Source organism: Entelurus aequoreus, linkage group LG06 (assembly GCF_033978785.1).
Source record: "Entelurus aequoreus isolate RoL-2023_Sb linkage group LG06, RoL_Eaeq_v1.1, whole genome shotgun sequence".
NCBI lineage: Eukaryota > Metazoa > Chordata > Actinopteri > Syngnathiformes > Syngnathidae > Entelurus > Entelurus aequoreus.
This window is the reverse complement of record NC_084736.1, coordinates 35,918,385-35,977,165: the sequence shown is the minus strand read 5'-3', so window position 1 is coordinate 35,977,165 and position 58,781 is coordinate 35,918,385. Positions and strand designations below refer to the sequence as shown.

The following is a 58,781-nucleotide window of genomic DNA, read 5'->3' as shown; positions in this document are numbered from 1 at the left end:
ATTTGGCCCACACAAATTTATGACGTCTATGAAGGTCCTACGTATCTGTCTATGTGGAAACTGCAGCCGGGTAAAAAGCCTGATATAAGGTGATCGTTCAGTGACTCCAGTAAAGGAGATCAACTGAGCCAAGTTGTCACGAATTTGGAAATTTGCTGCAGTATAGATGGATAGAGTTAAGGGCTCCGTATGGTAGAGCCTTGGTGAAACTATATGGACTGACCAGACACGATGTACTGTAGGATTGGTGGGTGATTCCTGGTAATTATACAGCGCCTTAGGCCGATTATCCGTGTTGGTCAGGAAGGATAACGCAGGTGCTGCTCCAATAAAACGGGTTAATCGCCGTTTTATGAGCAATGATGGAACCTGGTTTTTGTGATATGAGACGGCCGATTCCACAAAAGCACGCGTGCATTAGTTGTTTATATTTGTCCGGACAATGGGGTGGTATTGTAATTTAACAATGTGTGTGTATAATGATGAATGCTGAAATGTGTGTGTATTGAGTGAGTCAGTTTATGTTGGTACATTTAGATATATGCGTAATTTAATTACTTTTGTGTAGCACCTGGTTTCTTATCTGGTTTAATTCCCCCCTTCCTTTTCTTCCACCCCTCTCGCAACCTCCCTTCACGCTTTTTCTCACTGTAAAAGTTGGGAAATTGTCTAAAATGTGTGTGCGTGTGAGAAAATAGACAAAGTTATGTACAGAAAACACATGAGTGAATGATCCATCCATATAATTATTTTCTTCCGCTTATCAAGAGGTTGGATCGCGGAGGCAGCAGCCTAAGCAGGGAAGCTCCCCCTCTTTGGCGCTGCGAGCGAATTCCAGTCATTTGAATTTGTTTTTAACTATACTGGTGATTGTGACTGTGCGATATTACAGTTGTTTTACACACTGAGATTTTGAGTACGGGAAAAAAGGCTCTTGCTCGCTGGTAAATTCTCTGTGTGCGAGTGACTGTGTGACGCATATAAAAAAATAAATTAAAAAAAGGAGTCTCAGCTGGGAGACATTTTGAGATAAGAGTGTGTCAGAAGTGGCGAGGCTGTGAGTGACAGCTGCGTGAGGCGTGGGCCGAAGAGGTGTGACACTGTTAGCATAGCATTGAGCTAGGTTAGCATTGAGCTAGGATAGCATTGAGCTAGGTTAGCATTGAGCTAGGTTAGCATTGAGCTAGGATAGCATTGAGCTAGGTTAGCATTGAGCTAGGTTAGCATTGAGTTAGCATAGCATTGGATTAGTTTAGCATTGAGCTAGGTTTAAAGAATAAATAAATAAAAAACTATATATATATATATATATATATATATATATATAAGTTCACGAGCCCAGATGGATCTCTATTGCAATATCCAAAGAAGGTTGATGATTGATTATATGTATAGAAATCTTTATTATAATTTAATCACTTGTTTAATTTTTAAAACGTTTTAGTTATTCTTATATTTTTTTGTCCAAATAAGTCAAGTAAGACCACAACAAATGAGCAATATGGTGCACTGTTATACAATTTAATAAATCAGAAAATGATGACATTATGCTGTATTTAATTTTTTTATTTTACTGGGAAAAAAAGGTTGAAAACCACTGCCCTAAATCATATTTAAAGCTAAAATTATTTTATAAGACTGATTATTTTGGATTATTGTGTTTGTATTGTGAGAGAAGGAGAGAAAGTGAGAGAGAGAGGAAGAGAGAGCAGGTGAAAAAACAAAAGGAGGGTGAAGAGGATGGTTTGAGAAAATATGGGAAAAGGATGTTTATAACCTTACATTATGTGAATGGTTTCTAGGAGAACAGAAAATAGAAACATTGTGTGAAGTGTAAGGAAGAGATGGATACAGGATGTTGTTTGTAAAGGAAAACGAAAGTGAAGAAAAGATGAGAAAGTGACAAATGAAGGTATTCGTAAATGGTATGCTGTTGATTGTGGTTAGCTGCAAGTTTGTTTATTTGTTTGTTTGTTTAGTTGTTTGAGTGAAATGGGAAGAAATCAATAGGAATAATTACATGCAAAATGGAATAAAACTATGAGTGCGATAGATAATGAATGAATAAATGAAATAAGTTTATTTTGGTCATATAATCAACCATCAACCAATTTGTGTGAGCAGTTTAACAGTAAATTAGACATATTAACAATCATACACATTTACACACAGAACAGAAAAGAAAAAGAATGACCGAAAAAAGAATAGGCGGAAGCCAAAGCTTATATTGGCCTATGATATACATTTACTGAACATTAAATTACCTGGAACATCAACGTTAAAAGATGAAAGTAATTGTTACTATATTTTATAATGTTCAAAAAACTTTACTTTTCAAGGGTCTCCAAAACCATAACAAAAAACTACATGTGTTCAGCTCATCACTGAGGATGGTACATCTTTTAACTCCTAAAACTGAAATACATTTGTGTTTTTATTTTATTTTACTTGACCTATTTCAAAAATCAATATCCCCCGTAAATGATAGTTTTCTCTTCATAATGTAAATAAGCTAAGAATACAAACTGGAAGGCTGTTGTTCTTTACTCGGAAACATAATTGCCATTGTTTTAAAATTAAATTATCTGAACATTTTAAGGCTGCAACTAACGATTATTTTTCTATCGATTAATCTATAGATTATTTTTTCGATTGATCGGTTAATCTATAGATTTTTTTTTCGATTAATCTATAGATTATTTTTCCTTTTACCGATTATTTTTTTATTCAAAATGAAGATGAAAAAATAAATGTAGGCCCGTTTTTTCAAAAGGCATGGCTTTTATTTACAAAAAAAAAGAAGTATGGCCACTCAGTCAACATTGACAACAACATGACTAAATATTCTTTAACAATGTAAACATTTAAAACTTTTAACATTTAACAAAATTAAAAGTAGCTTATTTGCTTTTTAATGTGCAAATATAAAAGTCAACATCCAGTGCAAATCTTAATATTCTGCAATAGTATAAGCATTTCAAAAGTAAAAGTATTGCTTATTTTGCTTTAAAATGTGCAAAAATAAAGATAAACATCCAATACAAAAAAGTGCAAAACGAAATATTCTGTAACAACAGTGTAAACATTTCAACAAAAGTGAAAGTATTGCTTGTTTGCTAAAATGTGCAAAAATAAAGATAAACATCCAATACAAAAAAGTGCCAATCTAAATATTCTGGAGCACTGTAAACATTAAGTATTGCTTTTAAAATGTGCAAAATAAACATCCAGTCCAACACAGTACACAATAACCAATTCTACTCATTCCAGTGAGTGACTAACAGTTGTAATGAAGAAAGGTTAGCATGTGTACATGTTTGGTTCTTTTCTTGTTTACAATATTCCCAGCAGCTGAAAATAGGCGCTCAGAAGGGGTCGATGTGGCTGGAACTGAGAGGTAATTAGCCTTCACCTCAAGCCAGGACTGCGAGTGAGCTGAGCTGCAGTTTATATTTCTAGAAGGTCAACGGGCTCATAGTGATGTTACTAGTAGTTGACTGGGAGGTGTTTATTATCATTTGGGGAGAGTCCGCTGCCTGATGCTCACCTGCTAAACACCTATCTGCTCCACGCTGAAGCGCTGACTACATGCGCTCTGAATGCGCACTGCTGATTGGCTGACAATGCTTTGTGTGTAACCAATCAGATGGTTGTGTGGGTGGGACAATGCTGCGTGCTGAGACAGAGGCAGTAGGAGCAAAGCAGCTTGTTAAGACTTTAGCAGCTAAAGTTAGCTTTAGCTTAGAAACTCGTTCGGTACACCCCCGTGCCGAACCGAAAGCCCCGTACCGAAACGGTTCAATACAAAACACGTACCGTTACACCCCTAGCAGATACAAATGACACATTCATGTTTTTGTGTAATGATGACAACGTATGCTCACGCGGACGATTGACTAGTTGATGGTTTTCTTTTCAAATGTTCGTTCATAGCCGTTGTGCTGCTATGATAGGCCATTTCTGCTACAACAACATTATTAGGCCGTTTATTGAAATACTCCCACACTTTTGACCACTTTTGGCATGCTTTTCCCCCCTCGCTCGCACCGCTCGCATCGTCTGCTTTGATCGTCTGCTTTGCGGTCCGCCATGACGGTAGTGTGACGTAAATATGCGACGCGTCGACGCACAAAAACGGCGTCGACGTATTTACGTAACCGATGACGTCGACTACGTCGACGCGTCGTTTCAGCCTTGGAACATTTAACACATTATGACTTATAAAAATGGATTGGTATGATCATAATAATAATGCTTTGTGTATTATTGAAATGAGCCTTTTAAGTTTAAGTATTGGGTCTATATTTCTTCTATAAACATTTCCCCAAACTTCAAAACAATATTACATATGGAAAAATAAATGAATAATATAACATGTGCAGACATTTCTTATTCAGCATGTGTTTAACTTTATACCGAATAGCAATGGATTTAGATATTTTTCTTTAATATGTTCAATATGCGGCTTCCAACATATTAATGATCAATTACTATTCTCAAGAATGTAGTTCATATACTCTGTCAATTTCCACTTGATTCAACTTTAATTTTTATTTCACAATTTGACTTTGCACCCTGGACAGGTCACCACCTCATCACAGGGCCAACACAGATAGATAGACAGACAACATTCACACACTAGGGCAAATGTAGTCTTATTAATTTCTACATATTGAGATCTATTACTTAAAATAACTACTTAACCACTGTTGTGAAACACCTTTCTAATTTATGGGAGTATTGGGATAGGATTGAGGAAGATGTCTGCTGTGGTGGTGGTTAGTTTGGAAATTAATTTAATAAAAGTAACTTTAAAGTGCAGTCTGACATATTAGTTTGGAGTAATTTATAGTTTTATTTAGACATTGCAGTACACCATACCATACGCCCGGGAATCGTTTTTGGTGATTTGGCTCCCAAATTTTTTTATAGTCTTTGGTATGACTCGGCCGGGGTTTTGAACTTGCGACCTGCCGATCTCAGGGCGGACACTCTAACCACTAGGCCACTGAGATGAAGGAGGCAAACCAAATCTCAACAGCTTTCAGTTAGCTACAGATTTTGAGAGTATAATGCGAATAACTATTACTTTACAACTGTTTGGTGTGAATAGTGTTGAATAATAATTACAAATAACAGCCTACATTAATAATTAGAATAAGAGCCGATATGTAAAGTGTTAAAAAGAGGAGAAGTGTGATTAGGCCTGGCGCTTAGAGCATGGCCTTGTGTGTTTGTTGTGACTAGGTTGGATAACCAGTCGGAGACAGGCAAGGCAAGGCGGGGCAGCTTTGTTTGTGTGGCGTTTTTCATGCAACAAAGTGAAATGAAAGAAAATAAAAGCAAAATTAAAATGCAGACAATAAAAATAAACACAGTGCGGACGTTAAAAGATTTAGCTAAAAGATAAGGAGAAACGTGAATAAAAACATTCTTTTGTTTTGGAGAATATCACGCACAGCGGGAGGTCAGAGTGCAAGCATGACAGCTTGCTCGCGGCTACTGATAGACAAATGATAGTTTAAATTAATTTATAGATAATCTTTAAGTGAATTAAAAGGGTACTTAAATAAACATGAAGTAGTACGTATAATCTTTGAATTAAGGTTATTGATTAGCAATTAATGGGATAGTTAAGACTGTAATTTTAATCAATCAATCAATGTTTATTTATATAGCCCTAAATCACAAGTGTCTCAAAGGGCTGTACAAGCCACAACGACATCCTCGGTACAGAGCCCACATACGGGCAAGGAAAAACTCACCCCAGTGGGACGTCGGTGAATGACTATGAGAAACCTTGGAGAGGACCGCATATGTGGGTAACCCCCCCCCCCTCTAGGGGAGACCGAAAGCAATGGATGTCGAGTGGGTCTGACATAACATTGTGAAAGTCCAGTACACAGTGGATCCAACACATCAGCGAGAGTCCAGTCCACAGCGGGGCCAGCAGGAAACCATCCCGAGCGGAGACGGGTCAGCAGCGCAGAGATGTCCCCAACCGATGCACAGGCTAGTGGTCCACCCGGGGTCCCGACTCTGGACAGCCAGCACTTCATCCATGGCCACCGGACCTATGCAACTCCCCCTCGCAAGGGACAGGGGAGAAGAGGAGAGAAGAAAAGAAACGGCAGATCAACTGGTCTAAAAAAGGGGGGTCTATTTAAAGGCTAGATTATACAAATGAGTTTTAAGATGGGACTTAAATGCTTCTACTGAGGTAGCATCTCTAACTGTTACCGGGAGGGCATTCCAGAGTACTGGAGCCCGAATAGAAAACGCTCTATAGCCCGCAGACTTTTTTTTGGCTCTGGGAATCACTAATAAGCCGGAGTTCTTTGAACGCAGATTTCTTGTCAGGACATATGGTACAATACAATCGGCGAGATAGGCTGGAGCTAAACCGTGTAGTATTTTATACGTAAGTAGTAAAACCTTAAAGTCGCATCTTAAAGGCCTACTGAAACCTACTACTACCGACCACGCAGTCTGATAGTTTATATATCAATGATGAAATCTTAACATTGCAACACATGCCAATACGGCCGGGTTAACTTATAAAGTGACTTTTAAAACTTCCCGGGAAATATCCGGCTGAAACGTCGCGGTATGATGACGTATGCGCGTGACGAAGTCAGAGTAACGGAAGTTATGGTACCCGTAGAATCCTATACAAAAAGCTCTGTTTTCATTTCATAATTCCACAGTATTTTGGACATCTTTTGCAATTTGTTTAATGAACAATGAAGGCTGCAAAGAAGACAGTTGTAGGTGGGATCGGTGTATTAGCAGCGGACTACAGCAACACAACCAGGAGGACTTTGTTGGAGCGCTAGCCGCGCTAGCCGCCGACCTCACCTTGACTTCCTACGTCTCCAGGCCGCCAAACGCATCGGGTGAAGTCCTTCGTCCTTCTGCCGATCGCTGGAACGCAGGTGAGCACGGGTGTTGATGAGTAGATGAGGGCTGGCTGGCGTAGGTGGAGAGCTAATGTTTTTAGCATAGCTCTGTGAGGTCCCGTTGCTAAGTTAGCTTCAATGGCGTCGTTAGCACAGCATTGTTAACCTTCGCCAGCCTGGAAAGCATTAACCGTGTATTTACATGTCCACGGTTTAATAGTATTGTTGATTTTCTATCTATCCTTCCAGTCAGAGGTTTATTTTTTTGTTTCTATATGCAGTTAAAGCACAATGCTATCACGTTAGCTCGTAGCTAAAGCATTTCGCCGATGTATTGTCGTGGAGATAAAAGGCACTGAATGTCCATTTCGCGTTCTCGACTCTCATTTTCAAGAGGATATAGTATCCGAGGTGGTTTAAAATACAAATCCGTGATCCACAATAAAAAAAGGAGAGTGTGGAATCCAATGAGCCAGCTTGTACCTAAGTTACGGTCAGAGCGAAAAAAGATACGTCCATCACTGTCTCTCAAGTCCTTCACTGTAACGTTCCTCATCTACGAATCTTTCATCCTCGCTCAAATTAATGGGGTAATCATCAATTTCTCGGTCCGAATCTCTCTCGCTCCATTGTAAACAATGGGGAATTGTGAGGAATACTAGCTCCTGTGACGTCACGCTACTTCCGGTACAGGCAAGGCTTTTTTTTTATCAGCGAGCAAAAGTTGCGAACTTTATCGTCGATTTTCTCTATTAAATCCTTTCAGCAAAAATATGGCAATATCGCAAAATGATCAAGTATGACACATAGAATGGATCTGCTATTCCCGTTTAAATTTAAAAAAATCATTTCAGTAGGCCTTTAAGTGCACAGGAAGCCAGTGCAGGTGAGCCAGTATAGGCGTAATATGATCAAACTTTCTTGTTTTTGTCAAAAGCCTTGCAGCCGCATTTTAAAACGTGATATGCAAAATTGAACTGACCGAGAGGATATGAAAACGATGGGTGTACATGTTTTGAGTTCCAAATTCTGGAGGAAAAAACCTCAACAAAACGTAAAACCATACAGACGGACTTGGGTGGTAGCCACGGTTGTGCTAGGTCAAGCGAGGGTGGAAAGGATGTGCAGCCGGGGGACTGCCAGCTTCTCTGAACAAGACAAGCTCCAAAGTTGTAGCCAGAACATGCTCACAAAAAATACAGGTGTGACAGCAGGACGAACAGCAGGATACAAACAGACCCCTGCTGGACATAAGTGTCAACGGACAATGTTCAACACAATCTTTGAAGCATTCCTTTGTAGTCAACCTGCACACACCTTGTAATGACCTGCTTACGAACTGTGCCCTGACAATTCAATACCGCACAGAAGGAACTTCCTAATGTTGCCTGACAGCACGACATCAGCTGACAACTACTGGGGACGCCTCCCAGGAACGAGTGGAGGACGGGGACTGCTCCAACTGTCCTAGCACTGGCTGACGGAGGTGCGTCCGTGTGTCCTGCCACCCAAACCGCCAAAGTGTATGATCACCAATTAGACGACTCATAATAGGAGCCTTTTGACTCTTATATATGGTGGGACTCAAGGTATGGCCGCTCATGTGAACTATCCTTACAACAATTAGAATGGTGTAAGATGGACAACTAATGACCCACATTGTTCCCTCTGTCCTGCCTACGAAACCAAAAATGTAGGTCAAATGATAAAACAGGGCGTAGCTGCCGCTGATTGAACCGATACGCAAATACCACATTTTCAATTATTTCGGTTGTCTGTTAAAAACAAAGCTATTGGTTGCAATTTGGACACTCCTGCTGTAGGCTACAAGGAGCTAGCAGCTACACAACAGCTGAGCTAAAATAAAATTTAAGCATTAAAAAAAAAAAAAATTGTAGTTGCTTATTACATACACAAAGTCGCTTAGAGACAGAAGTCTGTAGAAAGTATTCAGTAACAAACGTGTCCGCATTATTAAACTTTCTACCACAGGAAACATACTGAACAAATACAGCAGTTACTGTCAGACTCTAATCTGGGATACCTTGTCTATCAGAGACATGGTTAAAACCCACAACACCTTATGTTCTAATTAATGTCCCGGGGGACAAGATTACAGAAAAGACAGATCGAGTGACAAAAGGGGGAGGAATTATGATTTATGAAAGGGAAAACATTAAAAAAAGATCAATTTGAGTATGTTGAAATTAAAATCACATTTTCCTCAGAAATGTATTTCAAGGTAATTGTAGTATACCGACCGACCACAGCTAAAGACATTTTTCTTGATTCATTTTCAGACATCCTCAAACAGCATAGTATGAAAGAAGTAACGTCATGGGGGACGTTAATCTGTACTGGTTAAATAAAACACGTAGAAAGAAACTTAAGGATATTATAAACGGCTTCTATATGATACAAATGATAAGCAGCCCTACTAGAATTACAATTGGATGTCAAAAATCAAAGAGAACATCTGTAAATACGCGAATACAAAACCAGAAAGAAGAGTGCTAAAATAAAAATACCATTGGATTCTAATAAAGACATGAGGACTCAGCTCTCATAAGAGCAATTATAACAGGTCTAATACAGATCGTATGATTTAAAAGTTTGGAGGAACAAAGTTACAATGTTTATGCGGAAGTCTAAGGCTGACTTTCACTTAGAATTAATCAAAGCTGCAAAAGGGAACAATAGAGAGTTATGGAAAACCAGATACAAACTTACGGAAAGAGAGCAAACAAGAAACAACACTATAACATTAAATATCAATGGCGCTACTATCGCAGACAGTCTGGACATAAGTAATAATTTTAATGAACATTTCATCCAGTCTGTACAAACCCTGAATAAAAAGTCCCTCAAAATCAGTGCAAATAATTGTCATTTATTCAGAATGGACTAATTTTAGAATTAACAAATGAAACAAAGTTAAACAAAATCTTCACTGCATTATCAGACTCACGATCTAGAGATATATATATATGGGTTGGACACTATCTTCCTAAAAACATATAAGGATTGTATTATTGCTCGTATAACAACAATTGATAAATAAATCAATAACGGAAAACACTTTCCCTACCACGTCGAGAAACTGCTACTATGATTAAATCCATAAAGCAGGAAATAAAGAAGACCAGAACATGTACAGACCAATTAGCCTTCTCCACGTTATAACAAAAGGAATAGAAAATTTGAAATTAAAAAGTGGCTTTGGAGCAATCAAGGCTGCTCAGACGGTCACTAAGATGGGCATTATGTTGACACATCAATTTAATGAGTATTATATTTATCTATGAGAGCATTTTTGTTGTAAATTGTGAGGAATGGCTGTTAAAAGCTTGGTTGTTGTTATGAATGATGACAGATGTGAACAAGAGCATGTATTGTCTTTGTGTGATGATGTAAATAAGGTGTGGTTGTATTGTATGTTAAGTATGTGTCCATGAAGGGGCATTTGGTGACTTTTCTTAAAATTGATTACATGCTACAGTATGATTATTTTTTGATTAATTATTGATTATTATGAATGTATATATTTATTATGATTTATTATGATTAATTAGTGTCATAATTGATTTTTGGATCTCTTTAATTTAGGTAGCCAGGGACTGCAGATGGAAAGTAGCTATTTAGATATAATCTGGTACAGAACATATCTGTTTCTGAACTTAATGTTTCTGTGCATTGTCCCATCATAGATAGACTAAATTAAATACAACTATTTAGTGAATTATTGAGGCCACAATAATTCACTAGGTGTTGTAAAATATCAAAGTACTATTGCAAAAGCGAACAGTGACCTCAAACATGACCTGTCCCCCGCCTCTGTTCTTGCTGCACTTGACTATCAGCTGCCTTTTCTTTTTCTTGGATGTTTCTGAAACTACTACTACTACTATTACTATTACTATTACTACGACTAACACTGTCCCTGTGAGAGGGACAGAGGGGGGAGGTGAGTTTGGATTGGGTCAAGTTTGAGCGTGTTGAGGTTTTATTTAATCAATATGATCAATCCGGTACAAGGATAATGGAACGTAATGATTTAGATTGACAATTGCAGTGGTTGGCGAAAGCAACCCCAACCTCAAAAGAGGGTGCCAATTCAGTAATTAAATGTTTTGTGAATGATCTAATATCCCGACATGGTTTCCCCAAAAAGATTAGGTCAAACAACGGCACCTATTTTAAGAAAACAGGTTAATCTTCTTCAGTCACAAGATCAGCACTTCTCAGGACCAGCAGCTTCCTAGGAAGGTGGAAAGACCATGAGACCAAAATGTTAAGTTTGCAAAATGTAGAATTTGTGTGCCAGTTCCTCTGTGCAGATTTGAGGATGAAAGAAGCCACCCCAGATTCCTTTGCACTCGCTAAGAGGGGCACGGTCAAAGCCGATCCAGGACCAACACCCGATACCTGACTGGAAGGAACCGAGAGGAGAGACAACACCTTGCCAGCGATGACGAGAACGACTAAGGTTGCCAGCCAATATGTGTCCGTCGGGACTCCAGCAGCTGTGGAAGGAGGTCCTGTAGCAAGCCGAGGGCCTGGACCAAAGCCCCACGCCCCATACTCTGCCCCCGCCTTCCCCAAAGCCCCCACAGCTCCAACTTTTTCTCAGCTTTTCCCCAATTTCGGCCAGCACGGACATGCCATTGCACAGTCTTCCCAATGGACTGAACCACACCCCAAGAAGAGACAGACTGTTTGAGTGGATCTCTTTCTTCACCAAGGCAGCCAAAAGCCCAACGAGGTGTCGGCAGGCCACCAGCCTGAGGCACCACCGAGCCATCTATACGAGCACTAATCGGACATGGACTCATACGAAATTCAGTTGTGTATTCAAAATCAATTGATAATTAACAATATTGGTAACTACATTCATTGCAAATGCCGGGAAAAATATTTTTGCAAATGTCTTACAGTCATAAGTCTATATACATTCATCTATTTATGTTCAATGATGTTCATTATCAAAGTATTTGTTATTCCTTTACTAAATCAAAGGGTAGGCCACTAATTGTGTTCTGTGAGATGGTTTTACTGCAGGCTGGTAACAGCGATCGCTCTGAAGGAGGGTCATAGACGGAATTTTTGCCTCGTATAAAAACATTGAGGTTTTTGCCTCTATCTGTGGTAGAGATTTAACTTCGTGGTCTACATCAGAAATTGTTTTGGTCCAGGGTCTTAAGACCCTGGAAGGCGGGTATGTAGTAGAATTTCTGACCTTTGACCTATATTGCATGTCTAATAAGAATGTCCGCTCATTTTCAATTCTCTTCCATTTTGTGCCATTGAATGGACCAGTGGGACAAAGGTGAATATGGAGTTGTGCCAACCTGGCTACAGAATGTTTAGAATTTCCAAATATGACTAAGAGATACAAGGTTGTTTTGGAACAGACAAAACCAAAACATAATAATTATGACGCACTAGATAAAAAACAATGACGCACAAGAGACATATAAAAAATGGCAGAAGACCGGAACTCGACAGTGATTTTGGCTTGTGTGTGTCTTGTTTGCTCCGGAGTAACATGTGGTCTGTCTGCACGGCCAACTTAATTCAACCTGCACTTCTGATAATGGGTAAATACATTTGTTGTACTAAACTACTTTTGTTGCCTGTTTAAGCTTCGGACAATCCACTACAGTATATTTGAACTACTAATACTTATGAATATATCTTTATTTACACCCTTGTGCTCATCTTTCCCTGTGTTCTTATGTTGCAGGCAGGATAAATTAAAGAGAAGGCTGACTGGACTTTCCCCAACTGGTGTTTCAAGCGCAACATCTGCAAACTGGTTTTTGTTGAGACATTGTCTGCAGATAAGCTGATAGACAGGCTACCTCATCCATCAGGTACAGACACAACTGAGTCAACTGCAGTAAACCAAGGTGAAAGTGACACTGAACACATGGCAAGAACAACAGCTGGTCCGCAAACTACTGAAAACACAAGAACACTTAATAGTGCAGCGCTGATATTGAAGCAGCTACTATGTGACTCTCCCGGTATGACGTGCCCCTGGCCACCCACATCAGATAATTTAAATGTGTTCGATGCAAAATTTGTTGTGCCACTTGAACTGTACAATGTTATTGCTTGGATTGTAGGTGCAACAGATGTGAACCTAAAAGTCATATCTGTTTGTCAAGACATTATGTATCTTGCATCTAAAGGTCAGAGGCAGACACCCAAATCATTATGTCTTGGTCTAAGTCAGTGGTTGTTAACCTTGTTGGAGGTACCGAACCCCACCAGTTTCATATGCGCATTCACCGAACCCTTCTTTAGTCAAAAAAAAAAAAAAAAAAAATCAAGACAATGTTATGTTTTTGGTAACACTTTAGTATGGGGAACCTATTCTAAGTAACAAGACTTAATTTAGAGTTTTTTGGACACTAAGGGAACATATTCTAAGTAACAAAGACTTAATTTAGAATTATTTGGTTAGGGTTAGGGTTAGGGCCAGGGTTAGAGGGTTAGGCTTATAATAAGGCCATGCCGAATAAGGCATTAATAAGTACTTAATAATGACTAGTTAAGAGACAATATGTTACTAATTTGCATGTTAATAAGCTACTAATTAATGGTGAATATGTTCCCCATACTAAAGTGTTACCATGTTTTTTTACTGGTGCACAAAATGAACCGTGCATGAACATCACCTTGTTCAAACAACAAAACCAACACAGTGCATAAACTCACAACAAATTACACACCTGCAAATCAGTCAGCTGTTGCCGTATACGTAATACGCCGATAGGGAGAAGTTTTTATTTACACAATGAGTCGGGTGTGTTTTGACCTCCGCCGAACCCCTGAGCCCAACTCACCGAACCCCAAGGGTTCGATCGAACCCAGGTTAAGAACCACTGGTCTAAGTATTGGGCATTTAACAGGTTCCTCACAAGTTGTGTCACTGCTGAGTGGACTAGGACATTGTGCTTCATGAGACATTCTCTCAAAGGTATAATGTCTGCCCCTTCACCCAATGGCAATGGATGGCACATTGCGGAAGGGGAGTTAAAAGTTACATGGATGACTACAAATCCTGCCACTGATAGTGTGTTAAAGGTAGTCCACTGCAGCTGCAAGCAGAGCAAATGTGAGACAGGAAGATCTTCCTGTATGTCTGCAAGACTGTCCTGTACTGATTTGTGTTGGTGCCAAAATTGTGCCAATATTTCCATGGAAACAGAGGATAAAAGCACATGGGAAGATGGCTCTGATGATAGTGATAGCTAAGAGATGAACAATGTCTCCCTCCTTCAGAATACGCAAAGTCACACTTAATCAGTTAGTTCTCTAATAAAAAATTTACTTTTTGCCCCATTTGAGAAAAATCCCTCAGAGTATTTTACTATTTCTTTTTTTTTAGTTACTTAAGTTAAATACTTTAAAAATAGAATGAGAGGTTACAGTGCACTTGACCTTAAAAAAATTATAATAATCATAGTTTGAGTTTGTGCCAAATTTGGGGAAAATCTATCAAAGAATTCTTGAGATATGGCTTTAACAATGTGCAAAGTTAAGACAAAATAATAAAACTAATTTATTTAAAAAAAAATACTCAAGACCTGCTGTGACATCAACACATTGTTTTGTTCATGTAAATATTGTTTTGTACCATATTGTGTACAGATTCTAAACTGTAATGCAGTTTTTGTTGTATTTCCATTTTTCGGCATTATTCGATATTTTGATTGATGTCAGCCATTTTGGGCCAAAGTGTTCTTTATTTTATTTTATTTTTTACTTCCTCTTATAACACAGTATCTACTGAAAATTTTAATGTATAAAAAATCATTGTTTAGCAAAATGTACCATGTGTATGTTCAATTGTACAGGTTGCTATTCACTTATTTTGAAGTGTTTTTTTCATTTTTTTTGTATGTTTCATGGTTTAAATTCAAATTAAAGTATACCAATGCTAAAATACTTGTCTCAAATGTTAGGTATATGTATTAATGTCAATTTGTGAAAGAGATTCTGCTTCCAGACTGAATGTAAATACATTTACAAGAAAAAAAAAGCTGCATAAGATTTTCGTTTTTTTGTAATTCCTATTTTTATACATTTATGGCGCTAAAAAAAAACGCCAGGATATTTTGCGGAGAACTTGTAACCTAATGTCCACAATGGCATTGTCTATTCAAAAATGCAAAAAAAAGAGTAGTGCCCAGACGTGGGAACGAAAATAACTTTCTAGCCACTTTTTTCTGGTTCACCTTATGGCCTAAATGAAACTATGCACCAGGCGGTCAAACTACGCCACTCTCTTAAGTGTGGTAATTGAAGGCAAGTACATCCCTAATTTTATCCTCAATCAGGCTGATGTGTGGCCACCTGCCCCAAGGCAGCTGTGTCAGGTTGGCAATCACTGTCCATCCATCCATCCATCCATCTTCTTCCGCTTATCCGAGGTCGGGTCGCGGGGGCAGCAGCTTAAGCAGGGAAGCCCAGACTTCCCTCTCCCCAGCCAGTTGGTCCAGCTCCTCCCGGGGGATCCCGAGGCGTTCCCAGGCTAGCCGGGAGACATAGTCTTCCCAACGTGTCCTGGGTCTTCCCCGTGGCCTCCTACCGGTCAGACGTGCCCTAAAAACCTCCCTAGGGAGGCGTTCAGGTGTAATCCTGACCAGATGCCCGAACCACCTCATCTGGCTCCTCTCGATGTGGAGGAGCAGCGGCTTTACTTTGAGCTCCCCCCGGATGGCAGAGCTTCTCACCCTATCTCTAAGGGAGAGCCCCGCCACCCGGCGGAGGAAACTCATTTTGGCCGCTTGTACCCGTGATCTTGTCCTTTCGGTCATAACCCAAAGCTCATGACCATAGGTGAGGATGGGAACGTAGATCGACCGGTAAATTGAGAGCTTTGCCTTCCGGCTCAGCTCCTTCTTCACCACAACGGATCGATACAGCGTCCGCATTACTGAAGACGCCGCACCGATCCGCCTGTCGATCTCACGATCCACTCTTCCCTCACTCGTGAACAAGACTCCGAGGTACTTGAACTCCTCCACTTGGGGCAGGGTCTCCTCCGCAACCCGGAGATGGCACTCCACCCTTTTCCGGGCGAGAACCATGGATTCGGACTTGGAGGTGCTGATTCTCATCCCAGTCGCTTCACACTCAGCTGCGAACCGATCCAGCGAGAGCTGAAGATCCTGGCCAGATGAAGCCATCAGGACCACATCATCTGCAAAAAGCAGAGACCTAATCCTGCAGCCACCAAACCAGTTCCCCTCAACGCCTTGACTGCGCCTAGAAATTCTGTCCATAAAAGTTATGAACAGAATCGGTGACAAAGGGCAGCCTTGGCGGAGTCCAACTCTCACTGGAAATGTGTCCGACTTACTGCCGGCAATGCGGACCAAACTCTGGCACTGATCATACAGGGAGCGGACCGCCACAATCAGACCGTCCGATACCCCATACTCTCTGAGCACTCCCCACAGGACTTCCCGACGGACACGGTCGAATGCCTTCACCAAGTCCACAAAACACATGTAGACTGGTTGGGCAAACTCCCTTGCACCCTCAAGGACCCTGCCGAGAGTATAGAGCTGGTCCACAGTTCCACGACCAGGACAAAAACCACACTGTTCCTCCTGAATCCGAGGTTCGACTATCCGGCGTAGCCTCCTCTCCAGCACACCTGAATAGACCTTACCGGGAAGGCTGAGGAGTGTGATCCCACGATAGTTAGAACACACCCTCCGGTTCCCCTTCTTAAAGAGAGGAACCACCACCCCGGTCTGCCAATCCAGAGGTACCGCCCCCGATGTCAACGCGATGCTGCAGAGTCTTGTCAACCAAGACAGCCCCACAGCATCCAGAGCCTTAAGGAACTCTGGGCGGATCTCATCCACCCCCGGGGCCTTGCCACCGAGGAGCTTTTTAACTACCTCAGCAACCTCAGCCCCAGAAATAGGAGAGCCCACCACAGATTCCCCAGGCACTACTTCCTCATAGGAAGACGTGTTGGTGGGATTGAGGAGGTCTTCGAAGTATTCCCTCCACCGATCCACAACATCCGCAGTGGAGGTCAGCAGAACACCATCCTCTCCATACACGGTGTTGATAGTGCACTGCTTCCCCTTCCTGAGGCGGCGGATGGTGGTCCAGAATCGCTTCGAAGCCGTCCGGAAGTCGTTTTCCATGGCTTCCCCGAACTCCTCCCATGTCCGAGTTTTTGCCTCCGCGACCACCAAAGCCGCACACCGCTTGGCCTGTCGGTACCTGTCCGCTGCATCAGGAGTCCTATGAGCTAAAAGAACCCGATAGGACTCCTTCTTCAGCTTGACGGCATCCCTCACCGCCGGTGTCCACCAACGGGTTCTAGGATTACCGCCACGACAGGCACCAACTACCTTGCGGCCACAGCTCCAATCAGCCGCCTCGACAATAGAGGTGCGGAACATGGTCCATTCGGACTCAATGTCCAGCACCCCCCTCGTGTCATGTTCAAAGTTCTTCCGGAGGTGGGAATTGAAACTCTCTCTGACAGGAGACTCTGTCAGACGTTCCCAGCAAACCCTCACAATGCGTTTGGGCCTGCCAGGTCTGTCCGGCATCCTCCCCCACCATCGCAGCCAACTCACCACCAGGTGGTGATCGGTAGAAAGCTCCGCCCCTCTCTTCACCCGAGTGTCCAAAACATGAGGCCGCAAATCCGACGACACAACTACAAAGTCGATCATGGAACTGCGGCCTAGGGTGTCCTGGTGCCAAGTGCACATATGGACACCCTTATGTTTGAACATGGTGTTTGTTATGGACAATCTGTGACGGGCACAAAAGTCCAATAACAAAACACCGCTCGGGTTCAGATCCGGGCAGCCATTCTTCCCAATCACGCCTCTCCAGGTTTCACTGTCGCTGCCAACATGAGCATTGAAGTCCCCCAGTAGAACGAGGGAATCACTCGGGGGAGCACTCTCAAGTACTCCCTCGAGTGAATCCAAAAAGGGTGGGTACTCTGAGCTGCGGTTTGGCGCGTAAGCGCAAACCACAGTCAGGACCCGTGCCCCCACCCGAAGGCGGAGGGAAGCTACCCTCTCGTCCACCGGGTTGAACTCCAACATGCAGGCTCTGAGCCGGGGGGCAACAAGAATTGCCACCCCAGCCCGTCGCCTCTCACTGCCGGCAACGCCAGAGTAGAAGAGAGTCCAGCCCCTCTCGAGAGAACTGGTTCCAGAGCCCTTGCTGTGCGTCGAAGTGAGTCCGATTATGTCTAGTCGGAACTTCTCCACCTCGCGCACTAGCTCAGGCTCCTTCCCCCCCAGCGAGGTGACGTTCCTCGTCCCAAGAGCTAGCTTCTGTAGCCGAGGATCGGACCGCCAAGTGCCCTGCCTTCGGCTGCCGCCCAGCTCACATCGCACCCGACCTCTATGACCCCTGCTATGGGTGGTGAGCCCATTGGAGGGGGAACCCACATTGCCTCTTCGGGCTGTGCCCGGCCGGGACCCATGGGGACAGGCCCGGCCACCAGGCGCTCGCCATCGACCCCCCCTCTGGCTCCAGAGTGGGGCCCCGGTGACCCGCGTCCGGGCGAGGGAAATCTGGGTCCATAGGTTTTATTTTTCATTGAGGTCTTCGAGCTGCTCTTTGTCTGATCCCTCACCTAGGACCAGTTTGTCTTGGGAGACCCTACCAGCAATCACTGTGTTTGATTTAAATAGCACCTCAGTGTTTGACTCATTGTGTGGCTGGCTCCCTGCTGGGAAAGGTCTGCTTCCATCAGGCGGTAAGTGTGTTGCTCCACTGAAATATAGTTTGTAAATTAGTCTGCTAAATGTGTAAGATGTTTGATTCATTGAATGCTGTGATTTATTGAACTTTGCACTGATCAGAGGTTTCTCTGCTCTATGTTCCAGGCAATTTAGGAGACCTGATCAAGGCATGAGAAATGCGATAATAATTTGTTTGTTTAAATGATAGCCCCAACCGGGAGGAACTTAAGTTAACCTGCATTCCAAAAAAGTGACTGAATAAAGCAACGCTGCTGCGTTTGAACCCTAACAGAACTGTCTCTGGGAGGTTGGTTTATGACCGCACATCACAATATATACTTACATCATGTATATATTACATGTTATTATTAATGTTACTACATTACATATATACTTACATCATGTATATATTATGAATGTTACTACATTACATATATACTTACATCATGTATATATTATGAATGTTACTACATTACATATATACTTACATCATGTATATATTACATATTATGAATGTTACTACAAACCCCGTTTCCATATGAGTTGGGAAATTGTGTTAGATGTAAATATAAACTGAATACAATGATTTGCAAATCATTTTCAACCCATATTCAGTGAATATGCTACAAAGACAACATATTTGATGTTCAAACTGATAAACTTTTTTTTTTTGTGCAAATAATCATTAACTTTAGAATTTGATGCCAGCAACACGTGACAAAGAAGTTGGGAAAGGTGGCAATAAATACTGATAAAGTTGAGGAATGCTCATCAAACACTTATTTGGGACATCCCACAGGTGAACAGGCAATTTGGGAACAGGTGGGTGCCATGATTGGGTATAAAAGTAAATTCCATGAAATGCTCAGTCATTCACAAACAAGGATGGGGTGAGGGTCACCACTTTGTCAACAAATGCGTGAGCAAATTGTTGAACAGTTTAAGAAAAACCTTTCTCAACCAGCTATTGCAAGGAATTTAGGGATTTCACCATCTACGGTCCGTAATATCATCAAAGAGTTCAGAGAATCTGGAGAAATAACTGCACGTAAGCAGCTAAGCCCGTGACCTTCGATCCCTCAGGCTGTACTGCATCAACAAGCGACATCAGTGTGTAAAGGATATCACCACATGGGCTCAGGAACACTTCAGAAACCCACTGTCAGTAACTACAGTTGGTCGCTACATCTGTAAGTGCAAGTTAAAACTCTCCTATGCAAGGCGAAAACACCCAGAAACGCCTTCGGCTTCGCTGGGCCTGAGCTCATCTAAGATGGACTGATACAAAGTGGAAAAGTGTTCTGTGGTCTGACGAGTCCACATTTCAAATTGTTTTTGGAAACTGTGGAAGTCGTGTCCTTCGGACCAAAGAGGAAAAGAACCATCCCGATTGTTATAGGCGCAAAGTTGAAAAGCCAGCATCTGTGATGGTATGGGGGTGTATTAGTGCCCAAGACATGGGTAACTTACACATCTGTGAAGGCGCCATTAATGCTGAAAGGTACATACAGGTTTTGGAGCAACATATGTTGCCATCCAAGCAACGTTACCATGGATGCCCCTGCTTATCTCAGCAAGACAATGCCAAGCCACGTGTTACATCAACGTGGCTTCATAGTAAAAGAGTGCGGGTACTAGACTGGCCTGCCTGTAGTCCAGACCTGTCTCCCATTGAAAATGTGTGGCGCATTATGAAGCCTAAAATACCACAACGGAGACCCCCGGACTGTTAAACAACTTAAGCTGTACATCAAGCAAGAATGGGAAATAATTCCACCTGAGAAGCTTAAAAAATGTGTCTCCTCAGTTCACAAACGTTTGAGTGTTGTTAAAAGGAAAGGCCATGTAACACAGTGGTGAACATGCCCTTTCCCAACTACTTTGGCACGTGTTGCAGCAATGAAATTCTAAGTTAATAAAAATAAAATAAAGTTTATGAGTTTGAACATCAAATATCTTGTCTTTGTAGTGCATTCAATTGAATATGAGTTGAAAAGGATTTGCAAATCATTGTATTCCGTTTATATTTACATCTAACACAATTTCCCAACTCATACGGAAACGGGGTTTGTACATTACATATACTTACATCATGTATATATTACACGTTATTATGAATGTTACTACATTACATATATACTTACATCATGTATGTATTACATGTTATTATGAATGTTACTATATGACATATATACTTACATCATGTATATATTACATGTTATTATGAATGTTACTACATTACATATATACTTACATCATGTATATATTACACGTTATTATGAATGTTACTACATTACATATATACTTACATCACGTATGTATTACATGTTACTATGAATGTTACTACATGACATATATACTTACATCATGTATATATTACATGTTATTATGAATGTTACTACATGACATATATACTTACATCATGTATATATTACATGTTATTATGAATGTTACTACATGACATATATACTTACATCATGTATATAATACATGTTATTATGAATGTTACTACATTACATATATACTTACATCAGGTATACAGTATATTACATGTTATTATGAATGTTACTACATGACATATATACTTACATGTATATATTACATGTTATTATGACTGTTACTACGTGACATATATACTTACATCATGTATACTGTATATTACATGTTATTATGAATGTTACTACATGACATATATACATGTCACGGCGCGGGCTCGAACCCGCTTTTCCCCAGCAGCTGGGTCTGCCAGCGCTTCCGCTGGCAGCGCGCCGAGACACGCCCCTGCTCGCGCTGGCCGCGTCACGCTCACATGCCGGCAAGGCTGTGGGCGATCAGTAATCTTCACACCTGGGACTGATGAGGGCAAGCGTTATAAGGACCAATGGACCCAAGGATCCTTGCGGGAACTTAGTTCTCTATTGTGTACTGTAAGCCGACACAAGCTTTATGCTCTCTTTTTCTCTCTGCGTTTCCCTCCGTGTCTGATGTCCTTGTTGTCCTCCCACAGTGCTTTCCCGAGTTTTACCCGTTGTGATCTCCTGTCGTTCCCCTCTGGATTTGGACTGCCTTCCTCGATCCTCGACCCTCGCCTGGACACGGACCTTGTCGCTTCTCTCTTGCCCTCGACTGCTTGCCTGTTCACGGACTGCCCTCCTGCTTTGTCCCTCTTCTCGCTCTACTCAACACTTGGTAACACACACTTCAGCTAACCATACACATAGCCTCTCACACACACACTCTTGGGTTTTGTCACACACACCATTCTATAGTTTTAGTTAGTATTGTTTATTATTATTATATATATATATTGGCTATATATATAATAAATCATAGAACTTTACTTCCCCCTGGTGTCTGTGCTGTCAACTCCCTCTGTCAAACATAACAATACTTACATCATTTATATAATACATGTTATTATGAATGTTACTACATGACATATATACTTACATCATATATATATTACATGTTATTATGAATGTTACTTCATTACATATATACTTACATCATGTATATATTACGTGTTATTATGAATGTTACTAGATACTACATATATACTTACATCATTTATATGTTACATGTTATTATGAATGTTACTACATTACATATATACTTTGTGTGTATATGAAAGGTTTTTAAAGCACTTTATAAGTGGAACAGAGCAACTAACTTTGTCTAAAGTTTATTTCCAATTTAAACGCATGAAAAAAAGTTGTTCTTGTCTGTCATAAAGAAAGTAAACCGTAGACAAAAAACACGTTTTTCTTGAGGAACTTTCTCTTCAGTCAAGAATCAAAGGTGCAGGTGAAACTGTCAAAGGTGGTCATTTTATTTGCATGAAGCAGAGAAAGCCATTTGAGTGCTTCTCACTTCTTGGTCACCGCGTCGTCCCTCTCCGCGGGGAATATCTCGATTTCCTTGATGATTCGGTTAGCGATGACCTCGTTGTTGGCCGACACCATCCTCCGGGACATCAGATCGAATGGCCCCCCTAGGTATTGCACACAGGAAGTTTTCAAAATAAATGTCATGCTGTGACTTAGGTCTTTATGACGCCTACGCACCATCCACATCCAGCAGCATTCCTCCCGCCTCCGTCACGATCACCGCCCCCGCCGCAATGTCCCAGCAGTGGATCCCGATCTCAAAGAAGGCCTCCACCGCCCCGCAGGCCACCAGGCACATGTTGGTGGCAGCAGTACCCGACCCACGCAGCCTGTGAGTACACCAGGAAGTACAACTTGACTGTTTGAAGGCAATAACAAAGTACAAGGTTAGGTACTCTGACATGTTGGTGGCAGCAGTACCCGACCCACGCAGCCTGTGAGTACACACCAGGAAGTACAACTTGACTGTTTGAAGGCAATAACAAAGTACAAGGTTAGGTACGCTGACATGGTCCCACCACTAGGGGCACCAATGAGACTTTGACTAAGTTGGACTATTTCTATGGTGACAGTTTTATTATCTGGAGAATTGTCACCATTGAGATTATTTGTTGATATTATTGAATTGTAGACCAGATTAGGTTTAGGATTAACTTTGTTGTTTTGTTTGTGTGTGTGTGTGTGTGTGTGTGTGTGTGTGTGTGTGTGTGTGTGTGTGTGTGTGTGTGTGTGTGTGTGTGTGTGTGTGTGTGTGTGTGTGTGTGTGTGTGTGTGCGTTCTTGTATATCTGCCCTTCTTGAGACATCAACAAAGAAAAGTAGCTTCCACATGAGGACCGGTGAACAAGTTTGGACATAAATCATATAGAGAGCCAAATACTAGAGTCTGTGAACATTGCTCCAAAGTCAGGATTTTTGGTTGATTTAATGTGCATACAAAAGTAAACATTGACAGGTTCAAAGGCAGCAATATATGATAAAACAAGCTAAAGAAGGACTTCCCTATTCATCCCCGAAAAAAACACCAGGTGAACAGCTGATTTTACGACTTCCGGTGCTGACGTAAGACAACCCATATGTGACCATAGGGTGAACAAATACACTACGCTACTAAGACTATAGTGACCAATAACAGTTAGCTTCTACAGCTGGGTTGTTTAAAGTGCGGCACAGGGGCCATCTGTGGCCCGTGACTCCTTTGTCATCAGCCTTAAGCACATTACAAAAAACAAAAAATAGAGATCTCATTGGCACCCCTGGTGGTGACATCTATCAAAATGAGGGTGGTCCCAAAAAAGAGGGATTTTTCACATTGACTGTGTGTCGCTTTTAAAAGTGCTCCCCCTCTTGTCAACATATACAATAACAAGTGTGTGTAAAAATGTGAAGTGCTCCCCCTCTGGTCAACATATGAAATAACCCCTAACCCCCTAACCTAACCTATCCCATAACCCCGGAGGGTCATTGGGGCACCACAGACGATCTGTTGACCAGCTCTCTCCATCCATCTCTGTCCTCAGCAGCTCTCATTGCCTCAGTGAGTTTCAGGTGAGTCCATTCTCCGATTTTATCTTCCCATCTTTTCTTTTGTTTCCCTCGTCTCCTGCCACCTTGTACGGTGCCTTGCAGGATGGTTTTTGCAAGGCCTGAGGATCTGGTGATGTGTCCGTACCACCTCAGTTTCCGCTTTATGACCGTGGTGAGCAGGTCATCATGTGGGCCGATGGCTTGGCTGATCTTTTACCTGACTTTGTCGTTTGTGACATGTTGGGTGTAGGAGATACCCATGAGTCTTCTGTAGCATCTCATCTCCATGTTCTGAATTCTCTTCTGCAGCTCTGCTGTAAGGGTCCATGTTTCACAGGCATAAAGGAAGATCGACATTACAAGTGAGTGCTGTAATCTCACCTTTGATGCCAGACTGATTTTTGTGTCTTTCCATATGGGTTTGAGTTTTGCCAGGGCAGCAGTTCCCGTTTGGATCCTTCATCGGGCACGATTGCACCGAGGTACTTGAAGCTTGACACCGTGTCCAGTGCCTTTCCATTGACTTTGATGTCTGAGCGGATGCCATTGTTGTTGTTGGTCATCATTTAGTTTTTTTCAGCATGGATTTCCATTCCATAGACTCGGGAGGTGGTATCAAGCCTTTCAACTAGACTGGCAAGTTCTCTTTCTTTTCCAGCTAGCCCATCGATATCATCTGCAAAACGGAGGTTGCTGCCAAAGCTGACAGTTCCTTCATGATCTGCCAGGGCATCCATCATGATACGCTCCAGAAAGATGTTGAAGAGAATGGGAGAGAGAAGGCATCCTTGGCGCACTCCAATTGTTGTCCTGAACCAGTCTCCGATAGCGCCGTTGTAGAGAACTGCGCTGGTAGCTTTATTGTACAGACGTTGAATGACTCTGACAAGGTTAGGACTGATGTTATATTTCCTAATGGTTGCCCACAGTGCAGCATGCCATACCTGGTCAAAGGCTTTCTCAAAGTCTACAAACACATGGTAAAGGTGTTGTTGATGCTGCAGGTATCTCTCACAAATGATTCTCAAGTTGAAAATCTGTTCTGTGGTGCTCCGCCATGCTCTAAATCCAGCCTGTTCTTCAACTGTGATCAGTTCAGCTTGGGATTTTAACCTATTTAGTATTATTGTCAGTAGGACTTTGCTGGGAAGGGCTAATAAGACTGATGGTGCAGTAGTTTTGGCACAGTTGAAGATTGCCTTTTTTCGGAAGTGTGATGATAAGTGACTGGGTCCATGATGTAGGCCACTCACCACTCTGCCAGATTTTGTTGCACAGGATGGTGAGGGTGTCGATAATGGCTTCTCCCCCTGATTGTACAAGCTCAACTGGGATGCTTTTCCTTTTTTCAGTGCTCAGATTGCTGCCTCAACTTCTTCACGGAGGATGGCTAGTGTATCTTCATCCTCTTTGGATTGAGTACATGTCAGGATTGCTGAATCTCCGCTTGCCGTGTGGTTGTAGAGCTCAGAGCAGTATTCTGTCCACCTGTCTAGGATCTTCTCTTCCGCTAGGCATTCACCGGTCTCGCTCTGGATTGCAGAGACTCTGGTTTGTTTTGCTCTTGTTAGCTCCTTAACAGTTTGATATGCCTTCTTGGTGTTGTTGTTGGCATTCTGGCTGTTCTCTATTTCTTGGCACTTTCCCTCAATCCAGTTCTGTTTTGCTGACTGCATGCCTTTCTTGATGCTCTTATTGATTACTCCATAAGCATCAGATCCTTCAGGTGAGTTCTTACTCTTCTTCAGGGCTCTCCGCTTGTCACACAAGTCTAGCAGTTCATTAGTGACCCAAGGTTTCTTCTTTGGGCGGAGTTTGCCAAGGATTTCAGTGGCTGTTTCGGTTACGACTTTGTTCAACGTAGTGGTCATGCTATTGACATCAATTTCTTTTGCACCTAAGATGAGCAGTGGTGCAAACCTCCCTCCTATCCTTGTCTTGAAGACTTCTGCCACCTCAGGGTCTCGCAGTTTGTCCAGATCGAACTTCATTCTAGTGCACTTAGAGCTTTTGATCTTCTTGAAGTGAAGGCGAAGGGACATCAGGACGAGGTCATGGTCACTCCCAATGTCTGCTTTTGGAAAGCTGCACGTCCTGCCAGTATTGACGCTTGAGCGAAAGCGCTTCTTGACCAAGATGTAATCGATCTGGTTGTGGTACTCTCCACCGGGGCTGTGCCAGGTCCATCGTCTAGAGGCCTTATGGGGGCCAAGTGTGTTCACCAGCAACAGATTGTTGTACCTGGAAAACTCCAAGAGCCTTAGGCCTCTATCGTTGGTCTCACTGTTGCTGTATGGACCACATGTGTCTTTCCAGTTGTTGTAAGCGTCCTCTCCAACCTTCGCATTCCAGTCTCCTTGTACAATAAGGATGTCCTACTTTGGAGTTTTATCTAGGACTGCTTGTACTTCATCGTAAAAATCCTCCACCTCACTGTCCTCATACGTGGATGTTGGGGCATAGGCCTGAATGATGGCGATGTTAAATGGAGTTGCTCTCAATCGAATGGTAATGAGTCTGCTTGAGACTGGCCGGCAGCTCATGACAGTGTCTGTAATGTCTTTGTGAACAAGGAAACCAACACCATACTTGTGTTTGTCTTCCTTGCCACTGAAATAGAGCTTGTGGCCTACGTCGATTGATGTTTCACTGAATCCTTTCCAGCGTAGCTCGCTGATGCCTAAGATATTCCAGTGGTATTGATCCATTTCTTGGGCTAGCTCTTCGAGTTTCCCCATCAGCAGTTAGTGTCCTTACATTCCAGGTTCCCACAACTAAATTGTCTCTAGTGCGGAATCTGCAGAGTTTCCAGTAGTAAATTTTCCACATCCGTCCTGGTGGCCAACGGTAGGTCCTTGTTGACCCGGGCGACGACCGAGCCGGTATGGGTAAAGCAGTAGTTGTCATCATGTGGTGTGTCTTGGGCAATTTAAACCTGGCGGCGCCCATCCCTCTCCAGGTTGGATGCAGTTTAATGTCATACCCAGGACACAGAAATAACAAGTGTGTGTAAAAATGTGAAGTGCTCCCCCTCTGGTCAACACATGTAATAACAAGTGTGTGTAAGAAATTCAAATGCACCCCTTTGACCAAAGTGAATTTAAAAAAAAAAAAGAATATGTATATAGAGACATACTGTAATAACTTGAAGTAAATAATAAAGATTCAAAAACAATTACAAACAAAAAATAAAATAAAAAACTAAAAGCTTACCTTTTTTTATATGTGCATAGTATGTATATATTATTAATGTTGTAAATACACATCTTTATATATCTAGAAAGGGTGGTCCTAAAGAGGTAGGCATTTTTCTCAGGTCTCAAGAAGGTAACAAATATAAGAATGTGTGCGTGTGTGTGTGTGTGTGTGTGTGTGTGTGTGTGTGTGTGTGTGTGTGTGTGTGTGTGTGTGTGTGTGTTGGCAGAACATCCTGCAGATGGTTGTTGTTTTAGTCCATGTGATCATCATGTGACATACAGTCCTGTGTCACAATATTACAGTACATTTTATTACCAACATGTATTTACATACTTTTATGTATAAAGGGGACCACAATAAAATGTCATTATTTGCTTTATTCGAACTAAAAATGTTAAGTAATACAATAAAAGTATGTTTATTATTGTAATTTAGTCGTTAAATAAAATGTTGAACATACTAGACAACTTGTCCTTTAGTAGTAAGTAAACAAACAAAGACTCCTAATTACCATATTTTTCGGACTATAAGGCGCAATTAAAATTATTTCATTTTCTCAAAACTGGACAGTGCACCTTATAACCCGGTGCGCCTAATGTGCAGAATAATTCTGGTTGTGCTTACCAACCTCCAAGCTATTTTATTTGGTGAAGGGTGTAATGATAAGTGTGACCAATAGATGGCAGTCACACATAGGAGGTACGTGTAGACTGCAATATGATGGCAGTCACACATAAGAGATACATGTAGACTGCAATATGATGGCAGTCACACATAAGAGATACGTGTAGACTGCAATATGACGGCAGTCACACATAAGAAATACGTGTAGACTGCAATATGATGGCTGTCACACATAAGAAATAAGTGTAGACTGCAATATGATGGCAGTCACATATAAGAGATACGTGTAGACTGCAATATGATGGCAGTCACACATAAGAGATACATGTAGACTGCAATATGACTCAAGTAAACAACACCAACATTCCATTAAAAATATAGAACATTTCACACAGCGCTCAAAAATCTGTCAAAATGTTTTAGTAGGACTTTGGTAAGCTATGAAGCCGCACCGCTTGATGGATTGTCGGAGCATTATGACAACCATAGTCCGACGTACTGTGCTGCAACATAGGAGTATTATTATGGTGTGTGTATAAGGTAAGACATATTATCTGGTGTTTTGTTTCGCAATATTATGCAAAACCAACTTTTCTTACCTTCTGGTACCTGCTGATGTGTATTTAGGATCTGTATAATTCCTGAAAATGTGTGCGCAAAGATCAAAAAATGTGAGCACATTACACCAATTCTTAAATCCTTACATTGGCTCCCTGTACATCAGAGAATTGATTTCAAAATCCTCCTGCTCACATATAAATCACTACATGGTCTAGGGCCGAAGTATATCACTGATATGCTCCCACTATATAAGCCCTCTAGATCACTAAGATCTTCTGAGACCAATCTGTTAGCGGTTCCCAGAGTAAACTCAAATCAAGGGAGAGCATCATTCAGTCACTATGCAACAAATAGCTGGAATAAACTTCCTGAAGATGTCAGACTTTCTCCAACTCTGACTACTTTTAAAACTAGACTGAAAACTTTTATGTTCACCTTAGCTTTCAGCTAAATCTTTTAATCTTTTAACTTTTAACGTCCGCACTGTTTTTATTTTTATTGTCTGCATTTTAATTTTGCTTTTATTTTCTTTCATTTCACTTTGTTGTCTGTGAAGCACTATGAGTCTGCCTTGTGTATGAAAAGTGCTGTACAAATAAAGTTGCCTTGCCTTGCCTTGCCTTACTTCCTGTTTCAACATGTTCTATCTACACTTCTGTTAAAATGTAATAATCACTTATTCTTCTCTTCTTTGATACTTTACATTAGTTTTGGATGATAGCACAAATCAATCAATGTCAATCAATGTTTATTTATATAGCCCTAAATCACAAGTGTCTCAAAGGGCTGCACAAGCCACAACGACATCCTCGGTACAGAGCCCACATACGGGCAAGGAAAAACTCACCCCAGTGGGACGTCGGTGAATGACTATGAGAAACCTTGGAGAGGACCGCATATGTGCGTAATCCCCCCCCACCCCCCCACCCCCCCACCCCCATCCCCTCTAGGGGAGACCGAAAGCAAATGTAGGTATCGATCCGATACCAAGTAGTTACAGGATCATACATTGGTCATATTCAATGTCCTCATGTGTCCAGGGACGTATTTACTGACTTTATAAACAATAAATAATGAAAAAAGATTCTGAGATAATAACATTTATTGATGTAATCATTGTAGTATCAACTATATACAGCTCTTATACTTGGTATCATTGCAGTCGATGTTTGTATAGATCCACTCATTTGTTTACATTCAGGAGAACTAACTTGCTGTTAGCGGTAAGCTATTGTATCCTCCTACGGTATGTAGTGCAGCATGTATAGCTATTCCTCGTCCTGCAGTGATAATGGTACTTGTAAGAAACTTACTTTATTTGTCAAGGATTAGTGATTCAGAAGTATCTAAAACACTACCGACTGCAAATGGATGTTAGCTGCTAGCTGCCTAATGGCTAACAAGAGCTCAGCAGTGTTATAGCTTCACCTTCATCTTTACTTTTTACACCAAAATGCGTCCATTCTCCCTTTTCTGTCTACACACTGTGTCTGCTTGTAAGTACTCTGTGTGTGTGTGAACATGCTCCCCGACATATAAAGTAAGTTTCTTACAAATAACATTATCACTGGAGGACGAGGAATAGCTAAACATGTTTCACTACACACCGTAGCAGGATACAATAGCTCACCGGCGTCACAATGTAAAAAAACGTCATGGGTGGATCTACACCTGACATCCACTGTAATGATACCAAGTACAAGAGCGTATCTAGTCGATACTACTATGATTACATATATACTTTTTAGCATCACAAAATCTTCTTTCGTTTAAAAAAAATTCATATTATGTTTATAAAGTCAGTAAATACGTCCCTGGACACATGAGGACTTTGAATATGACCAATCCTGTAACTACTTGGTATCGGATTGATACCTAAATGTGTGGTATCATCCAAAACTAATGTAAAGTATCATAGAAGAGAAGAATAAGTGATTATTACATTTTAACAGAAGTGTGGATAGAACATGTTAAAACAGCAAATAAGCAGATATTAACAGTAAATAAACAAGTAGATTAATAATACATTTTTACAGTTTGTCCCTCATAATGTTGAAAAAATAATAGCTAGATAAATGACACAATATGTTACTGCATACGTCAGCAGACTAATTAGGAGTCATTGTTTACTTACTACTAAAAGACAAGTTGTCTAGTATGTTCACTATTTTATTTAATGACAATAATAAACATATGTTTCATGTACACTAAGATGTGTTGTTCCAATAAAGACAATAATGAAATCTTTTGTGCTCCCCTTTATTTAGAAAAGTATGTAAATACAGCTCAGTAGCGATACTAAAATATTGGTATGGGGACCACCATAGTGTGTAGTAAAGGAATATTTGGAATAACTTTACAACAAGTGCCATTTAAAAGAAACACTTGGATGCATTTTGCTTCAAAAAACATTGTTTTTAATTGCCAAATGCATTCATTCTCCATTTCTGGAAGATGGAAAAAAGATGGCCAAAATGTCCACTAACCCTAACCCAGAAGTAGACTAACCTTAACCCAGAAGTAGACTAACCCTAACCCAGAAGTAGACTAACCTTAACCCAGAATTAGACTAACCCTAACCCAGAAGTAGACTAACCCCAACCCAGAAGTAGACGTCCCCCTATTCGGACTTTATCAGTGAATTCTCAGAGTTCGTCGCTGATCTAGTGACGCACGCCGACAATATAATTATAATGGGGGACTTTAATATCCATATGAATACCCCATCAGACCCTCCATGCGTGGCGCTCAACACTACAATTGATAGCTGTAGTCTTACACAAATAATAAATTAACCCACGCATCGCAACGGTAATACGATAGATCTAGTGCTTGTCAGGGGTGTCACCAACTCCAAAGTTATGATACTCCCGTATACTAAAGTAATGTCCGATCATTACCTTATAAAATTCGAAGTTCTGACTCATAGTCAACATGCTAATAATAATAACTGCTTTAGCAGCCGCAACATTGATGCTGCCACAACGATGACTCTTGCTGGCCTACTGCCTTCAGTAATGGCTCCATTCCCAAATAATATGGGCTCTATTGATAACCTCACTAACAACTTTAACGACGCCCTGCGCGAAACCATTGATAGTATATCAACACTAAAGCTAAAAAGGGCCCCTAAAAGGCATACCCCATGGTTTACAGATGAAACTGGAGCTCTTAAGCTATCATGTAGAAAGCTGGAACGCAAATGGCGCTCGACTAAACTTGAGGTTTTCCATCAAGCATGGAGTGATAATTTAATAATTTATAAACGCATGCTTACCTTAGCTAAAGCTAAATATTACTCAAATCTCATCCGCCTCAACAAAAAACATCCTGAATATTTGTTCAGTTACAGTAGCATCGCTAACCCAACAAGGGACTCCTCCCAGTAGCTCCACCCACTCGGCAGATGACTTTATGAATTTCTTTAATAAGAAAATTTAACTCATTAGAAAGGAGATTAAAGACAACGCATCCCAGCTACAACTGGGCTTTATTAACACAGATATGAATGTATATACGACGGATATTGCCCTTCAAAATAGTCTCTCTCTTTTTGATGAAATAACATTAGAGGAACTCCTACGGCGTGTAAGTGGGATAAAACAAACAACATGTTTACTTGACCCACTTCCTGGGAAACTTATCAAGGAACTGTTTGTAATATTAGGTCCATCAGTGTTAAATCTTATAAACGTATCACTTTCCTCTAGCACTGTTCCCCTAGCATTAAAAAAAAACGTTATTCATCCTCTGCTCAAAAGACCTAACCTCGATCTTGACCTCATGGTAAACTACCGGCCGGTATCCCACCTTCCGTTTATCTCGAAAATCCTCGAAAAAATTGTTACACGGCAGCTAAATGAACACTTAGTGTCTAACAATCTCTGTGAACCCTTTCAATCCGGTTTCAGGGCAAATCACTCTACAGAGACAGCCCTCACAAAAATGACTAATGATCTATTGCTAACGATGGATGCTGATGCGTCATCCATGTTGCTGCTTCTTGATCTTAGCGCTGCTTTCGATACCGTCAATCATAATATTTTATTAGAGCGTATCAAAACACATATTGGTATGTCAGACTTAGCCTTGTCTTGGTTTAACTCCTATCTAACTGACAGGATGCAGTGCGTCTGTCATGGCCCAGACGCACACCAGTGCGCAATCATCTGGGAGCCGCGCTGTGTGCACCTCCAAGCGCGCGCGCGCGTCACTCAAGCTGCTACAGGCAGCTGCGTTCCATCTTCAATCAACACACCCGGCACTGATGAGAGGGACGACTACTTAAACCACCGCCACCAGAGATCCTTTGCCAGAAAGTAGCAATCTGTACATCGTACCGTAAGCTTGTCTCCAGCTTCCTAGTTGCCTTTTTGATCCTGATCTCTGTGTTTTTCCCTGCGTTAATTGTCGTGTCCTCCCTCACCCCGCAGCTCCCTGTGTGCGTCCCCGAGTCACGCTGTGTGTCGTGTGCTCTTGGATCTTCCCTGTCTTCCTCGTGCTTCCTGGTTCTCGACTCCTTGCTCGCCCCCGGACTACGACGACTCGCTCTTGCCTCTCGACCACGCTTTCGCCCCTGGACAACCCTGCCTGCCTTGCCCTTGTCTGACACCACCGCTCCTCTCAACACGCACCTCCAACATTTACGGTAAAACCCTCCAGTTAAATTCTACACATGGTCTGACACCCATTTCCTTTTGATTACATACACATCATATTTGATATATACCTACCGTATATTACCAAATAAACGCCCTTGTGCAAATAACCACCCATGTCCTAATAGCCGCCCGGGGTCTGACCCCATTTTGTGAATTAACCGCCTCTTCCTAATAACCGCCTATGTCCAAATAGCCGCCCATGGGCTGTTATTTGCATAATTTAGAATAAAATGCTACTGGGGTTGCGTTTGCTGCAGTATTATTGTTTTGATGGTTTTATAGAGTACTTGGTACCATAATTTTATTTTTCCTGTATGCTGCTTTATTTAAAACTTGGAGTACTGTAGCCTTTATTTTATTTAAGTGACAGTATTATTATTCTGTTTTGACGGTGGGTTTTATACTTGAGTACTTGGTACCATAATTTTTTTTCCCCGGTAGGCTGCTTTATTTAAAAAGTTTATTTATTTTTAGTATTGGTATTCTATTTGACAATTGTTGCACTACTGCCATGTTGAGGCCTTGTTGATCTTTTGTCTTTTGATAGCCTACCTCATGTTGATCTCTTGTTTTTTTGTTTGTATTTTTGTTTGTATGATAGCTTTTACATTTAAAGTTTTTTGTACAAAAAAAAAATACTGGACAGTAACCATAGTAACCAAATAATGGCCTGGTGCAGGCTGGTGCAAAAATAAATAAAAGCCTTGTGCAAATAACCGCCTGCTTCTTTTAAACGCCTGTCTCCAAAATCGATTTTGTGAAATAAACGCCCGGGCTACTATTTGGTAATATACGGTATATTGATATATAATATAATATAATATAATATATTATAAAATATAATATATTTTATAAATTATATATACGGTACATATATAATATTATATTTATATTTATATAGAGATATAGATATAGATTGATAGATATTTCCTTCTTAATAAATACGCCCCAGGCTAAACGCTCTCGCAGCCTCAGTACCGTCTCCTTCTCCACGGTACTATCACAGCGTCTCCCATAACAATGTGACCTCGGAGTATGTTAAGGTAACGTGTGGAGTTCCCCAGGGTTCGGTTCTTGGCCCTGCACTCTTCAGCATCTACATGCTGCCGCTAGGTGACATCATACGTGTTAGCTTTCACTGTTATGCTGATGACACACAACTCTACATGCCCCTAAAGCTGACCAACACGCCGAATTGTAGTCAGCTGGAGACGTGTCTTAATGAAATTAAACAATGGATGTCTGCTAACTTTTTGCAACTCAACGCTAAGAAAACGGAAATGCTGATTATCGGTCCTGCTAGACACCGACATCTATTTAATAATACCACCTTAACATTTGACAACCAAACAATTACACAAGGGGACTCGGTAAAGAATCTGGGTATTATCTTCGACCCAACTCTCTCGTTTGAGTCACACATCAAGAGTGTTACTAAAACGTCTTTCTTTCATCTCTGTAATATCGCTAAAATCCGTTCCATTTTGTCCACAAGCGACGCTGAGATCATGATTTATGCGTTAGTTACGTCTCGTCTCGATTACTGTAACGTATTGTTTTCGGGTCTCCCTATGTCTAGCATTAACAGATTACAGTTGGTACAAAATGCGGCTGATAGACTTTTGAGAAGAACAAGAACATTTGATCATATTACGCCTATACTGTATATACCTTTATATATATATATATATATATATATATATATATATATATATATATATATATATATATATATATATATATATATATATATATATATATATATATATATATATATATATATATATACCTATATATATCACCTGCACTGGCTTCCTGTGCACTTAAGATGTGACTTTAAGATTTTACTACTTACGTATAAAATACTACACGGTCTAGCTCCATCCTATCTTGCTGATTGTATTGTACCATATGTCCTGGCAAAAAATCTGCTTTCAAAGAACTCCGGCTTATTAGTGATTCCCAGAGCCCAAAAAAAGTCTGCGGGCTATAGAGCGTTTTCTATTTGGGCTCCAGTACTCTGGAATGCCCTCCCGGTAACAGTTAGAGATGCTACCTCAGTAGAAGCATTTAAGTCCCATCTTAAAGGCCTACTGAAACCCACTACTACCGACCACGCAGTCTGATAGTTTATATATTAATGATGAAATCTTAACATTGCAACACATGCCAATACGGCCGGGTTAACTTATAAAGTGCAATTTTAAATTTCCCGCTAAACTTCCGGTTGAAAATTCCTTTGGAGGATGTCGTATGCGCATGACGTAGCCAGTTTAACAGAGGTATGGCTTCCCCATTGAAGCCAATACAAAATAGCTCTGTTTTTATCTCATTATTCCACAGTATTCTGGACATTTGTGTTGGTGAATCTGTTGCAATTTGTTCATTGCATTATGGAGAAAGAAGCTGAGCAAGCAAAGAAGAAAGTTGTCGGTGCGAAGCGAAGTATTTTGCGAGGGAAGTCAGCAACACAACACAGTTGGTGTTTCATTGTTTACATTCCCGAAAGATGCAGTCAAGATCGAAGAACTCGGACAACAGAGACTCTTACCAGGAGGACTTTGATTTGGATACACAGACGCATACGCAATACCGTGAGTACGCTTCCAAACATTTGATCGCTTGCTATAACTAGCTCGAGCTAGTAGCTAGGAGCTAGGAGCTAGCATGACAAACACCTAGGTGTTTGTTATGCGGGATTAATTTGTGGCATATTAAATATAAGCCTGGTTGTGTTGTGGCTAATAGAGTATATATATGTCTTGTGTTTATTTACTGTTGTAGTCATTCCCAGCTGAATATCAGGTCCCACCCGCGCGCTTCCAAAGATTTGATCGCTTGCCCGTACGTGCGTGTCACGTACGTAACTTTGGTTAAATATATAAACTTTATGAACCTTGGGTTAGGTGAACAGCCTTTGGGCTGAGTGAGTGTGTGTGTTGTGCAGGTGTTTGAATTGTATTGGCGGGTTTTATGGACGGGATCCCGTCCATATAACCCGCTCGAGCTATAACTAGCTCGAGCTAGTAGCTAGTAGCTAGGAGCTAGCATAACAAACACCTAGGTGTTTTTATGCGGGATTAATTTTTGGCATATTAAATATAAGCCTGGTTGTGTTGTGGCTAATAAGAGTATATATATGTCTTATGTTTATTTACTGTTGTAGTCATTCCCAGCTGAATATCAGGTCACCCCCGGCTCTCACAGCATCTTCCCTATCTGAATCGCTTCCACTCCCCACTAGTCCTTCACTTGCACTTTCCTCATCCACAAATCTTTCATCCTCGCTCAAATTAATGGGGAAATCGTCGCTTTCTCGGTCCGAATCTCTCTCACTTCTGGCGGCCATCATTGTAAACAATAGGGAACTTTGCGGATATGTTCACCCGACTACGTCACGCTACTTCCGGTAGGGGCAAGCCTTTTTTTTAATCAGATACCAAAAGTTGCGATCTTTATCGTCGTTGTTCTATACTAAATCCTTTCAGCAAAAATATGGCAATATCACGAAATGATCAAGTATGACACATAGAATAGATCTGCTATCCCCGTTTAAATAAAAAAAAATCATTTCAGTAGGCCTTTAAAACTCATTTGTATACTCTGGCCTTTAAATAGACCCTCATTTTAGACCAGTTGATCTGCCGTTTCTTTTCTGCTCTGCCCCCCTCTCCTTCGTGGAGGGGGGGGGGGGGGGCACAGATTCGGTGACCACATATGAGGCGCTAGCGGTCCAAAGTCGGGACCCAGGGTGGATCATTCATCTGTGCATCAGTTGGGGACGTCTCTGCACTGCTGACCTGTCTCCGCTCAAGATGATCTCCTGCTGGCCCCACTATGGACTGGACTCTCACTATTATGTTAGATCCACTATGGACTGGACTCTCACACTATTAACTAGATCCACTTGACGTCCATTGCACCGGTCGCCCAGGGGGGTCCCCACATCTGCGGTCCCCTCCAAGGTTTCTCATTGTTATCTCATTGGGTTGAGTTTTTTCTTGCTCTGATGTGGGATCTGAGCCGAGGATGTCGTTGTGGCTTGTGCAGCCCTTTGAGACACTTGTGATTTAGGGCTATATAAGTAAACATTGATTGATTGATTGATTGATTGATTGATTGATTGATTAGACTAACCCTAACCCAGAAGTAGACTAACCCCAACCCAGAAGTAGACTAACCTTAACCCAGAAGTAGACTGACCTTAACCCAGAAGTAGACTGACCCCAACCCAGAAGTAGACTAACCTTAACCCAGAAGTAGACTAACCCAGAAGTAGACTAACCCCAACCCAGAAGTAGACTAACCCTAACCCAGAAGTAGACTAACCCAGAAGTAGACTGACCCTAACCCAGAAGTGGACTAACCTTAACCCAGAATTAGACTAACCTCAACCCAGAAGTAGACTAACCCTAACCCATAAGTAGACTAACCCTAACCCAGAAGTAGACTAACCTTAACCCAGAAGTAGACTAACCCTGACCCAGAAGTAGACTAACCCTGACCCAGAAGTAGACTAACCATGACCCAGAAGTAGACTAACCCTAACCCAGAAGTAGACTAACCCTGACTCAGAAGTAGACTAATTGCACTAATGCAATGCATTCCATGTCCCTATGGCATGGAATGCATTGCAGACGAAACAGAAACTCACTGAACTACTTCCATTTGGAGACTTCCGTTCTGTCCTGAGGGACAAACAGCAAGAGACTTTTGCACAGTGCCTGTGTTTTTAAAAGGTGTAAATCTTTATTGTTTTACAGTTCTCTTTTATGTATTTTAAAATGTATGTCTAAACGTATTACTTTTTTGAAACTGCTCTGTGACATGTGCTGTTGACCTCTTGGCCAGGTCACCCTTGTGAAAGAGATCTTGATCTCAATGGGTTTCTTATCTGGTTAAATAAAGGTTCTAACCCTAACCCAGAAGTAGACTAATCCTAACCCAGAAGCTAACAACTGCAATGGTTAGGTTGTTGGTGTGCAGTTAGCGGGTGTTGTCAATAGGGGGCAGCAGAAGGTATATACCAGGGGTGCTCATTACGTCGATCGCGAGCTACCGGTCGATCACGGAGGGTGTGTCAGTCGATCGCCAGCCGGGCATTACAAAAATAGTCTTAAAAATCTTCACTATGACGTCACTTTCGTCACTTTATTGACATTCACGGCACCCGAGGGTCTTCTGAGATGCCGCTGGCTGCTGCCAGATCATTATTAAGAAAAAATTACCGACAGGAAGGCGAGAAACACTTTTTATTTCAACAGACTCTGGCGCCGTACCTGTCGTCTCCAAAGACCGACTGCACAGTTGCACAATAAAAGCGCTGCTTCATCCTGCCTGCACTAACAAAACAAGAGTCTCAGAAAGCTGGCGTGCACAAGCTAGCAAGCTACGGAGTTTGCCGCCAATGTATTTCTTGTAAAGTGTATACAAAGGAGTACGGAAGCTGGACAAATAAGAGCCAAAATCCAACCACTTTCATGTGGTATTGGACAGAAAGGAGGACTTTTTTTCTCCTCCATTTGAAAATGCGGACATTATCAGCACCACTGTCTGATTCCTATCAATGCAAGTCATCAGAATCAGGTAATACACCAACTTATATTCTTGTCTTCATGAAAGAAAGGAATCTATATGTGTTAAACATGCTTGCATTATCTTTAAACACCTTTAACTTGTTAACAATATTAATTATATGTGTTAAACATGTTTGTATTATCTTTAAACACCTTTAACTTGTTAACAATATTAACTATATGTATTAAACATGCTTGTATGATCATTAAACACCTTTAACTTGTTAACAATATTAACTATATGTGTTAAACATGCTTGTGTTATCTTTAAACACCGTTAACTTGTTAACAATATTAACTATATGTGTTAAACATGCTTGTATTATCTTTAAACACCTTTAACTTATTAACAATATTAACTATATGTGTTAAACATGCTTGTATTATCATTAAACACCTTTAACTTATTAACAATATTAACTATGTGTTAAACATGATTGCATTATCATTAAACACATTTAACGTGTTAACAATATTAACTATATGTGTTAAATATGCTTGTATTATCATTAAACACATTTAACTTGTTAACAATATTAACTATATGTATTAAACATTCTTGTATTATCATTAAACACCTTTAGCTTATCAACAATATTAACTATATGTGTTAAACATGCTTGTATTATCATTAAACACCTTTAACTTATTAACTATATGTGTTAAAAATGCTTGTATTATCATTAAACATCTTTAACTTGTTAACAATATTAACTATATGTGTTAAACATGCTTGTATTATCTTTAAACACCTTTAACTTGTTAACAATATTAACTATATGTGTTAAACATGCTTGCATTATCTTTAAACACCTTTAGCTTGTTAACAATATTAACTATATGTGTTAAACATGCTTGTATTATCTTTAAACACCTTTAACTTGTTAACAATATTAACTATATGTGCTAAACATGCTTGTATTATCTTTAAACACCTTTAACTTGTTAACAATATTAACTATATGTGTTAAACATTCTTGTATTATCATTAAACACCTTTAATTTATTAACAATATTAACTGTATGTGTTAAACATGCTTGCATTATCATTAAACACCTTTAACTTGTTAACAAAAACATATATTTCATAAATAAGTAAATATAAATTATATATATGAATGAGGTAGATCCCCGCGACTTGATCAATTGAAAAGTAGCTCGCCTGCAGAAAAAGTGTGAGCACCCCTGGTATATACAGTACATATATACATACCCGTGCACTGGGATGCAGAGAATCCTCTGCATGGTGGAGAAGATCTTGGTGACCTTCTCAGGGCTCCTGTCTGTCCCATGTTCAGAGATGATGATGGACTTGTGAATATCTGCCATGACAGCCATCTTGCACAGTTAGTAGTTAGTTAGTGCTGCAGGAAGACTTGCACTTACCTTTCACGTCAGACATTTACCTTTCACGTCAGACATTTATTTACCTTTCACGTCAGACACTTGGATGCGCTCGTCGTCACAGAAAGCTCCTTTCCCTCTCCTGGCTTTGTACATCTTGTCTTCCAAGCAGCTGTACACCACACCAAACTCCAACTACAACATTGGTACTAGTTAGTATTGTTGTTACACCACACCAAACTCCAACTACCACATTGGTACTAGTTAGTATTGTTGTTACACCACACCAAACTCCAACTACGACATTGGTACTAGTTAGTATTGTTGTTACACCACACCAAACTCCAACTACGACATTGGTACTAGTTAGTATTGTTGCTACACCACACCAAACTCCAACTACAACATTGGTACTAGTTAGTATTGTTGTTACATAACACCAAACACCAACTACAACATTTGTACTAGTTAGTATTGTTGTTACACCACACCAAACTCCAACTACCACATTGGTACTAGATAGTATTGTTGTTACACCACACCAAACTCCAACTACAACATTGGTACTAGTTAGTATTGTTGTTACACCACACGAAACTCCAACTACAGCATTGGTACTAGTTAGTATTGTTTTTACACCACACCACACCAAACTCCAACTACAACATCGGTACTAGTTTGTATTGTTGTTACACCACACCAAACTCCAACTAGAACATCGGTACTAGTTGGTATTGTTGTTACACCACACCAAACTCCAACTACAACATTGGTACTAGTTAGTATTGTTGTTACACCACACCAAACTCCAACTACCACATTGGTACTAGTTAGTATTGTTGTTACACCACACCAAACTCCAACTACAACATTGGTACTAGTTAGTATTGTTGTTACACCACACCAAACTCCAACTATGACATTGGTACTAGTTAGTATTGTTGCTACACCACACCAAACTCCAACTATAACATTTGTACTAGTTAGTATTGTTGTTACACCACACCAAACTCCAACTACAACATTGGTACTAGATAGTATTGTTGTTACACCACACGAAACTCCAACTACAGCATTGGTACTAGTTAGTATTGTTTTTACACCACACCACACCAAACTCCAACGACAACATCGGTAGTAGTTGGTATTGTTGTTACACCACACCAAACTCCAACTAGAACATCGGTACTAGTTGGTATTGTTGTTACACCACACCAAACTCCAACTACAACATTGGTACTAGATAGTATTGTTGTTACACCACACCAAACTCCAACTACAGCATTGGTACTAGTTAGTATTGTTTTTACACCACACCACACCAAACTCCAACTACAACATTGGTTCAAGTTAGTATTGTTGTTACACCACACCAAACTCCAACTACAACATTGGTACTTGTTATTATTGTCACCACCATGTGTACATACCCTCTTTTTGACTGCAAAGGCAATAGACACCGCCACAAATGGGAACCTGTGAACAATGTAGGAACAGACTCTTTCATAACAGTATGTAATATGTAAAATATACACACTGCAAGTATATATATAATGTAGTAACAGACACCTTCATAACAGTATGTAATATGTACAATATACACACTGCAAGTATACATATAATGTGGTAACAGACACCTTCATAACAGTATGTAATATGTACAATATACACACTGCTAGTATATATATATATATATATATATATATATATATATATATATATATATATATATATATATATATATATATATATATATATATATATATATATATATATATATATATATATGTCTTAATTAGATTATCCAAAAAATAGTGCTCGATACCGTGGTAGAGCGTAATATGTATGTGTGGGAAAAAAATCACAAGACTATTTCATCTCTACAGGCCTGTTTCATGAGGGGTTTTCCTCAATCCTCAGGGTTGAGGAAATCTCCTGAGGATTGAGGAAAACCCCTCATGAAACAGGCCTGTAGAGATGAAATAGTCTTGTGATTTTTTTCCCACACATATATATATATATATATATATATATATATATATATATATATATATATATATATATATATATATATATATATATATATATATATAAAATGAAGTAACAGACACTTTCATAACAGTATGTAATATGTACAATATACACACTGCTAGTATATATATATATATATATATATATATATATATATATATATATATATATATATATATATATATATATATATATATATATAAATAATGTAGTAACAGACACCTTCATAACAGTAGGTAATATGTACAATATACACACTGCAAGTATATATATAATGTAGGAACAGACACTTTCATAACAATATGCAATATGTACAGTATACACACTGCAAGTATATATATACGGGGGACGGCGTGGCGAAGTTGGGAGAGTGGCTGTGCCAGCAATCTGAGGGTTACTGGTTGAATCCCCACCTTCTACCATCCTAGTCACGTCCGTTGTGTCCTTGAGCAAGACACTTCACCCTTGCTCCTGATGGGCCTGGTTAGCGCCGTGCATGGCAGCTCACGCCATCAGTGTGTGAATGTGTGTGTGAATGGGTGAATGTGGAAATAGTGTCAAAGCGCTTTGAGTTCCTTAAAAGAAAAAAAGGTAGAAAAGCGCTATACAAGTACAACCCATTTACCAAATATAATGTAGTAACAGACACCTTCATAACAGTATGTAATATGTACAATATACACACTTCAAGTATATATATAATGTAGTAACAGACACGTTCATAACATTATGTAATATACTAATATGTACAATATATACACTGCTGGTATATATATATAATGTAGTAACAGACACCTTTATAACAGTATGTAATATGTACAATATACACACTGCTAGTTTATATATATATGTATATATATATATAATGTATAACAGACCTTCATACCAGTAGGTAATATGTACAATATACACACTGCAAGTATATATACATAATGTAGGAACAGACACTTTCATAACAATATGTAATATGTACAATTTACACACTGCAAGTATATATATATATAATGTAGTAACAGACACGTTCATAACATTATGTAATATACTAATATGTACAATATACACACTGCTAGTATATATATATAATGTAGTAACAGACACCTTTATAACAGTATGTAATATGTACAATATACACACTGCTAGTTTATATATATATATATATATATATATATATATATATATATATATATATATATATATATATATATATATATATATATATATATATATATATATATATATATATATATATATATATATATATATATATGTATAACAGACCTTCATACCAGTAGGTAATATGTACAATATACACACTGCAAGTATATATATAATGTAGTAACAGACACATTCATAACAATATGTAATATGTACAATATACACACTGCTAGTATATATATATATATATATATATATATATATATATATATATATATATATATATATATATATATATATATATAATGTAGTAACAGACACCTTCATAACAGTATGTAATATGTACAATATACACACTGCTAGTATATATATATATATATATATATATATATATATATATATATATATATATATATATATATATATATATATATATATATATATATATATATATAATGTAGTAACAGACACCTTCATAACAATATGTAATATGTACAATATACACACTGCAAATATATATATAATGTAGTAACAGACACCCTCATAACAATATGTATATGTACAATATTTACCCTATTTTAGTCATTTTAATCAGAGAGTGAGGTGAAAGTGACTCAAAGCTTTAAATGTGGAACTTGGAGACAAGCTATTTGACATAAATGTGTCACGGCCAGGGCGCATTCCAATGCGCCCTCATTCTTGCGCTCTGCTTGGCGCACCTCGGGACACGCCCACGGCCGCGCACATCCAGGGACGCGCCGGGCACGGCTCCGCCCTGCAGCAGCCGCCAGCTGCAATCATTCACCGGCAATCAGCGCACCTGCCTATAATGAAGGAGCTGCCTTCATAAGCCTGCACAACCTGCCATGCCGGTGCCGGAATATAATCTTCTGTTGGTGTTCAGTAAGCGATCATCTGATGCTTGATGCAACTCTCGCTTTATGCTCTCTCTCTGTCCTGATCTCTGTGCTTTCCCTGCGTTGATTGTCGTGTCCTCCCTCACCCTGCAGTTCCCTGTGTGCATCCCCGAGTCAAGCTGTGCGTCTTGTGCTCCCGGATCTTCCCTGCCTCCCTTGCGCTTCCTGGTTCTCGACTCCTCGCTTGCCCCCGGACTACGACGACTCGCTCTTGCCTCTCGACCCCGCTTCCGCCCCTGGACAACCCTGCCTGCCTTGCCCTTGTCGGACAGCACCACGCCTCTTAACACGCACCTCCACATTTACGGTAAAACGCTCCAGTTAAATACTACACATTGTCTTACACCATACACACTCTTGGATTTTGTCAAACTCTATTTCCTTAGTTAGTATACAAACCCCGTTTCCATATGAGTTGGGAAATTGTGTTAGATGTAAATATAAACGGAATACAATGATTTGTAAATCATTTTCAACCCATATTCAGTTGAATATGCTACAAAGACAACATATTTGATGTTCAAACTTATAAACTTTTTTTTTTGTTGCAAATAATCATTAACTTTAGAATTTGATGCCAGTAACACGTGACAAAGAAGTTGGGAAAGGCGGCAATAAATACTGATAAAGTTGAGGAATGCTCATCAACACTTATTTGGAACATCCCACAGGTGAACAGGCAAATTGGGAACAGGTGGGTGCCATGATTGGGTATAAAAGTAGATTCCATGAAATGCTCAGTCATTCACAAACAAGGATGGGGCGAGGGTCACCACTTTGTCAACAAATGTGTGAGCAAATTGTTAAACAGTTTAAGAAAAACCTTTCTCAACCAGCTATTGCAAGGAATTTAGGGATTTCACCATCTACGGTCCGTAATATCATCAAAGGGTTCAGAGAATCTGGAGAAATCACTGCACGTAAGCAGCTAAGCCTGTGACCTTCGATCCCTCAGGCTGTACTGCATCAACAAGCGACATCAGTGTGTAAAGGATATCACCACATGGGCTCAGGAACACTTCAGAAACCCACTGTCAGTAACTACAGTTGGTCGCTACATCTGTAAGTGCAAGTTAAAACTGAGCTCATCTAAGATGGACTGATACAAAGTGGAAAAGTGTTCTGTGGTCTGACGAGTCCACATTTCAAATTGTTTTTGGAAACTGTGGACGTTGTGTCCTACGGACCAAAGAGGAAAAGAACCATCTGGATTGTTCTAGGCGCAAAGTGTAAAAGCCAGCATGTGTGATGGTATGGGGGTGTATTAGTGCCCAAGACTTGGGTAACTTACACATCTGTGAAGGCGCCATTAATGCTGAAAGGTACATACAGGTTTTGGAGCAACATATGTTGCCATCAAAGCAACGTTACCATGGACGCCCCTGCTTATTTCAGCAAGACAATGCCAAGCCACGTGTTACATCAACGTGGCTTCATAGTAAAAGAGTGCGGGTACTAGACTGGCCTGCCTGTAGTCCAGACCTGTCTCCCATTGAAAATGTGTGGCGCATTATGAAGCCTAAAATACCACAACGGAGACCTCCGGACTGTTGAACAACTTAAGCTGTACATCAAGCAAGAATGGGAAAGAATTCCACCTGAGAAGCTTAAAAAATGTGTCTCCTCATTTCCCAAACGTTTACTGAGTGTTGTTAAAAGGAAAGGCCATGTAACACAGTGGTGAACATGCCCTTTCCCAACTACTTTGGCACGTGTTGCAGCCATGAAATTCTAAGTTAATTATTATTTGCAAAAAAAAAAAAAAAGTTTATGAGTTTGAACATCAAATATGTTGTCTTTATACTGCATTCAATTGAATATGGGTTGAAAATGATTTGCAAATCATTGTATTTCGTTTATATTTACATCTAACACAATTTCCCAACTCATATGGAAACGGGGTTTCTATTTAGTATTATTTGATTATTATATATACATGGTCTATATATATATAATAAATCTTAGAGCTACGTACCACCCCCTGGTGTCTGTTGCTGTCATCTCCCTCTGCAAACCACAACAAAATGGAGTGCTTACCCAAATAAACCGGAAAAAACTTCCTTGACCAGCTGGACCGAATGCACAACTGTCCATGGAGTGAGTCACTTTGATATTGATCATGGTGCAAGCAGCACGTCATGTGCGGTATTACAACTACAGTACGTAGTAGTAGTACAGTACGTAGTAGAAAGGGTACATGGACACTTGAAAATACAAAAAACTATTTTAGAAATCAGACTAATTTAGTGCGTGGAAACACAGTGACGGTTGTATTATGAAGTAACTTGTAAACCACTACTGTGGATCTGTAACTGGTACACAAGTCCTTGGTCTACATGTCGATTGACACAAGATGAACACAGCCTTTCAGGATACAATTTCCTGTTTCAAGCTGAATGAAAGTGTTCTGCTACTTCTCACCCATGGACAAAGTTGGTGGTTCCATCCACCGGGTCAATGATCCAGGTGGGTTTGTCGCTCAGAATGCAGGGAATGCCTTTGGCCACCGACTCCTCGCCTATGAACCTGCAGAGAAGCAGTCAGTCGCTCCCAACACAGCTGGACCAACAAGACTCACCCGTAGGTGTCCTCTCCAAATTCCTCCTTCAAGGAGTTGATGATGATTTTCTCCACCCTCTCGTCCGTCTTGGTGACCAAGTCCACAGTGGAGCTCTTGGTCATCACCCGTATTTCGCTTTCGCCGGCTTTCCTAATTTCCTGTACACACACCGGCGTTGGCACAGTTTGTCTTGCGCAAGCGTTTCACAATTTCCCCTCTTTTGTTATCATTGCGATGACTCAAGACCTACCGCCCCGGCTTTTCTCGCCACTTCCACGGCAAAGTCATAGGCCCTCTGCCACGGGTCTGCCATGGCTCCTGGTGCTGCTGTGGTCCTGCACGACAAAACTAAGACAATGTTGCGGACACAAGCGTCAGGCATGCAAACATTTGAGTCCCTTTCATCAAAGACTTGTGTAACACAACGCTTCCCCAGACTTGCAGGAGCAGGAGCTTCAAAAACAAGACACTTGTTTGCTCTGGACTCAAGTTAGCTCGCTCCAAAAGACCACTTGGCAGTTGAAGGACTCAAGTAGAAGAAGCAGATTCACCTTGACAAACAAGTAGAAGAAGCAGTGACAAACAAGTAGAAGAAGCAGTGACAAGCAAGTAGAAGAAGCAGTGACAAAAAGTAGAAGAAGCAGTGACAAACAAGTAGAAGAAGCAGTGACAAAGAGTAGAATAAGCAGTAAAAAACAAGTAGAAGAAGCAGTGACAAACTAGTAGAGGAAGCAGTGACATACAAGTAGAAGAAGCAGTGACAAACAAGTAGAAGAAGCAGTGACAAGCAAGTAGAAGAAGCAGTGACAAAAAGTAGAAGAAGCAGTGACAAAGAGTAGAATAAGCAGTGAAAAACAAGTAGAAGAAGCAGTGACAAACTAGTAGAGGAAGCAGTGACATACAAGTAGAAGAAGCAGTGACAAACAAGTAGAAGAAGCAGTGACATACAAGTAAAAGAAGCAGTGAAACAAATAGAAGAAGCAGTGTTACCTTGACAAAAAAGTAGAAGAAGCAGTGATAAACAAGTAGAAGAAACAGGGACAAACTAGTAGAAGAAGCAGTGACAAACAAGTAGAAGAAGCAGTGACAAACTAGTAAAAGAAGCAGTGTTACCTTGACAAACAAGTAGAAGAAGCAGTGACAAACTAGTAGAAGAAGCAGTGCCATACAAGTAGAAGAAGCAGAGACAAACAAGTATAAGAAGCAGTTTTACCTTGACAAAAAAGTAGAAGAAGCAGTGTTACCTTGACAAACTGGTAGAATAAGTAGTGTTACCTTGACAAACAAGTAGAAGAAGCAGTGACAAACTAGTAGAAGAAGCAGTGTTACCTTGACAAACAAAGAGAAGAAGCAGTGACAAACAAGTAGAAGAAGCAGTGCCATACAAGTAGAAGAAGCAGAGACAAACAAGTATAAGAAGCAGTTTTACCTTGACAAAAAAGTAGAAGAAGCAGTGTTACCTTGACAAACTGGTAGAATAAGTAGTGTTACCTTGACAAACAAGTAGAAGAAGCAGTGATAAACAAGTAGAAGAAGCAGTGACAAACAAGTAGAAGAAGCAGTGACAAACTAGTAAAAGAAGCAGTGTTACCTTGACAAACAAGTAGAAGAAGCAGCGACAAACTAGTAGCAGAAGCAGTGACAAACTAGTAGAAGAAGCAGTGATAAACAAGTAGAAGAAGCAGTGACAAACTAGTAGAAGAAGCAGTGACAAACTAGTAGAAGAAGCAGTGTTACCTTGACAAACAAGTAGAAGAAGCAGTGACAAACAAGTAGAAGAAGCAGTGACAAAGAAGTAGAAGAAGCAGTGACAAACAAGTAGAAGAAGCAGTGTTACCTTGACAAACAAGTAGAAGAAGCAGTGACAAACAAGTAGAAGAAGCAGTGACAAACCAGTAGAAAAAGCAGTGACAAACAAGTAGAAGAAGCAGTGACAATCAAGTAGAAGAAGCATTGACAAACAAGTAGAAGAAGCAGTGTTACCTTGACAAACAAGTAGAAGAAGCATTGACAAACAAGTAAAAGAAGCAGTGACAAACTAGTATAAGAAGCAGTGACAAACAAGTAAAAGAAGCATTGACAAACAAATAGAAGAAGAAGTGACAAACAAGTAGAAGAAGCATTGACAAACAAGTAGAAGAAGCAGTGACAAACAAGTAGAAGAAGTGTTACCTTGACAAACAAGTGAAAGAAGCATTGACAAACAAGTAGAAGAAGCAGTGTTACCTTGACAAACGAGTACAAGAAGCATTGACAAACAAGTAGAAGAAGCAGTGTTACCTTGACAAACAAGTAAAAGAAGCATTGACAAACAAGTAGAAGAAGCATTGACAACAAAGTAGAAGAAGCAGTGACAAACAAGTAAAAGAAGCAGTGTTACCTTGACAAACAAGTAGAAGAAGCATTGACAAACAAGTAGAAGAAGCAGTATTACCTTGACAAACAAGTAAAAGAAGCATTGACAAACAAGTAGAAGAAGCATTGACAAACAAGTAGAAGAAGCAGTGTTACATTGACAAACAAGTAGAAGAAGCATTGACAAACAAGTAGAAGAAGAATTAACAAACAAGTAGAAAAAGCAGTGTAGAAGAAGCAGTGACAAACAAGTAGAAGAAGCAGTGACAAACTAGTAGAAGAAGCAGTGACAAACAAGTAGAAGAAGCATTGACAAACAAGTAGAAGAATCAGTGACAAACAAGTAGAACAAGCATTGACAAACAAGTAGAAGAAGCAGTGTTACCTTGACAAACAAGTATAAGAAGCATTGACAAACAAGTAGAAGAAGCAGTGACAAACAATTAGAAGAAGCATTGACAAACAAGTAGAAGAAGCAGTGATAAACAAGTAGAAGAAGCAGTGTTTCCTTGACAAACAAGTAAAATAAGCATTGACAAAAAAGTAGAAGAAGCATTGACAAACTAATAGAAGAAGCAGTGTTACCTTGACAAACAAGTAGAAGAAGCATTGACAAACAAGTAGAAGAAGCATTAACAAACAAGTACAAGAAGCAGTGAAAAACAAGTAGAAGAAGCCACTGCTTCTTCTACTTGTATAGAAGAAGCAGTGTTACCTTGACAAACAAGTAGAAGAAGCATTGACAAACAAGTAGAAGAAGCATTAACAAACAAGTAGAAGAAGCAGTGACAAACAAGTAGAAGAAGCAGTGTTACCTTGACAAACAACTAGAAGAAGCAGTGACAATCAAGTAGAAGAAGCATTGACAAACAAGTAGAAGAAGCAATAACCAGCAAGTAGAAGAAGCAGTGACAAACAAGTAGAAGAAGCAGTGACAAACAAGTAGAAGAAGCAGTGACAAACAAGTAGAAGAAGCAGTGACAAACAAGTAGAAGAAGCAGTGTTACCTTGACAAACAAGTAGAAGAAGACAAGTTGACAAAGGTTGCTTCACTCTGTGAGATCTCTGACGTCTGACACTGTCTGCTTGAAAGATGAATCTTAAGGTGTTTCAGCAAGGGTGGTAGTTGGAAAAGTACTAGCACCGCCTCAAAGAGGAAAACCACCTCAGGACACGATGCAACAGCATTGGGCAACATTTCAATGCAAGCAAGTGGAAATTTCTCTCCTGGAAGATTGCAACCACCAACATGTTTCTGTGCTCCTGAAACAGAAAATAGTCTGTAGCACAAATTATTTGTATTGACTTTAGTGACAGTATAAACATGTAGTAGTGACTATTTAAGACCCCAGTCTATATAAAAGTTATTTTATTGACTTTAGTGACAACACCATATACAGTCATGGTCAGAAGTGTACATAAGTTTACAAAAGTGTACAAAAGTTTACATACACGTGTAAAGAACATAATGTCATGGCTGTCTTGAGTTTCCAATCCTTTCTACAACTCTTATTTTTTTGTGATAGAGTGATTGGAGCACATACTTGTTGGTCACAAAAAACATTCATGAAGTTTGCTTCTTTTATGAAATTATTTTGGGTCTACTGAAAATGTGAGCAAATCTGCTGGGTCAAAAGTATACATACAGCAACATACATGATCAATATTGGTGATGTAGAAAAGTTACAATCAAATCAAATGAGCTTCATGGCCTCTTAACTTCATGTGAGTGATTATGATTGTTGACTTCTCTGAGCCCATTTAAATATGGCTCATGTGATGCAGTCATTAGACTCGGTTACAAATGCCACAATGAGAAAGTCAAAGGAACTCAGCACAGATCTGAAAAAACGAATCATTGACTTGAACAAGTCAGGAAAGTCACGAGGAGCCATTTCAAAGCAGCTTAAGGTCCCAAGAGCAACTGTGCAGACAATTATATGTAAGTATAAAGTGCATGGCACAGTTTTGTCACTGCCACGATCAGGAAGAAAACGCAAGCTATCACCTGCTGCTGAGAGAAAATTGGTCAGGATGATCAAGATTCAACCAAGAACCACAAAAAGAAGGTCTGCAATGAATTGGAAGCTGCTGGAACACAGGTGTCGTTGTTTTGCATCGCCATGGACTGAGAGGCTACCATGCAAGAAGGAAGCCTTTGCTCCAGAAGCGAGACCTAAAGGCTCGTCTAAAGTTTGCTGCTGATCGCATGGATCAAGATAAGACCTTCTGGTGGAAAGTTCTGTGGTCAGATGAAACAAAACTGGAGCTGTTTGGCCACAATACCCAGCAATATGTTTGGAGGAGAAAAGGTAAGGCCTTTTATCCCAGGAACACCATGCATACCGTCAAGCATGGTGGTGGTAGTATTATGATCTGGGCCTGTTTTGCTGCCAATGGAACTGGTGCTTTAAATGGGACAATGAAAAAGGAGGATTACTTCCAATTTCTTCAGGACAAGCTAAAATCATCAGCCCGGAGGTTGGGTCTTGGGCGCAGTTGGGTGTTCCTACAGGACAATGACCCCAAACACACGTCAAAAGTGGTAAAGGAATGGCTAAATCAGGCTAGAATGAAGGTATCAGAATGGCCTTCCCAAAGTCCTGACTTATACATGTGGACAATGCTGAAGAAACAAGTCCATGTCAGAAAACCATCAAATTTAGCTGAACTGCACCAATTTTGTCAAGAGGAGTGGTCAAAAATTCAAGCAGAAGCTTGCCAGAAGCTTGTGGATGGCTACCAAAAGTGCCTTATAGCAGTGAAACTTGCCAAGGGACATGTAAGCAAGTATTAACATTGCTGTATGTATACTTTTGACACAGCAGATTTGCTCACATTTTCAGTAGACCCATAATAAATACATAAAAGAAGCAAACTTCATGAATGTTTTTTGTGACCAACAAGTATGTGCTCCAATCACTCAATCACAAAAAAAATAAGAGTTGTAGAAAGGATTGGAAACTCAAGACAGCCATGACATTATGTTCTTTACAAGTGTATGTACACTTTTGACCACCACTGCAGTATCAACATGTAATAGTGACTGTATAAGAGCTGAGTGTGCAGAAAAGCAAGGCAGGTTCAGACGTGCTCTTCTTGCCTCACATAACTTGATGTCTTGTGTTGCCGCCCAGCATGAGTCTATACAAATTACATCCTCCTGCATGAGTCTATACAATTTAGATCTTCCTGCAAGAGTCTACCGTAATTTCCGGACTATAAGCCGCTACTTTTTCCCCTCGTTCTGGTCCCTGCGGCTTATACAACGGTGTGGCTTATATACAGCCTGTTCTTCTCTGACACCGACGAATAGGATTTCGGTGGTTTTAGTACACAGGAGGAAGACGATGACACAATGATTAAAGACTGACTTTTCATATACCGGTAGGCTGGTTATTTTGATAACGTACAGGCGAGCACTTTGTATTACTTTGCACCGTTGTATTATTTGTACTCTGCATGAATGCTGTTCGCCATGTCAAAGATGTGAAAGTTTGATTGAATGATTGAAAGATTTATTGTTAATAAATGGGACGCTTTGCGTTCCCAAACAGTCATCTCTGTCCCGACAATCCCCTCCGTGGTAGCAGGAACCCCTATATACTACGGTAATTACATATCAAAACCCTGCGGCTTATAGTCGGGTGCGGCTTATATATGGAGCAATCTGTATTTTCCCCTAAATTTAGCTGGTGCGGCTTATAGTCAGGTGCGGCTTATAGTCCGGAAATTACGGTATACAAGTTACATCAGGGGTCAACAACGCGGTGCCCACGGGCACCAGGTAGCCCGTAATGACCAGATGAGTCGCCCGCTGGCCTGTTCTAAAAATAGCTCAAATAGCAGCACTTACCAGTGAGCTGCCTCTATTTTTTAAATTGTATTTATTTACTAGCAAGCTGGTCTCGCTTTGCTCGACATTTTTAATTCTAAGAGAGACAAAATCAAATAGAATTTGAAAATCCAAGAAAATATTTTAAAGACTTGGTCTTCACTTGTTTTAAATAAATTCATTTATTTTTTTACTTTGCTTCTTATAACTTTCAGAAAGACAATTTTAGAGAAAAAATACAATCTTAAAAATTATTTTAGGATTTTTAAACACATATACCTTTTTACCTTTTAAATTCCTTCCTCTTCTTTCCTGACAATTTAAATCAACGTTCAAGTAATTTTTTTTTTTTTATTGTAAAGAATAATAAATACATTTTAATTTAATTCTTCATTTTAGCTTCTGTTTTTTCGACGAAGAATATTTGTGAAATATTTCTTCAAACTTATTATGATTAAAATTCAAAAAAATTATTCTGGCAAATCTAGAAAATCTGTAGAATCTGAGGCTTTTGACAAAGTTGCAGAAAAGTACTCTCAGGTCATACACAGAGTTGGGCAAGAGTTTGAGAACAGGTTTTGTGACCTGGATCAGCTTGAGCATGTGTGTAGTTCATTTCCAATCCTTTCATGAACGTGGACATATCATGCATTGCTGAGCAGTTAAGTGCAACATTCAGCCTGGATGCTGAACAGGTGGAGATTGAAATTGTAACACTGCAAAATGACCTCCACCTCAAAGCCCACCAGGCTGCACCAAACTTTTGGTGCCTTGTTGACACAGAAAAGTACAGTGGTGTATGCCCAGCAGCTATGAAGGTTGCAAGCCTGTTTGGTTCAACTTATCTTTGTGAATCAGCCTTTTCTGACATGAACTTCATCAAGAACAAACACAGAACACGCCTCACTGATGCACATCTGCAAGACTCACTCAGAGTTGCAGTGTCAAATTACACAACAGAGTACAACACACTAGTTAACAGCATGCAATGCCAGGCTTCCCACTAACTGACAAAGAAACAGATAACAGATTTGGTGTCCAGTTCAAAGTGTGACATGATTTATTTAAAAATTTGAGAGTTGACTTTTGTATTTTACATGAGTTATTATTTGTACAAACATGGTGCAAAGTAATTCATGATTTGTTAAAAAATGTTAGTGGCTAGCTAGTTAAAATGGGATATTGTGATTTCACAAGACTGTCTTAGAAGTGATCATTTCAATATGTTCAATTTGAAAAATGTGCACTTAGAGAAAATATAAAAATAAAGTGTTGCATATTGATATTTATCTGTTTCTATATATATTTATTGTGAGAAATCATTAAGATGATCAGTGTTTCCACAAAGATAAATATAATTAATTATTAATAATAACATAGAGTTAAAGGTAAATTGAGTAAATTGGCTATTTCTGGCAATTTATTTAAGTGTGTATCAAACTGGTAGCCCTTCGCATTAATCAGTACCCAAGAAGTAGCTCTTGGTTTCAAAAAGGTTGGTGACCCCTGATCTAAAGTGCTAACTCCAATTCTTTTAAGTCACTACTAATCATTTTAAACAGGCTGCAATGGTCATGACGTTGTTTGGTACTTTAAAGTGCTAACTCTAATTCTCCCAGCAAACAAGTCCAGAGGGGGCAAAGCAAAAGAGGTCCGTGATCTGAGTGAGGTCGGTGGGGCAGGAGAGAGGCGTCCAGAAGTCCAAGTCCGAACATGGGGGTCGAGACTCGAGGAAGGCAGTCAGAGTCCGGGGGAAGATCAGCAGCAGAAGCGCACGGCTTAATGCTGAGACACGGAGGACTGTGGAAACAGGAGACGACAAGGACAGATAAGGACAAGGCATGAGGGAGACAAAGCGAGCAAGAGAGAGAGACACAGGAGAGGAGCCAGAGACGTGAAGCTTACTGTAAACAGGGCTACGTTCCGATGAGGAGTAGTCAGCGGAGAGACTCTTTATACTGCCGCCTCTCGTCAGGTCCAGGTGCGTAGATTGCAGATTGCAGATTGCCTCCGGCTGCAGTGGCGCGTGGGCGCGGTCTGCGCGGCACGTGCGGGGGCGGGGTGATGGGCGACGGGGGGCGTTGATTGTTATGACATAATAATAAACGTGAACGCACTGTGTACTCAGCCCATTACATAAATAAAAAAATCACGTGGAAAAATATATAAATGACAAGAACCAGCAATTCCACACTTCTTTCTTAATGAATGTTATTTTTCAAGAGCTGAAATAAAGTTGCCAGTTTGAACCGTCAGATAAGCCTCTTGCATGTTAGTGTGCCCCAGACTCACAAGCTCTCCTCCTCTCCTCTCCCTTCCCCTCTCCTCCCTCTGTTGGCAACCACTGTAATGCTGTCTGATTTTGGTTGCTTTGGTAACGTTTACATGCCTTCAAAATGAGATGCAGATACAACATTAAAAATGAATATAAAGTGCATGAGAAGTTTAACTCACCGTAACGTTAAATCAATGGGAGCCCTCCGTTGTTTTGTTTTGGTGGCTGTCACTGCAGAAAATCCCGCTTCACACAGATAGGATGTTGGAAATGGCAATAGGGTTTTCAGTGCTGTGGTGGCGATCTCGGGGTATTCTGCCATGACTTTAATCCAGAACATTGTTGTCTCAAACACACTTTTAAGGCTGCCGTCATTTGCGATCTCCAGCAGTTGATATCCTTCTTGCACAGACATGCTGGATTCACCTGCTTTGTTGACAAATAGGTCGCCGACATACTTGCCATCCCTACCGATTTTTCCGGGAGACTCACGAATTTCAGTGCCCCTCCCGAAAATCTCCCGGGGCAACCATTCTCCCGAATTTCTCTCGATTTTCACCTGGACATCAATACTGAGGGCGTGCTGTGATGGCACTGCCTTTAGCGTCCTCTACAACCTGTCGTCGCATACGAATAGCGTGCCGGTCCAGTCACACGTTGTATGATGCTTCTACAGACACGTAAGTGAATGCAAGGCATACTTGATCAACAGCTATACAGGTCACACTGAGGGTGGCCGTATAAACAACTTTAACACTGTTACAAATATGCGCCACACTGTGAACCCACACCAAACAAGAATGACAAACACATTTCGAGAGAACATCCGCACCGTAACACAACATAAACACAACAGAACAAATACCCATAATCCCTTGCAGCCCTAACTATTCCGGGCTACAATATACACCCCCGCTACCACCAAACCCCAACCCCGCCCACCTCAACCCCGCCTCCCCCCATCTCCCGAATTCGGAGGTCTCAAGGTTGGCAAGAATGGTTGCCGATCCATTCCTTGGCAGTTCGTGGGTCGTTTGAAGTTGGGAAGTAGCGCTGGAACTCTTTTAAACGCAGACAGGTGATCGTGCAGCAGCTTGGTGAATGAAGGCGCAGGCTCAGTCTCACACAAAATCCCAGCTAATGTTTGAGAGCCGGTCGCCGCATATTATGCAGAGCGGGCTTGGTGCGCAGTAATCACCTGTTGCGATAAATCCATTATTCAAGTATGGCTCCTGGTATTGTCTGTTAAAAGCTTTCTTTTTCTTGGAAGTCGTAGGCTGTTCTTCTCTTTCTTCACTGTGCATTTTCCCCTTCAGAAAGAAACTTTCCCAAAAACGTCTGTTTTTTACTCATTTTGCTAGCTGGGTTCAATTTTGGCGCTCAAGTGACCAAAATATAACCGAGAATCCGGTTGTTTTTCAAAATAAAAAATACTTTTCAAAATAAAATCATTCGGGCTCAGATAGTAAATAAAACGGAAATAAATAATTACTTCTTGTGAGGCCCGGTACCAATCGATCCACAAACCGGTACCGGGCCGCGGCCCGGGGGTTGGGGACCACTGCTCTAAAGTGCTAACTCCAATTACTCCAAATCCCTTGTAAACATTTTGAACAGGCTACAATGGTCCTGACGTTGTTTGATCCTCTAAAGTGCTAACTTCATTTCAAGTGCTAACTTCATTTCTCCCAAGTCACTACTAATCATTTTAACAGCCTGCAATGGTCCTGACATTGTTTGGAAATCTAAATTGCTAACTCTAATTCTCCCAAGTCACTACTAATCATTTAAAGGCCTACTGAAATGATTTTTTTAAATTTAAACGGGGTTAGCAGATCCATTCTATGTGTCATACTTGATCATTTCGCGATATTGCCATATTTTTGCTGAAAGGATTTAGTATAGAACAACGACGATAAAGTTTGCAACTTTTGGTCGCTGATAAAAAAAAAAGCCTTGCCTGTACCGGAAGTAGCGTGACGTCACAGGTTGAAGGGCTGCTCACATTTTCCCATTGTTTTCAATGATGGACGCCAGAAGTGAGAGCGATTCGGACCGAGAAAGCGACGATTTCCCATTAATTTGAGCGAGGATGAAAGATTTGTGGATGAGGAAAGTGCAAGTGAAGGACTAGTGGGGAGTGGAAGCGATTCAGATAAGGAAGAAGCTGTGAGAGGGATAGAGCCATACCGCTTTGAACCCGATGCTGATGGTGACGGTCAGGAGGACGCTGCTGATATTGATGCTGGAGTAGCACACGACATAGATCGCCTTCAGAATACAGAATGGTAAAATGTTTTTTATTTATAAACTAGTTTTAGCTTGTGGCCTAGTCTTGCACTGCTACTGTTAGTGTTACAACTTACACCCCAGGCCCAGGCCTATCTATAGACTAAGTATCTATCATTGACACAATGTCAAACCTAATTAATTACCCATTATTTCTATGGGCCACAGCTTCATATACCGGCAATACTAAAAATATGCATGTAGATTAATAAGATCCACAACAAGACAATGATAATATTAATTATTGCACATGTTTGCAGATTGCAGGTGTCAATAATATGAATTGATTTACAAATATTATGAATATTTCTATTTCCAGGTGTACATGTCACAACTGTGTGAACATGGAGACAGTGGCTGAGTGTGTCTGCTGTCATGAGCTAGAGGCAGTGGCCAGAACAATGGAGCAGGAGGGGGTGGAGACGTGCATCATAGAGCACCCTGGCTTTCCATCTCTGTGTCTGGATGAATGGGTGCTGATGACAGCGTATTACGCCTACAAACAGCAATATGGCGTGCTGCAGCAACAGCAAAATGAGTGAGGCACTAATAAGTTTAAATAATTCTTTATTCTATCAACCTTTGGAAGATAAGTCAGAATGAGCACTTTCTTATCTTATTCTTATTCTGTGAAATGTACTGTGCTACAATGTACATGACATTATATATCATAGAAGTATTAAATACATGGACCGTAGATGTCAACAATATTTACAATTTACTGCAACAGTAAATAACAAATTAATAGAATGCATGACAATGTCTTTTGCATCTCAGAGAACAGTGAGTCACTGTGTATCCATGTCCGGATAATAACAGGTGTCATAATTTACTACCAACTATTTTGTACTTGCAGGCGGAGACGACACACAGCATATCGACAGTTTGTCCGCTTCTGCTGGGGATATCATTGCCCGGTTCGCGGACTGGACCGGCCCACTGACTGACCTCACCCGGAAGGGTGCTCCAGAACTGGTCCAGTGGACGGAGCAGTGCCAGCGGGGGTTTGAGAAGGTAAAAACAGCACTCTGCGAGGAGCCGGTGCTGCACATGCCTAATTTTGACATCACTGTCTGTCTGCAGGCGGACGCGTCGGGCCGGGGGCTGGGGGCGGTGCTGTCTCAGCGGGTGGGGTGCGTCGACCGCCCCGTGCTGTACATCAGCCGGAAACTCTCGGACCGGGAGGCGAGGTACAGCACGGTGGAGAGGGAGTGCCTTGCCATCCGGTGGGCGGTCGGGGCCCTCCGCTACTACCTGTTGGGGCGTGCCTTCAGTCTCTGCTCGAACCACAAACCGCTCCAGTGGCTCCACCGCATGAAGGACGCCAACCTGCGGATC

General features: G+C 40.5%; 1 protein-coding gene and 1 long non-coding RNA gene across 3 annotated transcripts; one reads left to right on the top strand and one right to left on the bottom strand.

Annotated features, from left to right (window-relative positions):
* Positions 1-18,306: 18,306 nt before the first annotated feature.
* LOC133652187 (uncharacterized) lies at positions 18,307-22,003 on the top strand. The gene is made up of 3 exons (XR_009826535.1): positions 18,307-18,956; positions 21,386-21,576; positions 21,657-22,003. It is a non-coding gene; the product is annotated as an uncharacterized LOC133652187 (long non-coding RNA).
* A 454-nt stretch (positions 22,004-22,457) lies between these two features.
* LOC133652186 (inositol monophosphatase 1-like) lies at positions 22,458-50,131 on the bottom strand. 2 transcript variants are annotated; one of them, XM_062050654.1, is made up of 9 exons: positions 50,052-50,131; positions 46,940-47,037; positions 46,708-46,847; positions 46,551-46,655; positions 41,457-41,502; positions 40,113-40,221; positions 39,896-40,004; positions 22,714-22,865; positions 22,458-22,640 (listed from the first exon to the last, which is right to left on the bottom strand). In XM_062050654.1, exons 2-9 carry the CDS (start codon positions 47,000-47,002, stop codon positions 22,516-22,518), a joined length of 849 nt encoding a protein of 282 aa, XP_061906638.1. In that variant the 5' UTR covers positions 47,003-47,037; positions 50,052-50,131; the 3' UTR covers positions 22,458-22,515. The 2 variants fall into 2 exon arrangements, with proteins under 2 accessions (XP_061906638.1, XP_061906639.1); XM_062050655.1 differs by having other exon boundaries at positions 46,940-47,024.
* Positions 50,132-58,781: the final 8,650 nt, after the last annotated feature.

Bases quoted from the DNA above. Each gene is read 5' to 3' on its own strand.
- LOC133652186 (XM_062050654.1), bottom strand. From the start codon at position 47,002: ATGGCAGACCCGTGGCAGAGGGCCTATGACTTTGCCGTGGAAGTGGCG. The intron at 46,656-46,707 runs GTGAGTCTTGTT...GCTTCTCTGCAG, and splicing joins TTTGGAGAGGACACCTACGG to GTTCATAGGCGAGGAGTCGG. The intron at 41,503-46,550 runs GTGAGAAGTAGC...CATTGTTCACAG, and splicing joins ACCACCAACTTTGTCCATGG to GTTCCCATTTGTGGCGGTGT.